Below are 72,089 nucleotides of genomic sequence, written 5' to 3' on the forward strand. Positions count from 1 at the left end.
AACGCTGCTGAGGGAGGCATAGTGTCAAGTTGTACTGGCGAGCAGAGGGCAAACAAAGGGAAGAGTTGCTTGTTTTCCAGGTCATTCACAATGGAGGCCAAACCTTGTCAGATTTCAATGGAGAGACACCAGATCAATAGCCTGAAAGCAGATCTTCTCAGCTTCGCATGTAAGCAAACCACCCAGAGAGGGATTCAATGCAGTGGTCTCACTGAGGAGGACCCCAGGCTGTTCATTTCTCTCAGCACTCATGCTTGGAGTCCACACGCCAGATTCAGAAGTTTTACACTCTGATGCACCTGAGAGCAAAGCCACTATTTTGTTTCCTGTTTGATCCCCAGACTTGGCCTGATGTCTGGCACAGAAATAATTTCTCAATAAATATTTGCTGAAGTGAATTAACAGCGACGTTGGCTGTAAGGACAAATCTCATAGATTTTCTCAGTGATAGCTTCTAGCCAAACCCCACACATATACAAACCAGACCTTGATTAAGCACGTATTTATTACTTTGAACTCTCAAAGTGCTTTAATCAATAATAACTTACTTAGTCCTCATGTTTTCTATAGTGCTCTCAGGAGGGATGGTCATTATTAATTTGTTGTGGGTATAAAAATAAAGTCAGACAGGTTGAGTGATGGCCCTGAAGAAGGCTAGCAGTACAGATCCTGGAAAATAGACCTACTGGCTGCCAGGATTTTCTGCTATACTCTGCAGATAAAGACTTGAGTAACTTTTTGTCAGCTTGAGACAATGACCCCACTTCTCTATTGTTGTACACTCAACAAGACACACTATTAAGAAATGTAAGTGTGGTATGATATGAAAAGGTTTCTCAATAACTTCTATTTGGGAGACTTGGGCAAACCAGGGGCCACTAATGATGATTTCTCTCTGTCCTAACAGCTACATCTCCATTCACTTCCTTCCAAGCCATGAGATTTCTTGCATTCCCCAGAACAGCATCCTACAGACACCATGTTCTCTAGGCGTGCAGGGTTGACTCCTGCCAGCGGTCAGCCAGGTTCAGCCTGCCTGGTTCACTACAGCTCTCACAGTCATTTTCACATTTGTTCTAAAAGAAAGAACAGCAAGGGGCTGGGGCTCTCTACACCTGAATTCAAGTCTCATGCTCTCCTCGGTTTGAGCTTCTGGCTGTAGAAATGTCCTGAATCAAAGTGGTTCATTTGAGTCTTTGTATGTACTGTAGGTGTAAACCATCAAGGGGCACATTGACTTAGAGGGTAAAGAGGGTTTAACCTTTTTTCTTTTAAGTTTGTATGTGTGTGCGAGTGAGTGTGTGTGTGTGTGTGCATGTGTGTGTGTACATGTCTGTGTGTGCGTGCATGTGTGTGTGCATGTGCATGCGTGTGTGTGTGTGTTTGTGTGTGTGTGTGTGTGTGTGTGTGTATGTGTGTGTAATGTATACTCACATGAGTGAGTGTGCAGGTATATGTGCTTGTGTGCAAACACGCAGAACCCAGGACAGGACGCCAGAAGTCTTCTTCCGTGTCACTGCTTTGAGACAGGATTTCTTGCTGAATCTGGAGCTGGCCAGTGATTCTTGGGGTCTGCCTGTCTCCATCCACTGATGCTGGGTTACAAGCAAGCATATGGTTTTTCATGTGGGTCCTGGGTATTCAAACTCGCATCCTTACACTGTGGAACTAGGCTCTTACCCGCTCAGCCATCTCTCTGGCTGTGTTTTTTTTTTCCCTGAATTTAATCTTAGTTTCTTTTATTTTTGCTATACTTCCTAAACTGTGGTGAATTTTCATCTACGGTTATCCCCAAGAGCATAAGACAATCTGAGGTATTTAGACACAAAAATAGATTTGACCTTTCTCTGACTTCTTTCCTTACCATGTCTGTTGGGTCTCTGGGAAGCTTTCCAGGGATACACACGGACGACATAGCACTCACTAGTGTGTCTGTAAGCAGCAGCATTCTGGAGGCTGTGTTCAGAGGGGCAGGGGGAATGTATTATGAATGGAGGGTCCACATGTTGATGGGCGTACATGTTTCTTTTTCCGTGGACATGCCCTGTAGCATCTGACCTGAGCACGACCCGGCCCACACTCTGCAAGCCTGTCTTGCTGAGACTTCCCACCAGAAATCAGGAAGAAAGAAGGCAGCTTCCTTCCCCAGGGAGGCAGGGGTCAGGAGAAAGCGCTCAGAATGCTGTCACAACTGTTTGTATATCAAAGTAGGGAATTTTCCAATGGTGAATACAGAGAAAACAAAACAGTATTTGTAGGGGTGAATTTACTTTGCAGGGATCTGATTGAGAAATATTAACATGTTATCACTTAGCAAGGCATGAGAATCTGTGCATGTTTACAATGCACCAGAACCCCAGGGCAGTGGGGTAGAACTTTAAGTGGATGGGTGTACCAGTTAGAAGTCTTGGCTTAGAGCCTTGAAGTTGAAGGTTTAGCCTTCTTCATCTTCATCCACCTTCTCCTCTTCCCATCCTCCTCTCCCTCTTCTCTTCCTAATTTTGGATTTTGAGATAGGGTATTACTCTGTAGCCTAGGCTGGCCTGGAACTTGTGATTCTCCTCCCTCAACCTCCTCAGTATCGGAATTATGGGTGTGAGCCCCCTATCTGATACCCTTCCTAACATCTGCAGGCACCAAGCATGCATGTGGTGCACATACATGCAGGCAACTACATATAAAATAAAATGAGTAAAGTTAGTAATTTTAAAAAGGAAGGAAAGAAGATCAAGCAAGGAAGCGAACAAAAGCTACCTGACTTTAAATGCTGACTAAGAGCTACAGCCATGCAAGGTCAGGGCTAGCAGGGTCCTGATTCACGGCACTGGAGTTCACCAAATGCTAGCATTAGAAATGGAATCCATGCTGGAACTTTCTTTCCAGGGCTTAATGTTGCACTCGGTTCTGCTTTTGTGCCCCGTCTCTGAATTAGAGCACTGCCCCATAATGCTTCCAGGAGAGCCGGAGGCAGTGCTTGGACGGAGTATGCACCTCGTGTCTCGGGTGGCCCTTCTGTGTGGCTCTGGACCCAGTGGGCTAAGGCTTTCTGCTTGCCATTTTCTAAGCCTTTCCCCCGTTTTCTCCAGAACCCTCTATTTCTTCCATCCACACCCAACTAACTCTGGTCCCATCTTCACACCTATTCAGTCCGAACCTGGCCTCCTATGCTTGCAGATCAGTAGAACTTGTGCCCATGTACTTTGATTTTCAGGTTTAATTTCCCCATCACTGGAGTTGAAATTCTCAACTAAGACAAAAACCCATATTTCTGATGGGCACGCAGGATCCCATGATGCACTTCTGCTCGAGTGAGGAAGCAAAGAGATGCACCATTGAGCTATAAGTAGGGAAGTTATTTATATTTGTCTTTTGGTCTACTTTGGCCATGTAATATCTCTGTTCAACTGCCCCAGTCTAGTCTGTCATACCAAAGACGTCAACAGCACCCTTCCCACCTTCCTCTCTCTCTCTGCTCCCCTCCCTGCTCTCTCTCTGTCTCTCTGTCTCTCTGTTTCTGTCTGTCTCTCTGTGTCTGTCTGTCTGTCTGACTGACTTGGAGGATATATATTGTCAAACCACCCCTGCCCTGTCTTTGGAATGACGCCTATCTAAGCTTCTTTTCAAATATAGACAAGATGATGGATTGCCAGGCAAATGCTTTTCTCTACAGCACGATAACAAGAACTGTGAGAATTAAAAAAAATCCAGCCCAAGACTCAAGTTTCAGAAACGATACTTCAAGGAGTATTTTTCACCCCCCTCCCCCCGTAGTGCAAACTAGAATGTTTTAAAATCATATATCACGTAGTGTTTTGGAAACCTTGAAGGAAGTATGCTACACAATTTACATTTTATGCGGTCAAGGCTTGTTCAGTGGAATAAACATGAGCAAGCTAAAAATACCCTAGGGAAACACATCCATCCGCACATAGCATACATCACATGCCTCTGCCGCTTTTGAAACCTTTTCTTTTTCTCACCTTGCTCTGGGTTACTGGGTGGAATGCATCTCCTACGGTGAGGTGTGAACGAGAAAGCTAATAACACATTGAGGGAGCTGGCAGAGACTGCTCATCCCCAAATCGTGCAGCCATATTTAGATACTATTGGAACGCGGCCAAGGAACTGGGAGGGAACGTCTTAGTTTTGTAACATCCCCGATCTCTACCAGAGCAGAACGACTTAAGCTAAGTAGCACAAGCCATCAAGGTGCACTGCTGGTGGAGTTGTGCCTTAAACAGGAAGAGGCAGTGCACAGATGTAGTTGGCAAAGTCTGCCCAGCATGTGGCGCCATCTGCAGGTGCAGTACTGCACCTGCAGGTCCAAGTACTGTGGTGCTCAAGACGAGCATCTACTTGGCTCATAGCTTTTCCTTCTTCTAGAGACATTATTCCTGGGACGCATTAAGTGTTGGCCGACTTTCTCTTCTGCATTGTCTAACAGAGGGCACAGGCTGAAGGAGAGAAAGTAGAGAGGCTACCATCTGACTCCAGGACAGAAAGAGAAAGGACAGCCCAGTCCTAGAATGGGGAAATCCCACCAAGCAACCTGTGACAGGCAGCTGAGGGGTTTTAAATGGCAGTTGCCTTGCAATAATCAAGTCAGATTTTATAGAAAGTAATGAGGAAAAAGTGAGACGGTAAGGCGTGGTGATGTATGCCTTAATCATAGGGCTCTGGCAGTGGAGACAGGTGACTATCTGAATTCCAGGACAGCCTAGTCTACACAGTGAGTCGCAGGTCAGGCAAGCTACGTAATGAGATGCTGTCGACTTTAAAAAATAGTTTAAAAATAGCTTATTCATTAAAGCATCATCATGTGGCTTGCTGTCTACATGCGGGTGAGGGCAGGCACAAGACAAGGCAAGCGCCTATGATTGGGCAGTGGATAGAGAAGGTGGGCTGAGAGCTTTATATATATATTATCTTTATTAACTTGAGTATTTATGCCCCTTCCCAGTTTCTGGGCCAGCATCCCCCTAACCCTTCCCCCTCCCCTTCTATATGCGCTCCCCCTCCCCATCCTCCCCCCATTACCGCCCTCCCCCAACAATCCCGTTCACTGGGGGTTCAGCCTTGGCAGGACCAAGGTGTAGGATGATGTCACAGGTGAGGCAGGTACAGGATAGAGGCCTGTCATTGGAGGAGAAGGAAGGGGAGGAGACTAGGGGAGAGAGGAGGAGACAGGGCGGAGGAGATGGGAGAAGCCATGGCAGGTGATGTTAAGATTCTGTTATGTGTATTTACAGGTTGTTATTAATGTTCTCAAGGGATGGATAGTACCGGGTTTTGTATGTTTAAGTGGGCAATTATATCTTACCAATTGGGTCAAAGATTATTGTGTTGTGTGTTCTTTTATGTGAGGGTTTGAGTGTAAGAAAGTGTGCGGCTGGGCTGTGTTTCCGCCAAGATACCTAGCAGATATCTTGGGACACCACGGCGCGGACCTAGCGGGGTAAAAGACAATAATACTTTTTTATGTTTATATTTTTACAACAACACCAAGGGCTTCCCCTTCCACTGGTGCTCTTACTAGGCTATTCATTGCTACCTATGAGGTTGGAGCCCAGGGTCAGTCCATGTCTAGTCTTTGGGTAGTGGCTTAGTTCCTGGAAGCTCTGGTTGGTTGGCATTGTTGTTCAAAAGGGGTCTCGAGCCCCTTCAAGCTCTTCCAGTCCTCTCGGGCTGAGAGCTTTAAAGAGATAGGAACACACAGGGAGAAGGAAAGCAAACGGAGGAAGAGAAGGATGACCCAGATCTGCGTGGCTCTAAATAGCCACAGGTAGCTCTGTATATCATAGAAAGGATGGCATAATACAGGGCAATTTGTCCCATCCAGGTGGGCAGCTTGTATCAGTATCAATCGGCTCTGAGTTCATTGTGTGGGCGTTTTGTGGGTTGAGAATTTACTGATGTAAATCTGACTGATAAGTTACAAGCCTCTAGAGTTTTGATTTTACCAGTTTTGGGGATTTGTGACAGCTAACTACAGGGGGGCAGATGACTGGGGATGTGAACAGGATCCACAACAAGAGAACGGAGAGTTGGGTGGCCACCACATGGAGACCATGGGGACCTTGGGAGCTGGGAAACCGCATTACTAGAGCATAGCTGGGGCTAGCATGGGTGCATTTTTAATATTTCACGCAACATCACCGGACCTTAAGATTAAGGAAATCTCTCAGCCGTATCACATTCTGAATTACACCTGGCTGCTCTGAGAGGCAGTGATTTATACACAGTTGCTTGTCTTTGACATTCTACCCACTCATACATTTGCATCTCTTAAGACCTACAGAGCACAAAGGCATCAGAATGAAACCCACTCTCCATTACTGTAGAATGATATGCAATTTATTCATATCCTGACAGTTAGGCAGTACTCAAAATTTATTTAAATAAGCAAGTGATTACACAAACATCTAATAATACTAAAATCGATCGTCCCAAAGTATAAAATACCACAGGTATGAAACACCATGGTAAACACTATTCAACAGACTACAGTCATAATTCCAAACTAAATCACATTTGAAAGAAGATGATTCTCAGTTGTTTGAGGATGATTTTGTTTTTCTCCTTCCCAGCAACTTCTTCCGCTGATATAAGGACGCTAATTTCAAGAAATAGTGCATGATATCATCCCTTAGGTTCCTGCGTTGTAGCACATTTTTCTTGCAAACAATTTTAAAATATTGCCTCCCCACCCCCAAGATAGAAACAAAGCAGTCAGCACTCAATCCCTAAGCAAGGATACTGAGATCTGGGGAGTGCTAAGAACTAAGTATGGGTTCAGCAAGAGTCAGGTAGTGAGAAACCTTTCGCAGCCTCGGAAAGATAATGGCTTCTTTTCTGGGGCTCCAAGCATCGTATACATATTTTGACATCCAAGCCATGTAGTGATGGGGACACGATAGTTTCCTATCCTGATGGCTATGACCCAGTTGCGACTGTGGTTAGGTTAGGCTACCAGTTCTGCAGGATGTCACTGGAGGATGCTTCCGGTTTGAAGCTGACGTCGTCTGGCCTTGTTACCTCCTGGCGAAGCGCAGCTGTTCTATGTGGAGGAAGAGTTTGGCTTCTCACGCGTCTGTATGACTTTCAAGTCTTACATGTTACCCAGGTGAGGTCCAAGCACAAGCCCGTCTTGAGAGGCTAGCAGCAGTCTTCGTGAAACATTTTTTTTTTTAATAAATATGAACACGGAACAAGATTCAGCTAACTCTCTTACGTACAAATTACAGCTAGGGAATTATCACATGTTTTTAATATTTGAATGATGAGGGGGGGAGAGAAAAAAAATCTAAAAAAATAGAAAACTTTCTTCAAACCTGGGTGCCAAGGACAGATGTCAACACTGCAGGATGCCACAATGTGAGCAGTCGCTGGAGGGCGGACACTCCAGAATGGTGATATTTGGGGGGATCTTGGAATAATGACCAAGAGATGAAAATACTGTACCAAAAGGCATGCATATATATATATATATATATATATATATATATATATATATATATATAATCACTTATGTGCATTAGGTGCGTGAGCCGTCACCTAAGCAGAGACCTAAGATGACAATGAGGCAGTGTTCAGGGGTATCCATTGAAACCAGTGTGGGCACTACATGTTGATTAAACCTTCAGAGGCAGCGAAATGTGGGCACAGCGCCATGTCTGGGTTCTGCAGCTGTTTTATGATCCTCTTGCGGAATTTCTCCCGCACGCGGTTAAATTCCATTATGTCCATGGGGTCCTCTTCAATCCAAAACTTGTGAAACTCGTGCATCAAATAGCCTGTTAGGGAAAAAGACAGTGGTAAGTCTGCAAGGTAACCGCCCTTAGCCCCGTTCCAAGCCACAGCGGGTGAGTTAGGCCAGCACAGCAGTCTTCACGGAGGCCACAGAAAACTCCAAATTATAGTGAGACCAGTGGAGTGGAAGCTACCACGCTGCCGGTAATTTTCTCCCTTTGCAGCTAGTATCAGAGAACATTTTTACCCCACAAAGCAGGAGAACAAAACAATTTGGTCACCTCCTAAATATGAATCATATTTCCTTAAAGAAAAAAATTTAAATGTTGATAAGTATCTGCCTTTTATGTATGTTTGTGCACCACAACACGGTGTGGTGTCTCCTGGAGGCCAGAAGAGGGCATTGCATCCCCTGGACCTGAAGTTACAGCTGTGAGCTGCTGTGTGGTTGCTGGGAATCGAAATTGGATCCTCTGGAAGGGCAGTCAGAGCTCTTAACCACCTAGCATCTCTCTAGCTCATTGTTCATTCTCTCTCTCTCTCTCTCTCTCTCTCTCTCTCTCTCTCTCTCTCTCTCTCTCTCTCTCAGCAAGGTCTCTGGCTGGCATGGAACTTGCTCTGTAGATCAGGCTGGCCTCAACTCACAGAGATCCACCCCCCCACCCCCATGTGCTTGGCTGGGTTATTTTCAAATATTTCAAAAGAATATTTCCAAATGTTTAGAATTACAGTTATCTGTGTATGTGTGTTTTCAGGTACGTGGGTGTGAGCATGTGTGTGTGCGTGTTTGTGGAGGTCAGGGGATAATGGGTGTCTTCTCTCCATCTTATACATCAAGGCCTAGCCTCTCACTGGAACCCAGACTTGCCACTTCAGTCAGTCTAGCTAGCTACCTTATTCTGGGGATTCCACACTCTATGTCTTCTGAGCACTGGGACTGCAGATGGACTACGATGCCCACTTGGGATTTATAAGGGCTCGGGGTCTCTGAACACTGGCCCTTGTGTTTGCAGAGCAAGTGATCTATCCAGTAAGCCATCTCCCTAAATCCCAAAAACCAACTCTAAAAGGGTGACAGTGACTCCTTCGTCCTTCTCATTCCAACTAAGCTAATGCAATAGTCCAGCCTTTCAGAATTACTCCACTCTGCCTTTTTTCCTCTCGGCATTCAATTTAACTAAAGTATTAAATTACTCAGACACATCAGACAGGTGCATTGAACCACCTATTACGAGACGGTAAGAATTGTAAATCAGGTCTGAGCTGCAGACTCCTTATGTGGTCCCAAATTCTTGTCTTCCAAAGCTCTTATCTATGAACACTCTGGGACGGACACTTCTGGGGAGTAAAGGTCACGTATTTGAATCTGTTTATTGTTTCTCTCTCCCCTTTCTTTCTGCCCCATTGCATGCTTTCACACACATCTAAAACACTAACATGTGAATACTTCCTTTAAGAGGCAATATCACGTATTTGTATTTAGGGAACCCAGATGCAACTGCAGACCTCCTTCTAAAATAATAAATATATAGTAAATAGAAAATAATAACATAAATAAGAAAGCAATCCCAGTTTTAAAAAAAAAAGAAAGAAGAAGTGAATGCTATGAAGTTGTTCTTTGTTTTAAATTTGGAAGGTGCAAAGAAATAGAACCAGAACCCTGGGGAGGATGCTGGTTGGATCTCCATTCTTTTACTTTCACATATAAAATGAAACCAGGAGGAAGGAGCAGGGGAAGGAACAGGGCGGGGGGCGTAGGAAGAGAACACAGAACAAACACCCTCAACTGAATACCAAAGGAAAACCAACAGCTTTCCCCGTGCAACTGACAATGTATGCAAACACTTTTAACATAATCCTATAAACAGGTTTAAGACATCATTGACTCCTATCTCACTGCACAATATTTGAGGTGTCCTTCCCCAGTGCACATCTCGATGGTGACCCGTTCTCACCCGCTCACCCCTCTCATCCCTCCCCATTGCTTGTTTAAGAATATTTGCATATTTTTAAGAACTCAGTCACTAAGGTGCAGGACAGATGGTTGAGGGAGCAATTATTTTATATTTATTTTGGATTGTCTATTCTGTCCTATTTCTTCTCTTTTTTCTTTTGACAAGGTCTCTTGCAGATCAGTCTGACCTTGAACTCCCTAAGGTGCAGAAGACCTTGAACGCTTGCCTGATCCTCCTGTCTGCACCTCCCCAGCACATTATCCCGCCTGGTTTATGGAGTACTGGGGCTTGGACCTAGAGCCTTGTGTGTGCTAAAACACTCGACCAGGCCAACTACATCTCCAGCCCCATTCCCCTCCTCTCAGGTCAATGGAAAATACTGCTTATTAACATTTCTTTTTTAATATTTATTTATTTATTATATATATTATATAAGTACACTATAGCTGCAGACACACCAGGAGAGGGCATCAGATCCCCATTACAGATGGTTGTGAGCCACCATGTGGTTGCTGGGAATTGAACTCAGGACCTTTGGAAGAGCAGTCAGTGCTCTTAACCACTGAGCCATCTATCCAGCCCTTATTAACGTTTCTGATGGAGGTATTTTCTCCCTTACCCAGCTGGCCTTGAGGCTACACGGAGGCTGACTACCAGGAAAACGGCGAAATCAAACCCACCGTCTTGCATCTTACCCATCCGTTTCCACTCGTATGATGTGGCCCAAGGCTGCTTCCAGGCTTGGGCATCTCCAGGAACAACATTGACAGTTACACAGATGAGGGAATTTTTTGCGTTTTGTATTTTTTAAAAAGGCCTTGGTATGCAGTCCCAGCTAGACTTTAATTTGTAATTCCCCTGCTTCATCCCGAGATTCTTAGAAGGTTCTTGAGCAGAAAGCTGTTGGCCTATACTTCACGGAACAAAGCTAGCCCTTCTCTGACACTTGTAGCGTGCCCAGTGCGCTTGCTCATCTCCTTTTCAGGGTCTGACATCATAGCGCATGCGCAGTGAGTGAGCGATGGAGATGGACCCTCTTTGTCCTATTTGTTTCAGCACTACGTTTTCCGATCCCTGCATCTTACCCACCCCAAAGAATGCAATCCTCCATCCATTTCACCGCGTGGCAAAGGTCCCAAAATATCTCAGGAATAACCTGGAGTAATTTGTTAAACGTGCAAGAATTTATCACATATCACTGAAGTTTAAAAACTTTAGGTCCGAAAGTCTCCATCTTTATAAACCACTCCAATCCCAGACGTTTTTCTAGGAATGTTTCAACTGACAAGGTTATAAAAGAAGTGAGTGAGAACTCACAATTTCTTCTCTTCTTAATATATAAAATGCAGAGGTAACTTTCCCCAGTGGGTCTTTGAGCTCGCATAAACGTACTTGAGCTATTCCTGCTAGGAGTGCCAGATTGCTTTTTTTCTTATTTATTTATTCTTTTCTCATATATTACAACTGATCACAGTTTCCCCTCCCTCTTCTTCTCCTAGTCCCTCCCCCCAGCCCCCCTTTCTCTCATACCCACTTCTCCTCTGTTTCCCTTTAGAGAAAGTAGGCCTCACTGGGATACCATGCAAACACAGCAAAGCAGGCACATGTCCTCAATATCAAGGCTGGTCATGAGGCAACCCTGCAGGAGGTAAATGGTCCCAAATGCTGTCAAAAGAGCCTGAGATAGCCCCCACTCCCACTGTTAGGAGTCCCACAGATAACACCAAACTACAACCATAACACATATGCAGAGGACCTAGTGCTGCCCTCTACAGGCTCCCTGGTGTAGTCTCTGAGAGCCCCTGGGAGCCTGCTGTTGATTCTGCAGGCATAGCTCTCGGTGTTCTTGTTCTCTCTGGAACTGATAATCCTTCCTCCCCCTCTTCCACCAGGTTCCTCACGTTCTGTCTGCCTAGTGTTTGGCTGTGGGTGAGAGTCAGAGCTCTAATGTTAAAAGTTGAAACCATCCGTCTCATGAGCATACTCCTGTTGACAGTGACAAAAACAAATAGTGTGAAAACCAGCTTACGAATCTGATTTCTGACTCCATCCCCATGGTACAATGTGATGATTTGATGCACGAGTGGGATGTGGACCGTCAAATCAGAACACGCAGCACCTCTACCTCCTTTTACCGAATGATTTGTTTTTCTGTGGTACACATAAGGATGCCCACTTTTCTACACTGTGCAGACACCCATCTTGCTCTTCAGGGGATGAAATACATCACGTAGTTCTAGAAGAACTCAAACACGGTGCTTTCCCCCATTTTTCTCTTGTGCACAACTACAGAAGACCATCTCCGGGAGTGATGGTGCTTCACAGTCTGACACTATGTACTTTCTCTATAAGTACAAATGAGAACTATAAATCCTGGAGACAGATTCGCCGAGACTCTCCCCATATTACTAGGAAATGAAGAGAGACTATATAACACCATTGCAGTAATAAGATACAGGAACGGTGACCTGGTTCCCAAAGTGCATATTACTCTGTCATGTATGGATTATTACACAGCATTCAAAGATTCACTTGGCCAGTTGTCTGATCGACCCATCTACCAATTATGCACGTAACTGATACACTATTAGGCACTGAGGATGAAGAGAAAGGTAGAGTTCTCATGTTTCCTAATTCTCTGTCTTTTGGAGAGAAAGAGATGGGTATTCGATTTCTGACAATGATTGGTTATCTGAGAAAGCTAACAAAGTAGTGTGGAGAGGGGAGGGAGAGAACGGAGCCAATCTACTGCTTCTGGTTATCGATTTCATTCATGCCAGTGCTGTGAGGTGTCCAGGAAGATTTTCTATCTCTGTCTTACAGATGCGGGCACGGGGTTCACTCGGGAGGCTTGAACAGTGCACAGTCGCACCGTGAGCAGCTGGTGCCAGGGCTGAAACAGGCTGTCGTGGCATCGTCGGCACGGGCTGCCTCTCCCGGTGCCTTCTGTTCCTCCGGTGCTCATTTCTGCGTAATAGTTCCTTCTCCTGAAGGTCAGAGAAAAGACAACCCCCTCCCTCTTCTGGGCTCCCCCTGGCCTTGCCCCACTGCAGGTGGGCTCTGTGCTCACCGGAGCTTTAGACTGGACGTCGTCTTTACAGCACAGCGCCTTGGCAGCGAGCGTTCGCTAAGACGTAAAGTCGGGACGACAGAGCCATTACAATCTTATTTCCTTTCCTCTAGATGAAACACTTGTTTTGAATACTAATTTGCCTCGCCATCTGAAGCCTGCTGCCTATTTATTGCTGCTTAGATGTGTCTTGGCTTTGCCTCGCCGCATCCTTCCCGCGAGTAGAAAGCAAAGGCACGTGCGAGGACGCAGGTAACTGAGCGTATTACAGCGGCGATGTGCAGACGTGACCGTGCCCAACGGAGGGACAATGAATCCAGGGCACGGTGTGCCTCTTCTAACCATGCCCACTCTCTCTGTCCATGTAACCCCATCTGTTAGGGACTGCTGCTCCTTCTGCAACCTGAAGAGTATCCTGAGAAATAAGATTCTGCTGTGTGATTTCTTATCTGGGCTAGGACCCTTTCGAAATAACCTATCAATTGGGTAAAACATTTCCATATCGGCTACACCCTCTTCTCCCCTGAAAAAAGGATCATTTATTGTAGAATCTTATATGTCCATCTGTCCATCCATCCATCCATCCATCTACCCACTGTATAGTTACTAAACATTCTCTTCTAGATACCAATTCTCAACATCATATATCATCAAATGAACAAAACATCTACTTCTACCCTTAAATGCTAGTTTTCCCCCTGGGAGATGTTGGTTGCTGTGTGCTTCTGATTTTTAACTCCAAGCAGATGAATTAAAAGTCTGTAGGCAGATTGGGTCTAACCCACCAGGGCTCTATGGCATCTCATAGAAATGTCCATTCCTTTTGTATCTCTGAATAGATTTCCCCAGAGGAACTTGCCTTCGGTTTGCCTTAAATTAAACCCATTGTATTTTCCCTTACAAGAGCTCGCACGATTTCTCTAAGAAAGATGGGAAGTCTAGTATAGGGGAACTTAAACAAGGCTAAGGAGACAGAGTGTGCGAGCTCTTGTCTGTTAGCGGTTCTGTTTATGTTCTCTAATGTGCCTCAAAGTCCTGTAGGGTCCATTTTGAATTCTTCTCTCCCATTTCATGTATCATATCTAATCAATACTCCCCTCTCGACTGCTTGGATCCGCTGTTCTCTCCTGCCTTACAGCCTGTGTCCTTGACATATCTCTGGCTGGACCACTCAGCTTCCACCACTTTACTTTCTGCCCCTCACCCTTTGGTGTTCACGGAAAGCGGCACTGCTGTAGGGAGCTCTCTCTCCTCTCAGACTGGGCGGGCGATGGTAGCAATATACCTTCGCAGTGTTCTAACATGGTATCTTTACTTCCCACTGTGTTGTACTTCTTACTGGTTTAGAGGCCACAGCTCTTCAGTGCACACCTTGATCTGCAGGGAAATCCCAGTAATATCTTTTGGAGTTAGAATAGTTCCAGGAGTGAATATATTCACCCGGTGGTCAAAACAGGGGCTACGAAATGTCACGTGAGGGACTTAACTTTTCTACTGACAAGCTATGGAGTAAATCTTTCTTTAAATACCCTTTTCATTCTTATCAGTTATATTTGCACTGTTCAGTGTTCGATAGTGTACTATGTCTTGATGGGAAAACAAAGCCCTGTAAAAGACAGTAACTTCTCCTCTCCTGACCCTTGTTATATTGTGGTGTCAGCTGACTCTTTTGCCAGCTCCAGGTAAGCTGCATCCCATTTGGGGGCTGCCTTTGAAACTCCTATTTACAGAACATAAGGTTTTTAACTCCTGTGCACGGATCCAGCCATACTCATTTCCCACTGTTTTCTTAACCAAGTACTAACTGCCTGCTTCGTTCATTTACTTAGTTTCCCAATTCATTTCATCACAAACCCCTTTCTCCAAGGATGCCAAACGCATCGGAGATGTGTCAGAACACGGTGAATGCTCTCTCAATTCCAGAGCTTTGTCAAAACCCATACCTGTTCTCAGTCTGTCATGTTGGACCTTCCTTGGGGCCCTTTCCTTCATCTGAAGGGTCCCTTCACTTTCCTTCTGGAAAGATCTTCTGTTGTCTAGGTTCATTTATTCTTCCCAGAATAACTCTTTTTATTTTGGGGGGAAATGTTATATTTTTCAGGAGTTTCCTGGTCAAGTTATGGGGAAGTAAAAATACTGAAGACCTGCATTTATTTAAAAAAAAAAGTCTGTCCTATTTTGACACTCAATACTCAATTGATAAGTGAGACTGGGGATAAAATTTTAAATTGTAAATCGTCTTAAGTTTTTGTAGTCACCACTCATGGTATTGTAGAATAAAATGCCGATCATGAGAGGTCTGGTATAATCTCAGCTCTAAAGCTTTTGAGTGACAGTTTTAGAAAATTTCAGGATGATCTCTTTACAATGTCATAATGTCGCACAGTGACATAGACCTGGGTTTGGTAGATTTTAATCTGTTATGTTGGTGTTTAGACCTTAAAATAAGAAAACCCATCCTTCAGGCCTGAAGCTTTATCATATTAATTAATCAATTAATTAATTTAATGTGTGTATGCACGGGCATGCTTGTGCCTGTATGCACGACAGTGCATATGTGGAAGACAACTGGTAAGAGTTGGTTCTCACCTTCTATCTTGTGGGTCTTGGGGATCAAACCCAGATGATCTTTAGGCTTAGCAAGTGTCTTCACCCACAAAGCCATCTTGCTGGCCTGATTTTTTTCCACCTTCCCTTTTTTTTAAAAAAAACTTTTCATAAAAATTCTTTTTTATCTACATTCTAGGCAAGTCTTTCAACATTGCTTTCTAATCTTGTGAATTTCCTTTCTGTCAAAACATCTGACCTGGTAGTCAACTCAGGCTGTCTTTAGAGTTGCATTCCTCAGTGTTAAGCCATGTTAGATCAGAGGGAGACAGACAAAAGGCAGACCCGAAGTTGACACCTTGTATCTCATGTAAAAGCTGGAAAAAGAAACATCCACGATGCCGAGAAGTATAAGCATAGGTGTTTCAATGAGAAAATAAAGAAACAAAAAAGTTAAAAGCAAAGATACTTCCTCAAAGGGCCTAAGGTAGCTCCTTCACAGTTGACCTCTCACCTTTGACCCTTGTCTGGAAGGCTCTATAGAAACCCATACTGATAATTAAACAATAGACACTCACAGAACGTTTGCTGGAAGTGAGACAGTGTTGGAGCTTCAGGAGCGATGTTGTAGAAATGTGTTTTCAGAGCGCCGCTCACGAGCAGATTATATGCCAGTTCGGTGATATTGATGCCCACGATTGCAAAGGAGTACCTGCAGGTAGGGTCCACAAAATCCAAAAGCGTTGCAACATGGGGTTGAAGCACTTCGAAAACGGATAACCTGAGTTCTAAATTCCTATGAAGTCATCAGAGCAGCAAGCTGCCCAGTCATCTCTAGCATTTCAAGCCTTGTCTTTTAACTCTATCGCAAAGTTTCAGTAGCATGTGCTAAAGAATCGAGAGTTTCCATGCTTGAAACTTGACTTGGCAATTCCATTCCCAAACACGTGGTAGGTCAGTGTCCAAAGTTGACAAAGCCTTAGATATAAAACTATCTATTACAGCATTATTTATCATGGTGAGACACAGAAATTGCTCAGATATGCTAAAAAGATTCCTAAAGAAATTATGGAAAATTTTAGTGCTAACTAAATTATGGTAATTTTATAGCTAGCTAAACTTGTATCCTTAGAGACTTTAAAGCAAGATACATGCATAGAACACACCGAGATTTAGTGTGGGTGCACACGTGTGAGTGGAGAAATGGCTAGAATGAAGAGCTCTGCTGGTTACTATAGATATGCAAGGCCGAGCTCTGGTCAATATGCCTCTTTTTTTCTAAATTTAAATTTTTAATGAGAAAGATTCTTCTACAGGAAGGGAAGAGAAAACTTAAATTCTCTCTGTTTAGCATAAAAATGTCCAGCATAAAAATGATTCTAATGAAATAGGTCATTAATAACATTGGTTAATTTGTTTGTTTATTCGTTTGTGTGAGCATGTGATCTTATGTGCTACATGTGTGTATATGTATATGTGTGTGTGTGTGTGTGTGTGTGTGTGTGTGTAGGTCAGGAGACGATTTGAACATCCTTTCCTTCTACATATAGGTTCCAGGGATCAAACTGAGATTATCAGGCTCAGTGGCAAGTACCTTTCCTGCTAAGCCATGTTGTTAGGTACCTAAAGTAAAAATTTAAGATAATTTTCACAATTTGCTTTATTATTTTTATGAGTATTAGTGTTGTTTATATATAAATCTGCATGCCACATGAGTGCCTTTTCCCATGGAGGCAAGAAAAAGGCATAAGATCTCCTGGAACTGGAGTTACAGACAGTATGAATTACCATTTAGGTGCTGGGAAGCAAACCCAGTTTTGCTGTCTCTGGGCCAGGGCTAAAGGTTTGCATGTACAACCCCACACTTACCCAATTGCTTTATCCATCTTTTTCTTTTCCCATTCTGTTTTGCTGAATTTGCTGAAAGAAAGAACGAACAAACAAATTAACACTTAATATGCTTAATTTATTCTTGCTCCCCTTGACCGCTTATACTAAACTGTTAACTGCACATAGGGATATATATGTAACCCTATTGTCACACGAAGTCTGAATATATCACTGCTAAGAGCAACAGTATAAGCTTTGCATCACACACCTGTAATCCCATCCACCTCCATTCACATTGTTGCTTTTAGAGTTGATACATTCAAACTGACCAGTTTTAGCTAGTGTACATACACATAGAGTTGACAGTTTTAATGTCAATGTAACATAACATAAGAAGATTTTGAATTTTGAAGGTTGGTCTGGGCTACATAGTAAGACCTTGCCTCAAAAACAAACAGACTTTAGCATCGGAGTTACATGCAATTTTTTAATCCATCCAAGCAGGAAAAAAGAATTTTCTAGAGCAAACGGCAAATGGCACACTGCAAACACTCATGTAATAACACAACACAGAAGGGGGGAGACAGAGAGAGAGAGAGAGAGAGAGAGAGAGAGAGAGAGAGAGAGAGAGAGAGAGAGAAAGAGAGACAGAGAGAGACAGAGAGAGACAGAGACAGAGAGACAGAGAGACACACACAGAGAGAATAGGATATTTAAATGCATGTGTTTTCTTTTTCTTTTTTTTAGTGTGGTTGCATTTTTTATTAGATTTTTTATTTACATTTCAAATGTTATTCCCTTCTTCCAGTTTCCCATCCATAAACCCCCTATCCTATCCCCCACCCCTTCTTCTATGAGGGTGTTCCCCTACCCATCCACCCACACCTTCCTGCCTCCTGGCCCTGACATTCCCCTACACTGGGTTGGGGGAGGGTCAAGCCTCGGCAGGACAAAGGGTTTCTCCTCCCATTGGTACCCAACAAGGCCGTCCTCTGCTACATAACATATGAGTTTCTACTCTGAATGACTGGGTACAATGCCGAATCACTGCTGGAATTCGTGTTAAAATATTCCTATTCTAAAAGTATGGTTCCTAACCAACAAACTAAAGAGGCACCAGGAACGTTTTATTTCTCAAAAAAAGAGTCATGAATTAAATTACGTGTGAAATTTAAAAACTGGTAAGTATCCATTTCCTCTTCAACAAAGTTTTGAAAGTCCATAGTGCATCTATAAATCTTGTCTCTACATTCCTTAAATGAAATCTTGTCTGCATTTGAAATGTAAGACAAGGCCAAGTAGCTTCCACTTATTTGACTACCGATAAGGTATTTCCCAGATAAACAAACAAAAATCAACAGGCATAATTCTCTTCTTTAAATTGTATCTACCTTTATCCACCAAGTTCCTTTAGGACTCTATGAATAGTCCCAAAGGCAACAATGTATCATGCTTGCTGAAGAGCGTCTTGGAACTATTCTTAGTACATATATTTTTGTCTCATTCTTGAAAATCTGAAATGTGTAGGGTTCCATAGACCTCAAAACATATCTCTTTCCGGCAGTTATAGAAGAAATATGTTAGCATTTCCAAACCCTTCTGATTCACATTTGGTGACCATCACCAGTTTGAAGGAACTAATACAAAAGCCTTTTTCTCTTTGACTGGATTGTAGCTTGAGGGATAAACTAGGTTCCTACCCAGCACCCATACAGTTTTAAGAGTTGTCCACAGTTTCTTCAGCCACGAGGAGCCACAATTGTGAAGCCTCTGCCTAACCTCCCCTTGCTGGAGGATGGCTCACTGATGAAATTAATCTCCCTTCAATGGTTTTCAAAAAAAATTTTTTAAGCAGATCACAGACCATCCATGGCTTCTGGTTCTGATCCAGAAACACCACTTGGAAAGACACACAGACTCCCAGTCAACTTTAATTACAGGGAGTTCAGAGGCTCATGATGTAGAGCTATGCAATCTGGAAGATATGGTTTAAAAGCCATAATAGCTTGAGTTTGATCATGTAATCTATCAAGAAGCAGCTAGCTGATGTTAACGTTTTTCATAAAATAAATAAAAGTACAGAAAATAAATTTTAATCTTATAAAAGGCTATAAACACAAGTTTGGGAAAGTAATGTAATTTTTAGTGAGCCTTAGCCAAATGGAGCCAGGAGGAAAATCATAGTAACATCAGTGAAATAAACCCAAGTCAACCGACTCCTGAATCTTCAGACCGCTATAATAAAACTTTACGTTTGTTTAGCTAGAAATAATTAAGCGTTATCAGGCGGAGGACAAAATAAAACCTCATGGAACTTGGCAAAATCGAAGGAACTCCTATGAGAAGAGCTACTCCTCAGAATGATCAAGTTAGAAATACATCAGTCAAGCCAGGAGTGGTGAACACTCTGAATCGAGCACTCAGGAGACAGAGCCAGGTGGATCTGTGAGTTTGAGGCCAGCCTGGTCTACATAGTGAACACCAAGCCATTCATAGCTACATAATTTTTTTTGAGACTGTGTCTCAAACAATTACTAATCAAAGATCAATTTTTCACTGTGCAAAAAAAAAATGTCCAAGTAAAATGTCTCTTGAGGGGATTAGGTCATGTGTGAGGGATGTTCATCTTTTTAAAAGAAAGGATTAAATGTCCTTCAAACCAGTTATAGTTCTGGCTTCTTGACCCCTTCATTAGATTAGATCAGTTTGGCTTTTAGCTCATAAAAATGCAGCCCACAAATTATAGACTATATCACATTAAAAGTTGGTAATGTTTGCCTTTAAGTGTTTTCCATAAATCTGCTTATTTTTAGAAATTCTTAACCTACTCATTCTAAAATAGAATAAAAACAAAACACAAAAACAAAGAAAAATACCTTATTTCCTCCTTAGTGATATCCCTTCAAAGGAAAAAAAAATCAAGTAAATGAAATGCAAATACAGTTCTGAACTTTGAAAGAAAAGAGCCTTTGTAAATCACTCTCTCTGTTGGTCTTAGACCTCCTGACTTCCATTTCCCTCTATGCCCACAGCTCTCTCTTGTCTCTGACTTCTTTCCTGCGTGTTTGTGCCTCCATGCTCACCTTTGAATTGTCCTAGACGCTCTTGACAGACACTTACTTGAAGGACACCACTCCACATTCTAAATCCTGAAATGCACATCTGAAGAACTAACCTTTTTGTTTAGCACCTGTCAGAAGGGCTAGAGAGAGCACTTTAAGTTTGGCTTCCCGTGAGCTGGCTCTGCTGATATTCTCTTCAGATCCACGTGAGAAATGATATTTCCTAATCCAAAAACCCAACCCATCTTTTATTTTGAACAATTACCTGCATTTTGGATGGACAGAGTCACTCAGAACTTGCTGAGCTACCGTGGCATCCCGTTCTGCGAAATATCTGCGGGCAGAGGGAAGGAACACCGTGACTGTCAGACAGCCACCCTCACGTGGTGGGTGAGGGGCACTTGGCACTCACAGGTAGACACTGGCACGAGACTCTCACTCTTCTGGAGCCAACAGACTTGAAAACTTAATTATGAACTTCATTACTACCCAGGGAGCCACGTATATAACTGAGCGTTATAGATAAGGGGTCAGGTGATTGAATGGAATGAAGACCCCCAGGGGCAAAAGGAGAGAAGCAACATGGCAAAGGGTCTATGGTCCCTTCCCTTCCCTTCTCTCTCCTTCCCTTCCCTTCCCTCCCCTCTCCTCTCGTTCCCCTCCCCTCCTCTTTCTTCCTCTCTCTTCCCCTCCACTTCCTCTTCTCCTCTCCCCTCCCTTTCCCCTTTTCTTATCCTTCCTGTACCCACACTTTCTTTCTCTCTCTTCCTTCCTTTTTTCCTTCTGTCTTCTCCTCTTGTCTTCTTTCCTTTCCACAGTGCCTCTGCAGCTCAGGTTGGCATTGACCCCATTAGACAGCCAAGGGTGAGCCCTGATCCCCTTGATCTCCCGTCTCCCAAGAGTTAGGATTACAGGTATGAGCCATGGTGCCCAGATCAAATGCATCTTTCTTAGAAAGCAGTCACACTGTATTCTTGATGATTAGAAAACGTCTCATAGGACTTAGGGATGTTAATAAGCAACTAAATTTCCACCTTGGGGAGGGGGAGGAATTAGCAATGAGCTTTCATAAAACACGCAAAAACTCACACAACCTCCAAAGCGCTTCATTAAGTATTTAACACGGGCAATAATGAAGCTATAGCAAAATTACTAATGCTTGCCTATATGACTTATTATAGAAATCTGAAGGGGCACAGGGAAAATTCAAGGCAGCCATTTTAGATTTATTTATTTGTTTTGTGCGTCTGTGCACATGTGGAGGTCAGAGGATAACTTAACGATCAGTTCTCTCTTCCCACAATGTAGGTCTCTAGCCTCAAACCCAGGTCATTGAATAAGGCGGCCTGCAATTGTCCCTGCCGAAGCATTTCAGGGCCCAGGATTGATCGTTTATTTTGAAGGTAAAGATTGAAATGAGAGATGGGAAATGACGAACAGTCTAGGATTTTCATTAACTTTTTTTTTTTTGGTCTAAAACTAATGTCTCAGTTTTTGAATTCAGGTCATCAATGTAAGGGGCTGTGTTTTTGCATGTGGCTTAAAGTTTTTCATAATAAAAAGAATCTAAAAGTACATATCTAAGAGTGGCTTTAAATATTTCTATGAAGTCTGTTGAAACATAGGCAAGGCGAGGCAAGGTGCTGGCAAGTTTTAAAATCGTAGGAACCCAATTCTCTCTTCAGAGGACACACATCTTCTTCTGGCATCTCCTGGGACTGGACTTTTGGAAGCGATAGCCCCTCTTTGCAATTTCAACCCCAGCAGACCAGCCCATTGCTTTAATGCTCGACTATTCCTTATTTTACTCACTGCAAATTGTAAAGTCCCAGAAGACCCATTCCTCGAAAATCTGTTTTCGGATCATCACCTTGGAAGCCAATCTCACACCACTGCTTAGAAATCCGAGACTCCAGTGGAGTGTTGGGCTTCAGGAACTTCCATAGCTGGAGACGGAAGAGAAGAGAGCCGTTCATGGGTGTGCACACACAGCGCCCTGTCTTATTGGCTCAGATGCTGTGAGCTGTATTCTGACAAGGAGATTTTCAAAAGTGAATATGTGCACAAGTATTACGATAGCAGTTCTCAAAGGTGACCCAACACCTGTCTGGGTTGGATGATTAAAAGAAAACAAAGCAAAAGAAGTTATTTCACACTAAGAGCGAGAGGCTATAGGCCTTTACTCTCATCTCAAGAGTGAGCTGTACAATGCTGTTGTGGGGTTGTTGTTTTGAAGACAACGGAATGAGTACATGTATAGTCCAGTGTTTTAAACCTTTATATTTGTGTTCCTAATTAAATGAGGTAAAGAGATAAATAATAGCTCGCAGAAATGCTCTTTGGGGCGGGGCCTCTAAAATATGAAATCTACAGGGAAAAGGGAGATTGGAACATTCGGTCACTTGCTGTCCAGCTCCACAGAAACCCTTCTCTAACATTACACCAGTATTCTCAGCATGAACGCTATCAGCACAAACAGTAACGGGCTGGCTTGAGGTTTACTTCTTAGGTCTTTCTGTGACAGGCATAAGGGCAAAAATATCATACAGCTGGATGAAGAAACATCAGCATCGTTCATGAGTGAACCCCGAAAAACATTAGCATCTCGAAGAGTTGCCTGAAATAATTCCATTCAAAATCAACTATATTTACCAGTGGAAAAATACAAATTCGGAACATTATACTCTTCACTGCATTATAAATTCAGTTTATTTTCCAGGTTTTCTGTAGAAACTAGGTTTATCACACAACGTACTGATAGAGATAGGTCAATGGAGGACGGCCATATTGATGTTCATGGTTCTCTACATGTGTGTAATGCTCAGACATAAATGCACCTCTGAGCCTCCTGTTGTAGGTGCTGGGAATCGAGTTTGGATCCTATGGAAGAGTAGGAAGTGTTCTTAATTGCTAAGTCATCTCTCCAACCCCACAAATATTATATACATTTAAATTATTGTATTTTATTTCTTTGTGTGTGTATGTGGTGGTTACGTGTGTCAGTGTGTGATTGTGTGTGCATGTGTGCAAACATGTTGCACACGTCTGTTCAGAGTGAGGCCAGAGGTTGGCATTGTCTTCCTCAGTTGGTCTTTATCTTGCTTTATTGTTTTGATACGGGAGCTCTTAGTGACCCTGGAGCTCACTGGTTCAGCTAGACTAGATGGTCAGAGAGCTTCAAGGAGCTTTTGCAAGAAGCTGCAGATTTAAATGGCAGGTCCTTGTGTTTGTGCAGTAACCACTTTGCACTTGGTCTTTTCTCCAGGCTGAGATCAAGTCCCTAAATTCTGTTCAAAAGCTTGGGGCAATGGCTCATGCCTTTAATTCTAGTTCTGGGGATATAACAAGGGAGGTGACAGTCTGGAATTTGCTAGTTCCAGGTCAATGAGAAACATTGTCTCAACAAGCAAGGTGAGTGGTTTCTGAGGAGTGGCATCCAAGGTTGACCTCTCACCTCCACGGCTACAAATTGGTGACCACAAATAATGTGCACATGTACCCACAGTTGTGTATGAGCAACACACACACACACACACACACACACACACACACACACACACTGCAGTTCACTTCCATGTGTTGTGATTTTTATAGAAACGATGCTAATATTACTTTGTCATAAGATACAACATGCATGCTGGTGTCACAGCACAGCAGTTCAACTTATGTAAAGGTATAGAGATGTCAGGCATGGTGGTACACGCCTGAAATCATAGCACATGGCAGGTGGAGGCAGGGAGGTGGATCAGGAGTTCAAGGTCAGCCTTGGTTTCACAGAGAATTAAAGGCCAGCCTGGGGTTAGCTGAGCTCTAAACTGGGTGAACAAACTCTGTACATGATCCTGATAGTTAATTCAGGCAAGGGAGCTGCGTCACCTCTGCTGTAACTGCTTTCTTTTGTCTTCGTCATAGAATAGCAGCCAGGGACAACAGAAAGACTCCCACACGGCCTAACAATTTAGTGAAGTAGGAAGCAGGCTTGTCAGCGCCCATCTCAAAGACCAAGCTTGAACTAGGGCAATTATACACCAACAGTGGCCAAGCTCTGCAGGCGCAAGGGTGGACCAGGCATGGCTTCCTCTGAAGAGCAGTGTGTAGTTGGGGGCCTTTCTAACGGTGTGAGCTTGCACAGTCACTAACTGCTCAGCCTTCCTTTCCTCACCCCCATCTCCAATGGAGGATAAAAACAGTAGGTCAGCCCAAAGTTACCATGAGCGTGAACATGGAAAACTTGGTGCAGAATTTACTGCAGTGATCGGAACACAGCAAACATCCAGAAACTGTTTCAATATTCTGACTTTATAGCTTTTGTACTTGGACTTCAAATGCCCAGAAGGGCGGGATAAAGATCCCACTGCCGTGTGCGTTTGGGAAGGATAGAGGCCTTCAGAATAATGAATATAACTGCAGGAACGATGAACAAATTCCCGGGCACTTGGTGTGCTGAGGTGAAAGGCTCTGTATGTTATGGACGGGGATGCAGGAGATGGAGCTCAGAGAGATACATTAGGAAGGGCAGCTCTGAGAATATGGACTCTCTCCTACAGTACACAGAAATCTGAAGATGTTTTGTTTTGTTTGAGAAAGGATTTTTCATGCAGCCCAAACTGAGTTTCAGGCCCCAGTCATCTTGCTCTGGCCTCCCCACTGCTGCAGCGGTGTCTGGGATTAAGATGGCCAGGTTTGTCTCACAAAAGCCTCTCTGTCAGTATTTAGAAGATGGAAGGAAAGAATCTAGTGGCCAGGGTGTCTCACTAACCTTAGCATTTCGGAAGCTTAGGCAGGAGGACGACTACAAAAGGCAGGCTTGGCTCTATAGTGAGTTCAGGACCAACTCACAATAACAGGTGGGGCTTTGTCTCGAAACAGTCAAACGCCAAGCAAAAAATGCCGAACTTAATGGTAAACGTCCTGGCTTTTATTATCTACTAGATATGGGATAGATAGTCAGAACCTGAACTAACATAAATGTCAGCTTCTCATATCTCAAGGAAATAATCACCAACCTGATTCGTTAGCCATGACATCAGAATAATAGCGTGCACGTACTCAAGTCCCGACCACTGATGAAAGTTAACAGACTGTTCGAATGTGTCTGAAGTCCATTACACTAGTTGAGATGAACTCAAAATTAGTGACTAGGATGTGGGTGCCTGTTCCGTGCCATCTTTAGCTGACCTTAACATACAGCTAAGTGTGAGGCTAATCTTGGTTGTCAACTTGACTACATCTGGAACTAAGAAAAACCCAAGCAGCTGGGCACAGCTGTGAGAGATTTTTATTGGATGGATCATTTGAAGCGGGAGGACCCACCCTAAATCTGAGTCACATTTTCTGGTGACCCCCCCCCCCACACACACAATAAAGTCATGGAAGAAGGACGATTTTGGTTTTTGGCTTTCTTGTTTCCAGTCTCACTGGCAAGTTCATCTATCTTGTTCTTGAGCCTTTTTGGTGCTAGAACCATCAAATGAATCAAATTCCTTCAGGATGACAACATAGCCTGAAAACTGGCAGCTCTCTAGGAATTCCCTGGGACTCCAGCTCCAGATTGGAACCGATGAGACATCAGTTCAGTAGAATAAGCAGCTACCGATCTACCAGGAGACAGCCATTGTTGGACTGCTTGAGCCATAGCTGGTAAGCCACTCAAATGAATCCCCTTTTAATATCTATATATTCATTGTTAGTTCTGTTACTTGATAGAGCCCTGGCTAATACACTAAGGAACTATAGTAGATCATGCATTCACCCATCAGTCTGTCTGTCTGTCTCTTTCTGGACATCTACTATAAGCCAGCCCACGAATGAGACCAGCCACACCGCAGGCACACAAATGCCATCAGTTAACGTTGAGTTTATCTCAGCCATTGCGAAGCATTTTAGACACATGTAACCAGCTGTTAATGACGCTGATTCATTCCACTTTCATGCACCTTGATCCTGGCTATTACACCATTTTGTTGGGATTGACAACCTCCATCAGAAAATGGTCAGGAGGACGGGCAATAGGAGAAGGCAGAAGTCAGCTAGTAGGCTAGCTAAAATTAACAGAGGAGAGAATGAGGAAGGAATGCTACTGCCAAGAATGAAGTTTCTTCAGTTTTTAATGATCACTTCAGACCCAGCACTAATTAGTAGAGACAAAGGAATCGTTAGTTTGAGGCCTTGCACGCCCAGAAACACAAACTCTTTCACACAAAACACAAAGTACATTTAAAAATTACATTTGTTGATTTTTTTAAAATAAGATATAAAAAAAATGCTTCCTTTTCTTTTAAAAGATTTGTTTTAAATTACGTATTTGTACGTGTCTGTGTATGACTACACACACATGAGTGTAGGGGCCTGGAGAGGTCAGAAGAGGGCATCAGTTCTCTTGGGCTGGAGCCACCTGCTGTGGGTACAGGGATCCCAACGTTAAGTCCCAAGCTCTCTTGATGGCTAAGCCACCTCTCAGGCCTCTCCCTGTGTTTTGTCATTGCCCATTTGAATATGAAGAAGAGACAGAGAAGCACTGGATGACAGGAGAGCATCTATTTTTAGAAGTTAATGTCTAAAACATTTAAATTTAATTAGTAGTTCCAAATGCTGGTCTTGTTTGGACTTTAATTACCTCGTAATTTGGTGTTTTGTGGAAAGTTTTATTGCTGTCTGAGGAAGCTGCAGTATCAGCTTTCGTAAGATTTGAAGCAAGGAGTACTTACAACTCCACATCACTTCGCCGGCAGTTTTAATGTACCATGCATAAAACTTTACCTCCTTGAATATTTGCCAAGTCACATGAGTACATAACCCGCACACGGATCTTGGGTAATTTCCCCAGAGGGCCATTGCCGAAGTAGAAATCAACCTCCTCATCTTTGACGTGTATTAAAGTTGTAAGTAAAAACCCCATGACACTCTGACAAATGCCTCCTCGTTTCTCCCACAGCTTTCAACGAATTTGAAACAATCCACACTCGAGCCAAGTGTGAGATGCCCCTCCCCCACACAGATCACCTCGGATGTTTGCCCAGGTTATAGACGTCGACCGACAGACTTTAAGGTTGATTTCTCATATGAATTTTCTGGTGAAAACTATACACCCAACCAGGAAGAGTACTCGGACCCGCCCATCTGTGGTGGCACCCACAGCCTATCCATCTTTGTGCCCCCAGCGCACAGATGAGTGGCTGGCTTGAGTGCTTGGCAGCCATTAGCAGACAGTAGCGAAGGACTCACCTTCAGAAGCATCTCTTCATGCTGGGGGTTGTCGGAATCGTAGGGTTCTCTGCGCAGTTTTTCCACATCTGCAATGAGGTTTCTGTAACCCACAATTTGCAGAAGGCAAGCCTGGAGAGAGATTCCCAACCTAAAGTACAGAAGAACCAAGCGTGAGGAAAACACTGAACCCGTGGGCTGTTGGCATCCGCTTACTCGATGCTCGTAACTATCTATCGTATGATAGAACTTTCAATGTAAATATCCTATGTATGTATGCAGGAATATATATTCATGTATATATTCACCGTCCCTTCTTCGAAATTTTTCTCCTTATTTTGTTTAGTTTCTCCAGATAGGATCTCATGCTGCAGTCCAGGCTAGCCTAGAACTCACTCCATGCCCTAGGCTGGCCTCACATTCATGGCAATCCTCCTGTCTCAGCTTCCCATTGTGGCTGCCTAGAAGCACAATTCTTGCTGAACTGTGAAAATCTTTTTCCTTCATTTTAGCTTTTTCTTAAGTGCAAGTGCAACTGTTTTGGAAAACAAACAAACAAACAAACAAACAAACGCACCCCAAAATCAAAACCAAACCAAAACAAAGACCCAGGGAGGCCTTCGGGAAGGTGGTTTGACGTGAGATTTGAAAGCAGAGGAGACAGTAGATCCTTAGGGAGCCTTTAGCTGGGTCTATCAGATGTACTTCACAAGTCTCTGTATTAGAGGAAGAGAAAGGGAGAGAAGGGAAGAGGGAGGGGCCCTCGGGGGATTCAGGACAAGGAATTTTCTGTACAAAACAAAAGAAACAAAGGCAGCAGTGGCGGTGGTAGAGGAGGTGGCAGTGGCCTAATCATCTGTGTGTGGTGTCCCAAGAGAGCGAGACCAGACTTGTCTCCACCATTCCCCTGCCAGGATGACTTAGTTTATGATATTTAGTCTTCGAGTCTCATTTCCAGGGCTAGAAAAAAGGCCTATTCCTTCAATTTTTTCTCATGGGGTATGGCTTTTGATGCCGTATGATGGTACACATTCTGCTGTGACTGCACAGCAGAATGAATTTATGTATTTATGCATATATGTAAATATATATATGGAACAGTAATAATTAAAGAAGAAGAAGCCATGAATTTAAGGGAGCGGAGGGAACAGGGCATGGGAGGGTTGGGAGGGATGAGGGGAAGGGGACATGATGTAATCATATTTTAACTAAAGTGTTTTTAAAAAGTTAGTAGAGATTTAGTGTCTGTGCGTGTGTTGATGAGTTTATGTGCACCATGTGCATGCAGATGCCTGAAGAAGCTAGAAGAGGGTATCATATACCTTGGAACTGGAGTTAGAAGTGGCTGTGAGACCACGTGCGAGTCCTGGGAACCAAACTCAGGTTCTCTGAAAGTTAAGTCTTCCTAACTGCAAGGTCATCTCTCCAGCCCATCAGAAGGTTTTAAAACTAGTTACTACGTAGTTAAGTCAACCTGAATGTCCGAATGAAGAAAAGTACAGCTTTCTAAATCACAAGACTACAAACAGATGTTGTAGAGACTAGGAGGAAATGGAGCTTTTCTGACTGAACTCCCAGGCAGAACAAGACATAGGGCAGTGCCTAGCATATTCTAAATCCCCCTTAACTCTGTCTTCCTCTTGGTTAATTAACAGTCTTTCTCAGCAGTGACAGCTGAAGTCCTCATGCACACAGATCTAAAAGACAGTTTGATTGTTTCCTACCTCAAAGTGTCTCTAAATATACCTGCCTTTAGAATTTATTCTATCTAATGCCTTTAAGGTCGAAACTTTACTGAAAAAATTGCTGCACCCAATGGAAAATATAAAGCTAAATTTAAATGTCAGGAACATTGCCAAATGCATTTTAATACTCCCAAGATGAGAGGAATAAATTATAAAGTTCTAAAATATTCATATAAAAACCATCTCTGCCTCCCACACATGCCTGTCTTCTTGACAAGCAGGTAGGAACTGTCTCTAAGATTACCAGCCCAGCATGATGGAATATTCATGAAGGAACTGAAGGAATGTTCTGGATGGAGCAGAACCAGCCTAAGCACATTATGATTTGAACACGTGCAATTAATGTAAAGCACAGACATCAAGCAATGTCCTGCTGACCAATAGGCTTCCTTGATCACATATTTTGATATCAGCTTGCACATCCCCTTTTCCATTCATGGCAACAGGGCCATAAGCTCACAAACCGGGAGCTTAAAGCCGCTGCCATTTAAGAACATGAGGAGCTCCCATTTTTACTTATTGTTCATCTGAAAGTCAAAACACTACAGATAATTATTTTAAAGAGAAATGGGAGAGAGGGAGGGGGGAGGAAGAGGGGGGGGGGACAGGGTGAAGGAGAGGTAGGAGTAGCTATGTTCTGTATTTCTTGAATACAAGTCCAGTTCTTACTGTGGATTGATGTCAGGGTTAATTTTTTTCAATTCCATGATGTCATCAATAGTCTTTTCGATAGCATCAGGATGAACACTCACTGATGTCTGCAACAGCTGAAAAACATCTTTCAGTCAGTTTCTTTCATTAGCACCAATGGCTTCAAGAATACCTCTTGGGATGGGGGCTTCAAGTACCACACTTCTATGAAAGCGGGCGCTGAAAGCGGGCTGGTGTGGTGTGCTTGCATTCCAATGCCTCCCGGGCTTCCACAGCTGGGAGAGCACCATTTTCCTGGTCATGGTATTTGGCAAGCATCAGGCACAGAGAAGGTTTGTACTTTGCTTCATTCCTCACCAATGTTGACTGTTTAAAGCTATTTATATTACACCAGCATGCTTCCCTCTCCATCTGATAGACGGAGGGCTCTGGGGACACGGTCTAAAGCAGTGGTTGTCAACCTTCCTCGGGCTGCACCCCTTTAACACAGTTCCTCAAGTCGTGGTGAACCCAACCATAAAATTATTTTTATTGCTGCTTCATAACTGCAATGTTGCTACTGTTCTGAATCATAATGTAAATATCTGTGTTTTCTGATGGTCTTAGGTCACCCCTGTGAAAGGGTTATTTAACCCCAAAGGGAGGGCAACCTACAGGATGAGAACCAACAGTTTAAAGATTGCCAAAGTCCAAGAAGATGAGATGAAACTACCAAAATTCTTGCAAAAAAACAAAGTGTTTTTCCTTGTGTAGATGGTCAACTGTGTAATCATTTTTGAAAATATTTATTTTATTTTATATGTATGGGTGTTTAGCTTGAGTGTGTGTCTGTGCGCCATGTGTGTAAAGTGCACTTGAAAGTCAGAAGAGAGTTACTGAGGGCTTTGAGCCCTGTGAATGCTGGGAATCCACCGTGGGTCCTCCGAAGAGCTTCTAATCACTGAGCCCTCTCTCCAGCCCTGTGTATTATTTTTATAATTAATACAGTGGCTTCCCTGATCTCAAGTGTAAAGTTTAAGTGGTTTGATTACTGTGGAAATATTGGATAGCTAATGCTGTTATTACATTCTTATTTTATGATTTGAGAGGGAGTATGAAATGAGTTAATTCAATTCTAAATTAAACTTTACAAGTCTGCCTAGAAACTGTCATATATGTAAAAACATATGTTAGCAATGAGCTAACCACTTTGTTTCATTAGCTTTTAGTCAGAGATAACTTTTTTGCTCTTGAAATTTTTATTTTAGTTTTTATTGTTTTTAAAGTTTTTTAAAAATACATTACGAATATGTCTGTGTGGGGTCCACACTCTACACAGTATGAATAGAAGTCAGAGGACAAACCTGAAGGAGTTCGTTCTTTCACGTGGGACCTGGACATCAAACTACCTTCACAGACTGAGCCACCTCACTATTCCACATTTTTTTTTTGTTTTGTTTTATGATAGATATAAGCCCCTCAGTGAAAAGTTACTGAAAAGCAAGAAAATGATTTATTTACCTTGCTTTTTGAATCTCTCAGTGACGTTTCTGTTAAGGCAATAACATACACAAAAAATGTCATTAGAAACGACGCTTCATGAATGTTTAAACACTGAAGTATGCATTGCAACCCCAGTCCCGCCAACTCGGAATCCTGCCCTCCCTTCTGCTCAGTGCTCACCAATTTTCATGGTTCTGGAGGCTCCGGGTTTGGTGCCGTAGCAAATCCTTTGCAGCTCACACCTTCCCGTGAGCTTACGCATCACAAACTTCATGCAGCGCCACAAAAATTTACAGTAGAAATAGAGGCACACCTGGATCAGCATCCTGTGGGGAACAAAAGACAGCACCCTTCCGATAGAAAGCTGGGAGAGGAGAACAGAAGCAGCCGCCACCAGCAAGAAAAGAAGCCGGGAAGAAAGCCAGCCGTTAGATTTCAGTGTCCACAGGTGCTCATAACTCCGCTCCGGAGAGTGACAGTTACTATGGTTACACGACGCCAACGAGCTGAGGGTAAAACCCCGAAATTCTTCTACCGTCTTTGTCTAAGGTATTTTGGAGTTCAGTGTTAATGCTGCCGTGCCTGAGACATGGGGTCGGTGTGCCTCCCATTGCCTAGATGAATGGCTCTTCCGCTTCCCCAACATCCCCCACACCAGCCCCATCCCTGCCTCCAGCAATTCCTTAAGGCCCTCTGCCCACCTTCTACTGCTGGCACTTTCTCCTTCCTTCTCTCTCCCACCCTTTCCTGTCTCGCTAAGTGTCCCCTCTGCTGTTCTCCTTCGGCTGTGTGGCTACTGACCGGTCCCAGCACCCTTTGCTTCTGCCCTACACCTTCCCTATCCCCATCAGTTCTCGGGGTAGACCCTTTACTCTTCCTCCACGAGAACAGTGTTCTCTGGTTTAAACTTTCCAGAGACACCTCAGAGAACCAGGGATCGTGTTGTCTCCAAGCATACATGTATTTGCTAGGTTTTTTTTTTTTTAACGTAGATTTTCTTTTTAAAAATGGAAATGCCTGCTTCTTTGTGCTATTGTCCCAGATCTCACAGAGACTCTTGCTTTAGAGACAGTGACAACCTGTCACCCAGCGTGTTATGTTCAACCCATTCCTTCACATTATGTTCCTAGGAGACGGAATTATTTCTATTACTTCCCGCTGGTGTCGTTTCTGAAATTTGAGTGTTCTTTGATTCTCATTAGTTCCAAAATAATGTGCTTAGGGTTATTCAGATCAACTACAGTGGTTAACATTCTTAACAACGTGACCCATCAAGTTGACTGATTAGACAACCAACTATTTGGTGATATTCATGCGGTTTGAGTTGTTCAAGTCCAAATATGGTCAACAACCTTGTGTTAAAAGTTAGGAGTCTGATGTGTACAAAGGCATAGGCTTTAGACCTTATAAATACACACACACACACACACACACACACACACACACACACACACACACACACACGGATAACAAGAAAGAGAGAGTACCTAAGCTGCTCCACAAAAAGAAACAATGGAAGGAATACTTTTGCTGGCAAGAAAATCACACCCTGGGAGAGCTAGCAACATGGAAATGCTCACAATGTTTACTAAACAGAAAAACTTGAGCACAAGTACACACGTAATGGACCTAAGTTTTCTCCATGAAATAAAACTATTTCAATAGTGATTTATTGCTAATTATTGGAATCATCAGCAGTATTTTTCTTGATCAACTAAGTAAATTTTCTTTTTTATATATATTATTTAAAAACCTCAAGAATGATAAAACCCTAAAGTGTATGAACTGATCACCAAAAGTCATAACAGGATTCGCCTTTTCTGTGTGCAGCCAGCTACTGTGCGATCAATTGGATGCTACACTCACCATGTGCCTAAGTCTGACATTTTTTTTTTTTTTTTTTTTTTCGGAGCTGGGGACCCGAACCCAGGGCCTTCCGCTTGCTAGCAAGCGCTCTACCACTGAGCTAAATCCCCAACCCCTAAGTCTGACATTTAAGTGTTCAAGTCAAATACATTCTAAGCTCTGGTAGGATTCGGATAAACAGGTTTCAAAAAAAAAAAAAAAAAGTTATCCTAAAAATAAATTTGGTAGAACATTTTGATTAGGCAAGTGAAAAGATTATAAAACCTCGATGTACTCGCTTGGAAAAAGAATGCTGTTTTCTAACTATTGGATGACTATTCCAGAAAAAATACTGAGTTATGTCTTTGTTCTCTGGTCTCCAGCCAACAATGATAGAAATCCATGGACGTATTACTTCTCTTGTGATGCAAAGGAGGAGAGCTGCCGTAGCTGTCCAATCACAAATGGCCTCAGCAAACAGACCAGTGTCCAAACAAAGCCCCTTTCAAGTCTGAACATCAGGACTCTTGACCCCATAGCTCTGGGTTCTTGTAGTACCAAATCTCGAGAGAGTTCAAAGGCTCTGAAAATTGCTTATGGAGTGCTCTCTTTTAGAACTTGAATGTCCTCCAGAGGCCCATGTGTTAGAGTCTTGATCTCTAGGAAGAGACTACTGGGAAGTGCTGAGACCTAGCAGGAAGACTTTGGGTCACTGCGGGCCTGCGAATGAAGGGGACTGTGGGATCCTGTCCCTTTCCTCTCCCTTTCCTGTGTGGTCACAGGCGAACAGCTTTGCTCCCTGAGTACTTCCGACCTGAACTGCTGCCTCACCACTGATTCAGAGTGACAGGGCAGCAATGACTTCAAAATTATGAGTTAAGTAGATCTTTCCATTTGCAGTTATTGATTGCAGCAAGAGGAGCTTTTTCACACGCGGAGCTCCTTCATAGTCACTCTACCCAGAGTAAAGGGTCCAGCTATTTTATAGCTTAAATTAGGCTCCGGCACGTCACCCCTGTGACTGCCGTATCAGGCCTACACACACAGGTGTGTCTTGAGACTTAGAAGTGTCATCGAGGTGTCAGAAAGTGACTTAGAGAGTCCGGGTATCATTTCTCCCCCATATCTCCTTGTATTCCAGAAGCAAAAGCCCACGTGGCTTTTGAAAACTGAGAATTTTGAATAAAAAGAGGGGGGAAAAAGACATTGTATTCTGTTTGCTTCTCTCTTTTTTCATACCCCCAAAGAGTTTACATTGTCAAAAGTAGTGAAATGCAGTAGAATTGTGTGGTGGGGCTTAGGATGACAGCGTCACTCCGAAGATGTGTCAGAAGATTATAGCAGCCCTGTCTCTCAGTCGCATAAATCACCCAGCAAAAATGAGTGACAGACTCCCGACGACTTGGCACTCACGTGCTACCTACTCCATTGTAAGCTTCAAGCTTGCTGTCTTTGTAACACTATTTGTTATCCAAGGTAAATTTTTCAATTTTTCCTCTTATCTTTCTCTTTTTCTTCTTTTGAAAGAAGGGAAGTTTGTCTTAAAGACATGTTTTTTTATGTGTATACGTGTGCCGGCATAGATGTATGTGTACGGCTTGTGTGCCTGGTACCTGAAAGTTCAGAAGAGAGAGTTGGATCCTCTGAAACCCGAGTTAGGAATGTTCGTTGGTTGCTGTGTGGGTGCTGGGAGTCAGAGTCCAGTCCTCTGCAAGAGCTACAAATGTTTCTAATTCTGCTGAGACAACTTTCTGGTCCGTCCCTTGTCTTTCTAGTTAGCCAACGTACACAGACACTTCATTTAAAGAACAGCTAGTCATTCCAAATACTATCTTAAAAAATATTCAGATCTTCATTCAGATCTATCAATATTTCGGCAGATATAATCTATTTTGTGTCTACGGCATAGGTTAGTCTAGGCAAGGCATGTTTGAAAGTAGAATGTCCAAGTCCTCCCTACATCGGCACTGGAGGACAGTAACTATATCCGACTTTCTACGCTATGGAAGGACCAGATCAGCAAAATTCCATATGCATGGATTTAATCATCAAAACTATGAAGTTCGTGGGGGAAATACTTGATTAAAAGAAGAACAAAAATTTTAAATGGTGGAATGTTTTGTGAGGTTGTTAACTGTGTTGACATATGACTCAGAGAAGGAGGAAATTAAGAAACAGACACATAAATATGTTTTTCCTTTTTGATTGAGGAGGAGGAAGAGGAGGAGGAAGAGAAGAGGAGGAGGAGGAGGAAGAGAGAGGGGGGAGAGGGAGGCAAGGTCTGTCTAGTTCTTTTCAAGGTTGAGGAACTCTTAGGGATCATTCTTGCCCCTTTCCCATTGTGCTCTGTGCCCTTGGGTTTGAAGGGGCCCTGCAAATACAGTCTTGGGACAGACCGCCCTCTGTCTGGGACAGACGTCCCTCTCTCTCTCACCCGTTCCACCAATGACACAGGCCTGAGGGGCTTCTCCCCACCTGAGTCAGCAACTGACAGAAACTTAGTTTTAAGGACATTCGCTTTTCTCCGTTCACTGCTGTTAAGTTTTCAGGCATTCTCAGGACTAGAAGGTGAAGACTCTGACTGTCACCCATGCCCAGGCAGTAGAGGTTTGCACTTGCTTCTGATTGTTAATCACGCCTTCCTTATAGTGTTCCAGAATGAGGTGCTACAGCTCCTGAGGAGGGACGCCTCGCAGAAGCACGAGGAGACTCAGACTCAGTGATAAGAGCTACTCTATGTCCCCCATCTCCAATGGCTTCTGCTACTGTTGTTTATTAACACACTGCATAGTGGGATTTTTGGCCGAGTTCACGGCAATGTTCTTCCATAAAACAATTATGACCGTATTTAGTACTGAAATTCACTCTCCAGCCTCAATCAGAGTAAGTTATTGGAAATGAATCATATCCTTGTCACCGAGTAAAAGTGAACTCCTGTCTAGGTTGCTTCATGAGAGGAGAGCTGACGGCCGAATGGTGCCTTGCCTGAGGATGAGGGGCGAGTACCTGTGTTGCAAACTACTCCATCATTTACAATATGAGGGTCTGACGTCTTCGTTCAAAATGACAAGAGAAAACAGGCTTAAAAATAGTTTCATTGGATGAGCTAATGAAAGTCAATTCTTGCTTGAAGAAATCCTGTAATGAACAAGAAGCAGACTCTGGGTGAGAAATTAGAATGCCCGAAAGAACGAGCGGTTGGCTCAAATCACAGTTGTCCGAACGGAAAGGAGCACTAATCCCAGAGAGCCGTGCAGCACCCCAGCATCACCAGTACAGTCGAAAGACCTGAGACTCTGCGGGCGTTCTCTGGAGGAGGCTCTTGATCAAGGGGACCCGCAATTGGAATAGCATTAACAAGACAAAGGTGTTTGACTGGATGAGGCAGGCCTTTTCCTTCACACGCTTTCAAAGGATAGGAGTCAGAAGATTTGATACATGGACTGGATGGGACATCACACACTGGAGAAACAAAACACCCCGTGAGCCTCTGGAAAAATGTCTCTCTCCTACAGAGCTGGGAGAGACCCCAGGCCCTGTCACCAGGCACAGTGGGGCTCACAGTCTCTCTGAGCACTTTCTCTGAAGAAGCCACAGTGCTTTCTGAAAAGTAGAAATTAAAGGTGGGGCTGGTGGGTAACTATCTGCCATGGTTTGATGCTGTCTCTGATTCCGTTGCCATGGCGATGGGCATTGTGTTTACTTACATTCAGGGAGATTTTATCTGTGGGTTTAGAGAATATGCAGCGATCATGAGATTAATGAAATAATTAATTAATTAATGGCTCATCCTCTTCCATTCAAGGAAAAGAAGGTGGAAGGTTAATTCAATTTATTAATGCTATTATAACTCAAACTAAAAATCTGATATTTAACAGCATTCCTTTTACAAGATTCATTTTTAAAGTCATTTTTTGTGTGTGTTTACTATGTATGAGGGGACCAGCAAACACTGTATATTGACATTTAGAACATACTTAAGTGTCATATTAACTGTAAACTTTTATTGGCAAATAATAGCACTTTTTAGACTAGGGTCTGGGGAGGTGACTCTGTAAGTGCTTTCGTCACAAACAAGAGGACCTCAGTTCAATCCTTAGCACTCACATAAAGAGCCAAGGGTGGCAATGTGCACCCCTAACACTAGTGATGGAGAGGCCAAGACAGGAGGACCTTCTCGGGGTCCCTCTCCTGCTACTACTTAGCTCAGTCGGTGAGATCCAGGGTTGATGAGAGACCCTGTCTCAAAAAATAAGGTGGAAAGTGACTGAGGAAAACACCTGACATTGGAACCTTTGCCCCCACACGTGCATATACACATGCTTTTGCACTTGACCACACACGTGCACACAAATACATAAACAAAATAAATAAAAATTTAAAATCAAAATATAGAAAAATAGTATAATAATTCTAGAGGAAAATATATGGTTCTGCCCTCCGAATTGGTACAGAAAAGCTTAGTCATTTAAAGATATGGTTGATTCTGTTTTTAATTATATGTGTGTGTGTGTGTGTGTGTGTATGTGTGTCTCTCTCTGTGTGTATGTGTGTGTGCATGTGTGTATGTGGATGGTATGTGTGTGTATGTGTGTGCCTGTGTGCATGTTTGTATGTTTGTGTGTGTGTATGTGTGTGCATGTATGTCTCTCTCTGTGTGTGTATACATATAGGTGTGTGTATGTATGTGTGTACATGTGTGTGTGTGTGTGTGGTATGTGTATGTGTGTATGCCTGTGTGTATGTTTGTATATGATTTTGTGTATGTGTATATGTGTGTGTATGCATGTCTGTGTGTGTCTGTGTGTGTGCATGTGTGTGTATGTGGGTGGTATATGTGTGTATGTGTGGGTGCCTGCCTGCAAAGGCTAGAACTTCCTCTGAAATGAAGTTACTGGTGGTTGTGGGTTGACAGAGGTTGGCTTTGGAACCTCAACTATTTTGCAAGAGCAGATGTGCTGTTTAACACAGGGCCGTCTCCTGTGTCCTAGGCAATAGGAAAGCCAATCTTGATTGCCCCACAGGGAGGTGACAAAAGGCCTGGGAGGTCATTCTCATTTTTTTTTTTCCAGAGGAAGAGGGAAAATTTTAATTGACAAAAACCTAGAACCCAGAGCAGCTTCTAGGGGTTGCCCCTTGCTGTCGTTGATCTTGCCTCTGTAGGAAAGGGGTTTAATAAACAATCACATAGGCAAAGAGTGAGGCAGCCCCTGCAAGCTGAGGGAAATCGGAGCACAGCAGAGCCAGCAGCACCCTAGAGACAGCACCCGGAGGGAATAACTGGGGCAAAGATTCGAGTCAACAGATTTTACAAGAGTGAAGAGAAAACGGTTGTTGTTTGTTTCAATGCGTGGAAAAAATGAAATGTGTGCACATAGATATATGTAGATTAATCAGTTATATGTGTGCTCATGTACACCTATGGTTTTGTGGATGTGTGCATTTATGCTTTATATACACATCTAAACATATTTGTATATATATGTACGTATGTATGTGTCCTGAAAAAGGGAAAACTATGAGAATGGATTAAACTACCCAACTTCTGTGAGAGGAATTGGGTGTGTGGGCCATTCACGTACTTCGCTGGGTTTTGTTTTATTTATTTATTTCTTTTAAAGACAGCTTCTCTATCTGATAAACTCTATCAACACTTCAAGTGATACTAAGCAAATTCAGGCGTAATCACACAACCTTGTGCTGTTTCCCCTCAAAAGCACAGGAAGTCAGTTGGTATTGGGAGGAACATTTGCTAGGATGGTCTAGAAACCAGACTGGAAACGCATTTGTAATTCGCTGGTATGAGCTGTGTGGTTTCAGACAAGCTACTTTGCCTCTCTGGGCCTCTGCTTTTGCATGTGTGTTAAGGGAAGGGCTTAGACTGGGTTTTTACTTAATGGGAATAAGGTGGCAGACCAAAGGATCCTCTTTGGAGCCTGCTTTGAATTGGGGTAAAGACACTACCATGCTTCTGGGCTGCTTGATGCTACAGTTGCACATGCAGGATCATCTCTAGATTCCTCTATTTACCCTCTGCTCACTCTAACAGTGTCCATACCTCTCCAAGTGGGCCGCTGGTGCTGCGGGGCTTACTCTGCTCACAGTAGCTTTTCCAGCTCTTACGTCTGCAGTCCTTATCCTAAACTACTCACGTCCAGGTTCTGGAGATGTTGTTCAGTGACCAACGACATGCTTAGAATGTGAAGGTCCAAAGTTTGACCCCCAGCACCAAACAACTGCGTTCTAACCACCCCGTTCCCTCAGCGTCACCGCACTGAGGACATCTGTGAACACCACAGAAAGCCTGCAACCTGCCCCAGACCACACTCTCTCCTGCCTCCAAGCTTGGCACCACCTCGTCAGCTGCTCTGTTACTTGGGAACAGAGAGCATCTCTCAGTCACGCATCTCACGCACAAAGACTCACAGCGGCACACAGTAAGGGGGTTACAAAACGCAGAAGCTACCGGAAATAGGTCTGTGTTCAAATGCTAAGCAAGCTCCCTGGTCTTCCCCTATAAGACACCCACACAGTCCTCTACTACAGTTGCTCTAAGAAGAAAAAACACTGTAATATGGGGGTTATCTCAGCGAGTGCTGACTGGAAGAATCAGGGTAGCTAACTGTTAGCTAAGTGTGAATGCCGTACAAAGCCCCATACGGTTGTGTTTGTGAGCGATGAGGCTTTCGTTAGCCAATCAGAACAGTAATATCCTCCCCTTCCCTATTACTTCAAAGCCTGGAGGGATGGCAGGTCTGCTGTGCTGCTCAGTTTCTCTCATGGAGGTTTGAGCTTAGCGGATTTTTTTGCCCTTCTTTTCTTGCTTCAGGAATGAACATACACAGGCAGGTTCACAATGGAGAAGTGAGATACTGGGGCTGGAACAGTCAGTGGTAACTATTTATGAAGGGTCACTTCAAAATTCCCTTTATCAGAATCTTCCAAAAATAATGTTCCGGCGACTTTAAAGAAAAATCCAATTTCAAAATAATGAAATTCTAATGAGGGCAAAGATCTTGAGTACAAGTCTTGAGCCCCAACACTGCATCTATCAATTGAATTAAAATAAATACAGTATATTATAAAACCTATACCCTAAGCCTTAGTTCCACGTTGGGTATAAAACACGCTGACCTCCTTTTGAGGTCGGATGGACGTGTCTTTCCCATTCACTGTATCCTTAGCTTTCTTTTTTGCAGCTGTGGCCGATGTTAGATTGGGAGCCTGTGGACAGTTAGCCAACACGCCACAGCTGTGTTCACTTACAAACATAGCCGGGTGAGTCTTCCTGTAACAATTATTTGCTCTGTCTGATGTATTTAAAGAGACACACGTAAAACATTTTCTTTTTTCCTTTAAGCTCTGAAGGGCTCCACTACTACTATATGTGAGGGCGGGGGCAGCTGAAGAGGTGGCTACTGCTGTGATTTGATTGGCCCATTCAGAACTCAGGTTCCAACTGATCTCCACTGTGAAGTGTTAAGGGGTTGGGACACTGACACCTTTTGGAAATGACTAGGCCATGGGGGAACCACCTTCAGGAATGAGTCCATTTATGGGTTAGTGGATCAATCCACTTATGGTCTTGAGAGTAGGGCTCTCATGCAGTCTGGTTTGGCTTCTGTCATAAGCCCCTCTCACCACATAGAGCCCTGTGAAGCCTTGGGATTCTGCAGGGTCTTTGGCAGCAAGAAGGTCCTCCTTAGATGTAGTCCTTCTACCTTGGACCTCCTAACTTCCAGAATCATGAGCTGAATAAACATTTTTTTTTTAAATAAATGGTTTGGATTGAGGTGTTTAGGGGAAAAAAAAGACCAGTGCCAACATCATGTAGTTTAAAATGTGAGTTAAAACACATTCTTTCTTACAAGCTGGATTTCTCAAAGTCAATCTAGTTTCTTATGGCGTCCATTAGGACATTTCGGTTGACAGATTAATCTCCTTGTGGCCTTTTAAGTGTTGCTGAAATTCTCCTCAGTAGGAGTCAGCTCCTCATTTTACCTAATGCAGTGAATCAAGAACTAACACCTGATTCACCCAGACCATGTTTATATAGCGTCCTTCCTTCCTTCTCTCCTTCTCTCCTTCCTTCCCTCCTTCCTTCCCTCCCTCCCTCCCTCCCTCCCTCCCTCCTTCCTTCCTTCCTTTCCTTCCTCCTCCATCCTTCCTTCCCTCCTTCCTTCCTTCCTTTCCTTCCTTCCTCCCTTCCTCCTTCCTTCCTTCTTACTTTCTGTCTGTCTGTCTTTCTTTTTGTTTAAAATGAAAGGATTTCCAAAGTTGCCCAACAGCTATGAGAATGGACTGTTTGTGAGAATAAATTAACATAATAGAGTTTGTAAATTTCTTGATGTCTACCCTTTCACATTATATATATATATATATATATATACAAAAAACAAACTGAAACAATGTGATAGTAAAAAATATTAAAAACAAAATCTCAAGCAAAAAAAAAACAAAAAAAAAAAAACAACCCAGTAATCAACTAAGAATGGGCAATGAAGCTCCCTTTGTTATTTCAAAATAAATAATCCGTGGAGACCCCTCTTTCTTTTAACACTTATTCATTGGTGTCTGTGTTTGTATGTGAGCACGTGCATGTGTGCACACCTGCTTGTTGGGCATGCGTGTGTTTGTGTGTACCTGTTTGCCACAGCACACGTGTGGAAGACAACATGCAGGAGTTGGTTCTCTCCTTCCGCCATAGGGTTTCTGGGATTAAAATCAGGTCATCGGACTCACTGTCTTTACCCTATTCACCATCCTGCCACCCCCTCATCTTCTTCTTAATGTTCAGTCTGCTGGTCTATCTTTAGTTTCACACAAGGAACCAATGACAAATAATCTTTATAAATATATGTGTCAAGGGAAAAGAGAGGTTTGTGTTGGGACACACAACTGACACTGTGCTTCACTATGTCCTAGTGGGTCCTAGTGGGTACAAATTTTTACCGATAGATTTTCATTTTACCGGTTCCCAATCATCACATGGAAACTGATTCTAAAATAAAGTATTAGGCTCTCTACAAACACACCATTGCACCCATTGGATGTATTAAGCAAACCTAGAGAAGCCAATGCTACAATCTCTCGTAGAATGGCTGGCTTTGGCTCAAGTTTTCTGAAATGCATTGAGACAGAAGAAAGAGTTCACCAGCACAGACTTGACACAAATCTCACAATCGCCCTAACCTCTGTGATGGAGGAAGCTGCTGGCTGCCAAGCTTGACGTCACATCGAGCTTCTTGCTAGCATGAACAGCTAAAGGATACACATTTCCACTCAGGAGAGAGTCATAAATACCAGTTTTCCTTGACTGTATAAACAGGAGGGTTAATTACCATATCAACCAAAACCAGATCCGGTCAGATAAACGTCTTAGCGATACTCTAGATGCTATCTTTTCCCATAGCTGAGATGTTAGTGAATATTCTGTTCAAGATGACAAACTCTGGAATTGTGATCTCCACATAGTTTTGCATAATTACCCTGTAATCACCACAATGGCATCAAAGCACAGTGAATCCCTCACACCCTATAAACGATGGAAAACCAGTGGGGAGAGGAAAGTCTTACATTGCCTCTGAGAGAGTCAAATAATTTCTTGAAAGAAGCAAGCCCATTGCTTAGAGGGTATCCGGAGCAGAATAAAGGGTGTATGACAGACAGAGGTCACTATCTTGGTGGAAAAAAAACCTACTTTTTTTTTTTTAAAGAAAATGTATTCAATTTTCTAACACTCAGGCTGACATTATTTTGTCATATTTTATTATGGTTATATATATTTTATCAGAAAAGTTGATGGCAGTCAGTCATCTTGAAGTTAGTTATAAGATGTCCGGCTGGTATTTTCTAATCAGCAGGACCATCCAAAGAGCACTAGCACAGGTCCGTGCAGGTCTGCCGGGGAGCAGTTAGTAGATCATACAGAGACATCACCAGGCAGCGGGAAGAAGCTGAAAACAGGTTGTGGTCAGGGGGAAAAACTAGTGTGGTTTGGTGTGCCAGCCGAGTCTTAACTTTTTGGAGATTTAAAATTCTTTATTTCAGAGCAGTGGATTTCACGCAAATTACATTAATTCATCCCCTAATCGATGACTCACAGACTTGGAATTTCAGGTGGTTACACACCACTCTTCAGGGGCACACGTCTCCAAGGTTGTGAAGAACATTCATGTCCTTGGGCCCAGGCTCTCCTGCCATCTCCAAGTGCTCTCTCGACATCCAAGTGTGGACAAGAGTTAGGAGAGGAGCCTCACACACAGGCTACCCTCAGTCAAAACGCAGTGCCAACAGACCTGTCTTGGGACCAGAGCTGAGGAACAGGGTAACAGCTCTCTAACTGGCAAGGGAGTTTCGGCTCAGAGGGGTCACCCAGGGAGCTTGAGGTCACTTACCTCAGGAAGTGCTTCATTGTGCCGACGTTGACTCTCCGGACGCTACGCCAACTGTCTTCAAGCAGCTGCTTCCAAATTTGCTTTTGCAAAGGAAGTGTGGGCTACAGGGAAAAAATTAGATGAGTTATTGGGATTTCCAAACAAAGTCCTCCTGTCTTGCTGAGGGAAGACAAAACACTCCATGCCAGAACACTATCACTAGAACTGCCCACGAGAGGAACCCGAAGGCTGGAGATGAGAGCCGCGGTCATTCTCTCTATGACCGTACAGTTAACTTTCCATTTCCACTTGCTTGCTGGGGAAGGTTTTGTGAGCTTCAATAATAAGCCTTTTCTCTTTGGGAGGTAATTTTCCTAATATTTTAAGGAACAACACGTGTAAAAGAAATAAAATAAAGAATCATAAAAACTACTGTCACGGTTTCCAGATGTACCCCAGGATCCCAGGACCCTTAACTTTCCAAAAGCACAATTCAAAAAGAACCGGAAGGAACTGATACTATTGTTAAGCTCAGAATCAGCACAATTAGTATATGTTAATAGAAGATTTTAAATAGTTGTTCAAGTGCCAGGTGCTCCTAACAAATAAATGTGCCGAGTTCGAGACTTAATTGCCATTAATTAATTAATTAATATTAATTTTGCACAGTGAAGAGAGGAGTAAGGTCTTACATTTGCACAGTTCCTTGCAGTTCAAAATATCCCTAAGAGAGATCATAGAAAAATCACGGAAGAGCGAGTTAAAAGACTGTAAGAGCAGAGGACAGGGAGAGGGGCTGTGAAGCGCCATCTTCTGGATGTGTCCTGGTATTACAGTCATAGCTCCCAGCAGTTGTGTTCTACATCCTCCACTTGCACAAGTCTGGTCCTGCTAACACAGCCCCACCCCACCTCCGTGTTCAACTATTGGCTACTGATGGATTCTGGGAGGGGAGAAGTCACTGCCTTTAGTTGTCTATTCATTGGTGCGGCCACCAAGTAGACAGTCCTGGTTAAAGTCAGTGGGTCACAAAATAAAGCAGGCAGGCATGACTGTGAGAAGAGATCTGTAAAGAGGGAAGGAGTTGGGGTTGCGGATTTAGCTCAGTGGTAGAGCGCTTGCCTAGCAAGCACAAGGCCCTGGGTTCGGTCCCCAGCTCTGAACAAAAGAAAAGAAAAAAAAAAAGGAGGGAAGGAGTTGAAAGGGGAGGAAGAGAGTGAGGGTGGAAACAATTAGAAGACATTATAGACATGTATGAAGTTGTCAAACAACTAATTTAAATAAAAAAACAGTAATGTTTGCTTTCACAAAGCCTGTGGCTTCTGGCACATCTGCTCTCTTCTGGTAGTCTGCAGAGAGAAGATACTCTTGAAGGAAGGGCCAAGGGAAAGGAGACGTGAGTGGAATGGAGAGTGTGCACACCCCGTGGAGGGCAGCATCACAGCCACCACCCAGAGCAGCTCACAAGTCAGGGGACACAGCTCAATTAAAGGTCAGTCTCTTCCTTAACACATGTGTGTCTACAAGCACTCTCTACAGCGTAGAGTCTGCATGTTTGAAAAAAAATCTATGCATGGAGACCGTGGTTGACTGCTTCTGGCAAGACGGAGAGGAGAGAAACGACTTTTGACATTGTAAGTTCTCTTAAAATATGTCAGAAGCAAAATTAAAAATAATACTTGTTCATTTTGGGAGGTAGGAACATTACATCACTCTTTGTATATCTGTGGCTTCCAAATGAATCCAATTATGAATCCAATTTTTAATTTAATTATGTAATGCTTCCAGAGGTCTGATGGTTTTTCATTTATCTACCTTTTGCAAGGAGACAGGGAGTCTTGGAAAAATGGCCAATTTATAATTGGGTCATGCTGAGAAACATCATGCCAGAAAGGGATGTGCTTAAGACAAAAAAAGGGGGGTATTTAAAATAAACACAAATAAATGTGGAAAGAGCCCTCAATGGCCAGAGATGAACAGTCTGGGCAATGACATAAAGCAATATCTGTGTCATGCAGATCCACGGTTCTGTGTCCGTGCAAATGGATGACTGGATCAGTAAACACAGGGAGAAGGCTACGTAGGTCTCCCCCACACGAGAGTGTTGATTAAATAGGTTGACACTTTGTCCTAAGGAAGTTGTGCACAACTTCTTGCCCCTTAAAGGAAGCCTAGACCAGTGTCTTCCTGGATACTGTTAAGGTAAGAGAGGAGTAAGTGACGTGGGGAAGTGTGACAAGCACTGCCCTAGTCAGGTGCTAACGGCAAATGTCACCAGAAGGAGGGCTCACTGACAGCAAATAGCAATCTGGAAACCACACTTGCTCCTGTGGTTTCCTCTCAGCCCTATCATCCCAGTCTAATCTGGAGAGCAACGCCAGACAAACCCCAGAGGGAGCACATGAACTGAGTACAGGACTAGACGTCTCGAAATGCTCAAGGTAATCAAAACTGAGGACAGTCAAGCAAAGTACAGAAGCCAAGGGGTGTGTTCCTAAGGAGACAGGTCCTCTAAGTGAGGTATCCTAGGCAGGGTCCCGAAAGCAGAGAAGGGGAATAAAGCAACAGCTATGGAAATATTAGAAAGGGTCAATTCAGAGTGCCATAAGCCAGTGGGTAGAAGTGCTCAGTGTGTAAACCTGAATCCAATTATCACGATGGAAGGAGACCACAGACTCCTGAAAGGTGACCTCTGACCTACACACACACACACACACACACACACACACACACACACACACACACACGCAGGTGGCATGTTTGTACTTGCACTTACACTCACACATCATGTGCACACACACATAATAATAATAAAACAAAACTGAAAAGACTTATAATATGATCTTGGATTAATAACGAGGTCCTAATACCTGCCTGCTAGCTGTGGTGAGTGTATGAGTACTGGAAACTGGGAGGTGTATAAATGTATAAATGAGCTATCTGTGTTGCTTTGGTAACCTCTCTGTAAATGAATACCATTCTAAATGTAAGTGTTGTAAAGAAGTTATGCCTTACACCCAGAGTTATGCAGTAAAGATACAGGGTGAATTAGAGGGGTGTGGCTGCTGCATTCTTCAGACCTAACCATCTCGAGTGACAGGCTGAAGCAGGATGACATTCAGGCTCTGTTTCCCTGCCCACTGTTGTGATTGGTGGATCCTGAGAGGGGAAGTGGGAGCAATGATGCTGTGTGTGTGTGTGTGTGTGTGTGTGTGTGTGTGTGTGTGTGTGTGTGTGTGTGTAGAGACAGAGATATCTCAGGTAGCTGTAAGTCTTATGAAAAACAGACTTCTCCGGAGACAGCTTCAGTGAGATAGTTTGTTTAATTTGGGGGAACAAAGGCAACTTAAACCTTTGGGGTGGGTGGGTAGGGGCTGTTGGGGTGAGAGTACATCACTGGCCCTGGCCAGGTGCCTCATCTGTATAAGGAGGAATTCCAGACCCTGCTGGGCCTAACATTATAAGAGGAGAGGAGATTAAACTGTCTACCAGGTTATGAGACCTCCCGTGGGGGGCAAAGTTGAGGTTACAGGGCTACCTCAGCTGGGTCATGCAGGCCTGAGGGAGGGGTGTTCTGGGGTTTGGACACACCCTGACACCCCACTCCCTCACTTCCCCATTCGCCGGTCCCACAGCTCCCAGACCCACAACAGGAAAGCAGACAGGTACTTAAGCACAGAATTACAAGTAGAGCTGTGTCCCCAGACACCAAGTAAGAGAGACTACCATCCTCCATGCAGGGGATAGGGGCCTCCCTAAAGAGAACACACAAAACCCTAGAAGCGAAAGAAAGCACAATGCAAATAGAGAGGATGTCCCTACGCCTGAAGGTGGCTCTCAGTGAGAAGGCAGTACGGTGTGGAAGGCCTATCAGAAGGCTTTGTAAATGCTTGCTGCTAAAGAGTTTGACGCATCTCCCATGAGTCGTGAGAACTACTGCAAGCTTTCAAGTTGGTCTGTAACACAATTTGATTATTGGGGCTGGAGAGATGGCTCATGGTTAAGAGCATTGGCTGCTCTTCCAGAGATCCTCGGTTTGATTCCCAGCAGCCACATGGTGGCTTAGAACCACCTGTAGCTCCAGTTCTATGGGATCCGATGCCCTCCTCTGGCTTCGGTGTATGTAAGACATGCAGATGGTGCACAGACATTTGTGAAAACGCCCACACACATAAAATAACAGTAAAATTTAAAAACACACTGACTGTAGTACAAAGAACGCGCTGTGCTGTGGTGAAATTACAGGTAGTGATGCCCTTTAGAGGATCTCGGTGATGCTCCTGGCAGGGGTGACGGTATAGAAAGGCAGTGACGACAGAGACATCATGAAGAATTTGAGAGATGCTTAGTGGGTAGAGTTGGCAGGGCTTTTGATGGTGGGGTTGGCGAAGGGAAATGGGGAGCCAACACCGGCCTCTGTCTGGGGATGGCAACTGGCTGGGGCATCCACTGAGCTACGGAATTCTGCAGAGTTGGACTTGGGAATCTAGGACACTCTGGGTTTCTAGGGCCAAGAGAAGGGATGGGGCTCTAGAGACTGGGCTTTCTCAGCATGCAGTTAGAGTCATAGTCCAGACGGAATTGCTAAACCAAGCGCATATACAGACCGTGCTCATCATGACAATTCTTCCTCATGAGGACGAGACTAAGTTAGAGTTCACATATAGCAGAGGTGGTGAAGAACAAGTTACAGCCAGAAATACGTTGTCAGACTTGGCAGGCCATTTTCTTCTCAAGTAGTTCAATGTCACATGGCTACAAAAATTGGTTTAATCTCAAACATCTTTTGTGTCAATTACCAGAAAAATAGAACTAAGTTCTCCCCTAGGAAGTTTGACCCATCTCGTCACAGGTTCTTGGCCAGACGTCAAGATGTAAATTCACCCATGGAGGAAAAACATGGCTGCCGCTGCACCAAACAGTGTAACATAGTTTGGAACTAGGAGGAAGACTTGCTTTCTCTGGGGACGTCGTCATGTGGTAGAGATGGGTAGTGGTGAGTATGAGAAGAGAGAAAGTTCACAGCCTGAACCTACAACTGACTGTCCAGCAGTTCAGTCAGGCTGCTTAGTGTGCTAGGGTCCAGTGGGAAGGGTGGTTATAGCTCCCTCCAAGGGCTGGACCGACCAAAGCATCCAGGTGCTTAGCGTCCTTAAAGGACACGGCGGGCACCCAGGGCCCAAGCATCTGTGGCACGGTTGCTTTGTGGTTATCATTATATCTTCATCTAAAGTAAGAGTTCATTTCAGCAACGGTCACTTAAGAAACTGGAAAAATAAGTTCTGGCCAGCTTTTGTGACCTGGATCGGCTCAGTGGTGGAGTTACGGGCAAGAAGCAAATGGGCGATGAATGTTTATCGGATAGCATCAACCGGATTCGCTGATTGGGTAGAAAAGAGTGATGGGAGAAATAATAATCAGTTGTAATAACCTGCCCTTCAGCAGGAGGCATCAGTAACAATGGTAACAACTGAAGTCTACTTTATTTGTCCTCTCCCAAGAAGCAGCCAAAATGGCTTGTTGTTAAACAGTAAGCAAAATGCCACCGAACGACGCATTGCCCATTAGCAAGTAATTATGTAAGTTAGCCTAAATTTATACAGAAAAAGCTTAGTTCACAATATGGCCTGTTTACATGTCAAAGGGGGCGCTGTTTCTGCAGTCTTGGCAGTAAGAAGGGATGGGGTGCAATCTATGGTGCTTTGAGTGGCTATAGTTAGGAGATACTCTTTGAGGTGCTTTCCAGTGAGGGTGCCAAGAGCCTCAGCCCTCCTTTGTGGCCAGTTTAGCCCTCCACCATTGTCACCGTGTGGCTGCAGTTGACATCTGGAGTGACTGTACACACTGGCCCGTTAACTCCAACGATTACATGGAAATTACCTGCTTGGTTATAGCTAGTTCACTCCTGGGCAACTGCAGATGTCAACCTTTTCTGTTCAATTCAGAAGAAGCTCACCAACTTTTCTGGCTAGACAATGTTGCTGCCTCTTTCATGGGAATTAAGGGAAACACAGAAACCCACTCTGTGGACTTAGCTCTTCTCCGTGACTTTCTGTCTAGAAGGAGGTTATTCTAGGGTGGACGGCATAATTTTCTGTTGTATACTGAATTCTTAATATCATTTCAAAAACTTAAAAAAGCATGTGTGTGTGTGTGTGTGTGTGTGTGTGTGTGTGAGAGAGAGAGAGAGAGAGAGAGAGAGAGAGAGAGAGAGAGAGAGAGAGAGAGAGAGACTCATGTGCTTGCCTAGAGGCCAAAGTAGAATGTCAAATGTTCTGTTCTATGACTCTCTTGCTTATTCCCCGGAAGTGAGGTCTCTCTCTGAATCTGGAGCTTGTTCTTTTGGGCAGCTGGGACATTAAGCCCCAGAAATCCTCCTATCTTTGCCCTTACCAGTGTTGGAGTTCCAGGTTCCTGCATATATGTTCAGTTTTTACATGGGTATAATTAGGTGTAGACTGAGGTCTTCAGACCGTGTGCCGCAAGCCCTCTTATCTACTAAGCCGTCTTCTTACCCCGCCCCCCACACAAATGATCTTTTTCGTATTTCTTTCCTATCCAGGCTCCCAAACTCTATGATGCTTCGTGTGCTGTGCTCTCTCTGTAGTATTTGTCAGAATGAATGCTGTACCTTTCTTAGGAAAATGGATGTTAAACGCCTCAATCGACAATAACACTAGTAAAACAAACTCTGAATTTCCCACCTGGAAGAAAAAAAAAAAAAGCCCTAGCTCTTATTTTTCCTATAAAAATGAGTCCGATTATAAACCATGCGTGCGAAGCTCGGCGGGGCCCTGCAGTGACTTGTCTCCCCGCGTACAGAGATGAGCAGATCCAAAGAGAAAGATCAAATGGCCGAGCTTGCTGATCAAACACCCAGAGGCGAGTTGGCACTTCAGTATGGGGCTGTGCTGTTATCTACCTCTTCTCTCTTTTCCCAGCTGGGAGGGAAGGGACAGTGATCACTGGTCCACAGCTTCTGAAAGGCTCCTGGCCCCCCAACATCAGGGGACTTGCGCCTCCTTCTTTGAGCATGAAGTTCCCTGGGGTTCTTTGTGAAGTACCACAGAGTAAACCCATCTCTTCCATGCAGCCATTGAACGCCCCAGGGAAGGAGTTGGAGACTCCGCTAGAGGCAGCAGAGTTCCTGTCTTCAGAATCTTAATCCCTATGTGGGGGGTGGGGCAGAAAAGCAAAAGAAAAAACTACTTTCCCTTCAGTCTTCAAATTTTAACTGACTGTATCCTCTGACAACCAAAATGCTTGCCGGTTCATGCTGCTTACACGTACGTAAAAAACAAGCCACTATTTTAAAAACTTATATAGAGTACATTTAATAATAAAATGCGATCCTCTGTCTCCCAAGGGCATGTGGCTACCACCGCCTGGTATAGAATCCGATCTTAAGAATTCAATCTTAGTTTAAGGTTTTGTGGAATTAATAACAATTAATATTTGCCCACAACTTGCTAAAAGCTGGGCAACAACCTGGGGGTTTTGCTTGTATAAACTTTGTCCTAGCCACCCCGTGAAGTGAACCATAATGATTGTCTCCACTTGCGGCTGGGGAAATGGAGCGAGAGCGGTTAAGGGATCTCCCGAGGAAGGGCTTTGGTAGGCAGAGGCAGAGCTGAGATTCAGAGGCAGTGGTACTCAGCTCTCTTCGGAGACGCCTCTAGAAGCCACCGGGACAATATTCCAGGTAGATGTGGGAAAGAGAATAAAAACAGCATTTAATTTACACGAAAGTGCAAAGCCAGGAAGCCATCAAAGGTGAGGGTCTCGCATGGATCCCAAGCCTCGCAGCATCCAGGGGGAGCCACTCGGAGACCCGCTTCCAGGACCGTCTGACTTCGTGTGTTTATGGCCTTTTGAGAATGTGATGCAATAAAGATAGAGAGGGCATTCCTCGGGCAGGCAGAGATTTAAACACAGACGCAAAGTAGGCCTGGAGAGACGGCTCAGTGGTTAAGAGTGTACTGGCTGCTCTTCCAGAGGACCGGGGTGTGACTCCCAGGACTCACACTGTGGTTTAGAACCTTCCTTAGTGCCAGCCTCAGGGGATCCTTCGCCCTCTTCTGGCCTCCTCAGGTACTGCATGCAGGTGGCGCATAGATTAAACAATGCGGGTTAAACACCCTCACATAAAGTAAACATCGAATAAACATTGCTTTAAGAATAAGAAATAGATGTGTTTCTTCCTGACCCACCCCTTCCTCGGTATGTTTAGGTGGAGGAGACAAAAATGGAGGGAACACGTGAGCAGCTCTAGCAAAGGCTTGCACTACCAAACGCCTGAAGCTGATGTGCTTTAAAGATCAGGTGAACTCGGTTCACACCAGTTCTTTACTGTGCTCTGCATGTATACTTGTCTATAGACCATTTCCAAAGAAAACAAACCCCCCCCCTCCAAAACGAGCGTGCCAGCAGGGAACACATCTGCATGGACACCAAGCAAGGACACATTGCGGGTGAGGAGTCTGGGCAAAAATAACTCTCCTGAACTGCTGTGGCAGGCAGAGCCACAAACCGAACAAGAGCGCCATCAGTCTTTTCAGGACGAATGGGCCTAGCGTCAGATTTAGGTTGGGTGAGTAAATAGATCTAAATTAGGAAATTCAGATAACGTCTGTCTTTTCAGCCCGCTTCACGTTCTGAGAAGTAAGCAACCTCTACAAGGGAATATGAGAGACTCGTGGTTTTTACAAGGATATAATGCACACAAGACAACACATTTGACAGAAAGGACAGGGAATGGGAGGGATTAGTAAGGTAACGGAGGGACGAAATGGACTGGAATGGAAAAGAAGAGAAGAAAAACCCCAAGGCTGCACACATTTGGAGTGTGGATAAAATGCAATTTGGGGTTTAAGGTATTCACATAAGGACGGAAAACTAGCGCTATGAAAGATTAGCACCCCGGGGAATGGAGAATGTCTTTGTGATTGCACGGTGACTGCTCACACATGGCACTGGCGTATCCCTCTAGAGGTGTAAGGCTCACATGTAACCATCTCCCTAAGGCCACGTTCCAGAGCCTTTCTTTCCTCTGTCCTCAGCAATCAGCTTCAAAACCGCCCTGCTGACACGCACGAACGTGACAACTAGGGAGGCCTTTTCCTTCTGCAGACGCGATCACTCATCTGCGGTTTATTTTGTGATTTATAGCAATGGCAGTCCATGTTCACCATACAAGTCAGGGCCGCCCATAAATTTACTTATGGCCAGCTTCCACGGCATGTGCTTGTCAGCCTTTCAGGCAGTGAAGGATTGGCTAGTGCAGTTGATGAAACCTGTCTCTGACTTTTACAAGACCCCGGAAGTCTAGAAATATAATAGCACACTTGACACAAAACATTCTTAATATTTTCACTTCGAAAATTAAGGTTCTAAATAAGGATCACAATAAAAGGCAGTAAATACATGGACACAGTTTTTCACATTCAAGGTAAAATGCTCTTTCTTGAATAGAAGCTTGGAGTGGAGAAGGACTGGAGGCTGTATTACCAAGTCTGACTATTATGATGTTTTAAGTAATGTGGAAGCTTTACCCTGGTATAAATAAAACCCTTTCCTATGTTTATTTCCTTAGTTTTAGCTTTGTGTACATGTGCGTGTCTGTGGCTAGATATGTACACACGAGAGCAGGTGGCCATGAGAGCCAGAGGTCCTCACATTTGTGTGGCGAACACCTTACAGACTGAGCCGTCTCCCCAGGTCCTTACCGAGCCCTTTACTGAGACTATGACAGTGGATTTCAGTGACATCCTGGGCTCAGTGAAACATGGATGGGGAAACCTGGGGGAACAGAGTGGTGGTGATCAAGGCATGGCACACTCAAGCAAGTTCCAAACTTGTAAACCTTAAAGAGGAAAGAAAATCGTTGCCTCTGGGAAGGGATGAAGCACAGTGTGAAACACAGTGTGTGTTGTTCTGACAAATATCCTTTCTTATGCCAACCTCCTGCTTCCAAACTGGAGCACTCTTTACAGTCGCTGTGCTCAGATTCATGTCTCCACCCTCAGTTTGCCGTCCGGGTTCCTACCTTTTATTTACCTGTCCCCAGAGCACTAGTCTATGCCCAGCAAGTTGACTGCTCTCACGAACACTTAGAGAATTGATAAACATCTCCACCGGACCTCTCAGAATGCCTTGAGTCCTAGTGGCTGGTGCATACCCCTCCATCAGCACTGGATTAACCCCGCACAGGGTTTTACTAGTGCAGAAACAGGAACTAGTGGGCCAGACCTTACTTACAACCTTACCATTCAAGAAGCTAGGGCAGGTGTATTGACAAGAGTCAGAGCCAGTCTGGGCCACTGTCTCAAAAAACCAAATCCAAACAAAACAAACTCCTCTCTCTCTCTCTCTCTCTCTCTCTCTCTCTCTCTCTCTCTCTCTCTTTTAAGCAGAAAACTCATTTGTCATGAAATAATCCCCAGATTTCCAGGTAGGCAAAAAAGACGCTTAACATATGACATAGAAGCAGCACATATGACATAGGAGCAGCACATATGACATAGGAGCAGCACATATGACATAGGAGCAGCACACGTGACATAGGAGCAGCACACGTGACATAGGAGCAGCACATATGACATAGGAGCAGCACATATGACATAGGAGCAGCACATATGACATAGGAGCAGCACATATGACATAGAAGCAGCACATATGACATAGGAGCAGCACATATGACATAGGAGCAGCACATATGACATAGGAGCAGCCTACTAAGAAACCTCTACTGCTGACACCAGGCTGGCACTGCTTCCACACTGTCTAGCATTGGTAGAGGGGCTTTAATGGCTGCAACTCCAGGAATGGATGTCAGAAACAGGTCTAAGGTTCAAATGCGTGTGGAAAAGGAAACACTTGGCACTTCCAAGCCGTTGTGAAAAGTGGGATCTGTTTTGTAACACAGGAGAGTCCCATTGTGGTTAATTTCATGTGTCAACTTGATTGGGGCAAGGCATTCCAATTATTTTATTTCTGGGTATGGCTGTGAATGTAGTTTCTGTGTAACATCAGTGTTTGAATCCCTGTATTCAATAAAGCATATTTCGCTTCCCAGTGTGGGTTGATATTATCCAATATGCTGTGGGTCTGAGTGGAAGAACAAAACGGAGTTGGGAGAGATTCGCCTCTCACGTGGTGGGCTGAGCAGTGATGTCTTCTTGCCCTTGGGTAGAATTCAACAGCTTCTTCGGGTCTCTGGTTTGCAGACAACAGATTTGTGAAATTTTCAGCTGCTACATTCAAAACAGCCCATTCTTTATAATAAGTCTACACACACTACACACATGCATGCACACACACACACACACACACACACACACACACACACACACACGGGGGTGGGGAGGGAGACAGAGACAGAGATAGAAACAGAGACACGGAGAGAGAATGTGTGTGCACGAATGGTTCTGTTTGTATAGCAGTGAATACAGTCCTCAGTATAAGATAGGATTTTGAAGCTCCTGTTTAAAAAGAGTAACGAATGTCCACTCTGTAGGATAAAGGAATGTCTCTGAAAGCCAAATAACGATGTGGAGGGATGCCCGGACTACACACCCACTGTCACGCTCAATTAGATGTACAACTTAAGACAGGTGCCTAATTGCTATTTTGTCTTTTTGTTTTTACTTTTTTTTTTCTGGAGCTGAGGACTGAACCCAGGGCCTTGCACCTACCACTGAGCTAAATTCCCAACCCCAACACATGCCTAAATGTATGGCTGGTGAAAAATAACCATCCTTTAGAATGAACAATTTCAAATATGAGTTACATAACTAAAGAGTATTCTGGAAATAACCCAGTGGTAGTCACAGAGTAGATGCACATATTTAATTGTTGATTGGCTTATGATTGTCAGCTGTCTAGGCAATAATTAAGTATAAAATAATAAAGTTATATATTAATTTTAAAATGAAGGACAGAGGTACAATAGTTATCTGTTTCATATAGTCTGTTAAGTTGAATTAGAAATTGGCAGACTCATGTGCAAACACCTAGGAACTCAATTTGATTTTTAGGTCATCTGAGTCCAAGTCCTACTCAGGGGGATCGTTCTTTCTTCTTACATCTCCAGAGCTGTCCCAAGTGAGTCACTTTACAGCATGCTGAACATTTTCTTTCTGACACGCTTTGATTTGAGCATGGATCATTTATAAACCCAACCAAAGGTTCTTCTGTTCATATTCAGTGAACTAAAACGGTTTCCATAGTCCAACAGGAGCTGAACTGGTACTTCCACACTCTGGCCTTGGAACTGATGTTAAATCCTAAATGAACTTCCTATCCATCCTTTTAATTACATAATCATAGTCTTGATTTTTTTTTTCTGGGCCAAGGAATATCAAGTTGGATCCTGACTATTATCCAAATTCTCTATTCTTTGAGAAGTTCATGATGACCTATGTAGATCTGCATCATTGATAAAGTACAAATATTGTGGCCAATATGGAGTTCTAAAGGAAATCATTTCCACATTTTGTCAACATGGTTGGTCAGCATGAAGCCACATCTCAGACTTAAATTCTGCATCTCACTCTTGTTCAGGAGACTCATTGACAAGCTCTGTCCCCTAAGGATTTGATGTATATGTATTTTTATGAATCTATCGTATACATTTCTAGATGAGGTATTACTTAAAAGAATAGTGGAAGAAAATATCTGGTACAGTATAGAATGACAACAAGCTGTAACCTCCTGTCTTGTTAAATCTTGATTGGTATTTATTGGGCTCACACATTGGGCTGTGTGCACATTATACACGGAACAGATATGAAGGTGTTCTATGTGAGGCATTTTAATAAAGGGCTTTTAAATTATGACATGCAATATACATCTCAATTAACACAGTTCTAATGAGTGCTTACCATTTTAGGGGACCCTATGATTAAGTTTCACAACCCGAAGTTAATTGCTCCCATTTTTTTAAAGCTTTAAAATTTCAATGGATCTTCAGGCTAAGTGTCCCACTTTGGTCGCAGGATTTAGAGAAATCCATCTGGAACTGATCAGGAAACTTCTTTCCTGCTGGTCAGCTTTTGCAGTGCTGGAATGTGTTATGTAAGCCACTGGAAGAGAAAAGGCACTAGTCTTACCTAGCACTAGATCCTGCGTGATACAAAACTGACCTGCCAGGCAAGCTACGTTGCTGGCACAAGAGTGGAGTGACTGTGCTGGAGGCAGCCGGCTGTTTCTAACCGGATGTTGGGCGTGCTCCACAAGGGAGCACAGTGCATGCCAGATCCTGTGAGTCTGTCTCTGAGAGGGCTGCAGGCCACAGAGGAACCCATCATGGAGTGGTCCTGCTGTCAAATTGCATTCTAAATATCTGTGTGACAGCCACAGACCAGTGATGTTCCCAACCTTGGTCAGAGAAGCTTCTTTCTGTAATGGGCAGCAGTTAATACAGAGACTCAAAATTGGTCCAAGTGCTGAGAATAAACGGCTGTGGGCGCCTAGGCCTAATCAGAGATCTATAAAAACTGCTCCCTTCCCAGGACTCAGGAAACACCGTGGAAGAGGGAGCAGAAAGAATGCAGTCACTGGAGCATGGGAAGAATGGCATAGAATGCTGTCTGGACATGACATCATCGCTGCACTCCTGAGCTCACAGCAGCTCATGACTACAGCAGATCAGGATAGTCAAAGTTCCATACGGATATGGGCGGGGCTCGGGTGTGGGCGGGGCTCGGGTGTGGGCGGGGCTCAAAAGGCATCATCTTTAGCTAAGGCTCTACTGGCAGTTAATGACCACCAGAGGAGAGAGAATCATTTTTCTTTTGGAGTATGGCTGCTGATAGACTGCCCATAGCCCCAGACCCATAGGCAGATGGATAGCACTAACTTGACTCAGTGAAGTATTAAAAAAGAAAAAAAGAAAAAAAGGAAGGAAGAAAGAAAGAGACAAAGAAAGGAACATAGAAAGCAAGACATAAAATCATGTGAATTTGGGAGAGGATGTGTTGGTAGGGTTTGGTAGGAGTTGGAGGAGGGAGGAAAGGTGGATCATTAAAATTCCTTGTATAATTATATAAAAGTCTCAAAGAATAAATACAAATATTACATTTAAAAGTTAGGTGTCAAAGTACAGCATGGTAGTGCATGCCTTTAATTCCAACACTTGGGAAGCAGAGGCAGGAGGATCTTTGTGAGTTCAAGGCCAGCCAGAGCTCCATAACAGAGAAATCCTGTCTCAGAAAACAAGAAAATAAAGGGCCTATGACACTATACAAGTCTTAGAAAATTTGTCTTTCAGATTCTGAGTAGAATACCTCTCTGCTTTGAAAGAAAAGGGGAAGGGTATACGTGTGCAATAAGTGTGTTCACTGCAATGAGTGATTTACATTTTAAATATTTACAGTGCCAACTGATGGGTGTAAAGAAAGAAAGACATAGGGAACAGAGCTTCTGTCTTTAATGATTGATATCTGTTAGACTAATGCCCCAAATCAAAACATCTGTGAGGTAAATAAACAATTGGTTTCATTGTGAACAAAACCTTCAAAACACAAGGCAGGATCTGGAGAGATGGTACAGTGGTCGGGGGCACGCCCTGCTGTTTCAGAGGGCTGTAGTTTCTAGACCCATGCCAATTGTCTGTAAGTCTGGTTCTAGAGGGTTCAATGTCCTCTTTTGGCTTCTGAGGACACGGGCACCCTCACACATACACAGATATTTGTAGAGAGTTAGTTTTTTTTTTCACCAACTCATTGCACAAGGAAAACTAGGGAGGAGAGTGGCTTAACTAAGTTCTTATGTCAGGCATTTTAATTAATAAGTTCAGCCTAATAATTAAAACAGAAACATCATCGCCAGAGCATGTGAAGAAGCCTGAGCCTGTGTCATTAGATTACTTGTGACTGATCTGAAAAAGAACTCATTTCTTTAGTTTGGAGTGTGTGTGTGTGTGTGTGTGTGTGTGTGTGTGTGTGTGTGTGTGTGTATGTATGGGCCTGTGTGTGTGTGTATGGGTGTGTGTGTGTGTGTGTGTGCGTGTGTGTATGGGCGTGTACACATATTTGAGTGTGCACAGTCATGCTTCAGAGTGTCTGTGGAGATCAGAGGACAACCTGCTGGCCTTGGTTCTCACCCTCCAATCCGTGGATCCCAGTGCTCAAAGTCAGATCGCTGGGCTTGGCATTGCCCTTTCTGTCTGATCCATCTTCATTACAAAAGACTAATTTTTGGTTTTGGTTTTGGATTTGTCTGAGACTTTTTTCTTTTTGAGATAGGGTTCCTGCCTGGCTAAAAAGTTGTTATGTGTACCAGGCTGGTCTTGAAAGAATACAGATCTACCTGCCTCTGCCTCCCAAATGCTGGGACTAAAGGTGGGACTGACTTTTAACAGGAACTTAATACATTCTAGTTCGGTAACAAGCAAACTGCTCCACCTCTAACGTGTAAAAATTAAGAAAATCCAACCTGTGTTATTATTCCATGCCATGAAAAACATCCTATAGAATATAGTCACTTAGCAAAAGCTTTCTAATTTATTTGAGAACAAAACTATTCAGCTACTGAAGCCTCAGGAAGGCTCAAGTTCATTTTATAGATACAGACATCAGGGGTGGCATCGGATCACTATTTATAACCTTCATACCTTCTGACTTACAGTAAAGACACTAGTGTTAAGATCTGATGCTATTTGCCCGAAGTCAACACAAGGGGGCTGGAAGGTTACATGCTCACGGGGCAGAAGAACATTCTGTATACGGAATGTTTACGAAGGACTTAGAATGAATCTGGTATCACCTGAGGCTCTCTGGGTGATAGCCCACACCAGCTGTCTCCCGGGACCACTGCAGTAAATCTTCTTCTAATAAGCTATGTGCGCCCACAGGAAATGTTGAAAATATGACCTAGGCTCTAATTGCCTTAAACTTGAATAGTTTCAGTATGTTCCTTGGTCACAGTTTTCTCTCTCTCTCTCACATAATCTGAAAATTATGACAGGAAATTAAGGCAGGAAAATGTTTGACTTTCTGCAAAGAGGACTGGTGTAAGTTCCTAAATTAGACCATTTTCTGTTTCATCTTATAGGATGGTAATTTACTTGATAAGACTATTACATGATATATCTCAGTATGGTGTAATTCTTGTGATTTTGAGAATTTGTGTTACAATCCGAGCTGGTGCTTTTAATCCCAGTTATTCAAGACTGAGGCAGGGGGATCACAAGTTCAGGACCTTCCTTGACTACAGAGAAAGTTCAAGGCCACCCTGAGTAGTTAGTAAAACTTGTCTCAAAATAAAGAGGTTTTTTTTTCTTTTCAATTTAGGGATATAATACAGCTTAGTACTAAAGGGTTTGCTTGTCATAAAACCCTAGGTGTCCTCCCAGAACCATTTAAAAAAAAGTGAAAATTAGCCACACATTTGAACCTCTTCTATATGGAGATTGCTAAATAACTAGGTTTCTTGATGGAAGGGTAATCTAAATTGGCATTCTATTCCTGGGCACTGGAGTTTTGCCAGTTAGAATCATGAAGAAATGCCTGGCTTTTCTCTGCACGGACTGCCTGGGTTTAACCTTCAACTTCCACACGGTATCCTATCCGGTGCTCAGCAGTAGTACTCTGGGTCTCTACAGATACAGTTGTGTTTGCTGTGGTATTGTTTAGGCATTAATTTCATTCGTCACACTAAGTAGGTACTCTCTGGTACTACGAGCATATGGTCATTTTCACATGGTGCTATTTTTATAGAGTATACTTTCTCCCCATCACCGGCATCTGCTTCCTCAAAGATAATTCAACAGAAACAGAAAATGATAGCAATTTAATGTCTTTTCTCACTCAGAGCAACAGATTTTCTAAAACCCAAGCATATGCTTATCTTATTTCAAGAAATTGTACCAAAAGAAACTGAATACTGATTGGCACCTCACGGGATACATTTAAATATCTACATTTATATAAAAGTAAAAATGTAAAGGAACAACGCATTTCAATACTGTACGGTGGCCTTTTTGTTTGTTTGTTTGTTTGTTTTAATCTGAAGAGACCAGGATGGTAGTGAAATAACGAAAGAGGACTGAATGATGTCAGACAAAGGGAGGGCCACCTGCTTTGTAATATACAGTGAGAGGAACCGGAGATGGCTCACTGGGTAAGAGCGCTGGCTACTCTTCATGAGGACCCAGGTTCAGATCCCAGCACCCACATGGCAGCTCACGACCAACTGTAATTTCAGTTCCAGAAGAGCCGTTGTCCTCTGTTGGCCCCCGAGGGTACCAGGCACACATTTGGTATACAGACACACATGTACAGACATCCATGCAGGCAAAACACTTAACGCATATTAAAAAAAATTAGAAAGTTTTTTTTTTTAATAAAAATGCAGTGAGACACCTTTGCTCAGATGCCATTTGCCGGTCCCTACATGAGTCTCATCTCAGTTCCTTCTTCTTTCCCATTAAGAACTATTTAAAACGCTGTCTTAGAGGGGAGGGGAGAAAGCAATATAGGAGCTGTAAAGATGGGGAGGGGTGTGCTGTGAAACACTGTATTCAGGACATCAGGGGGCCATTTTGGTTTTTCTAACCGAGGCCAATGGGTAAAACCCTGTAGCTTGTACCTCCATCGGGCTCCCACGACACTCTCTTCACACCTTTCTCCCATGATAAGAACTCACTCTCATAGCTGAGGCCATCCCTGTCAACACTGCTGGACAGCTGAAGATGTCATTCCTTGAGCAGAGATGTCTAGCAGAATTCCATGTCTTCCCCCAGGCTCTGACATCACACACACACACACACACACAGAGCCCTCACACTTCTGGCGGAGCAACTCCTACATAAGCTGGTGTAAATCCATCTCTGGCTCCTGTTTCTTCTCCTCTTTGGATTCTGGGCAGCTCCGACAGAAACTAACGAGAAGCATCTGGCAGATCTGTGCAGAACAGAGAATTCCCACTTTCAGGTCTGAGTTAGTTACTGTGAACAGCCCAGGAGCTGAGAGCTTGCCCCAGATCGTCTGCAGAGCGGCATATGACTTCTGTTCCACTTGGGCTTTTTGACTCATGAGTGACCCAAAAAGAGGAGGAAATAAATGTCTTCATTATAGGCTTTCCAGAAAAAAAAGTCTTCCTAATCCAAACCAAATTTCAGAGAAACAACTAATAATTCTACAAGTATAATTCCAAGTACCATAGTGACATATCTAAATTAAAGCCATATCTGCTGCTGATTTGAAATTCAGATTTAGTGAAGCAACCTAAATTTGCTGTATCAAACAACCCTAAAAATGATTTTAAAAAACAATCCTTGGAAGGTGCAGGGTCTGCTTCCTTGACACCCCTGGAAGTTTGTGTCTGAGGTCTGCAAACTTCCCAATCAGCCAGATTTTTACATCTGTGAACCCATCTGGGTTTATTTCTGAGCAATTTGGTGACGTGCTTGAGGAAATGTTACCTGTTATGTAATAGTTTCCTTATTTTGTTAATTCTATAGAACTCCCTCACGACACCACCTATCAACAATTTTTAGCGCAGTAGCACAGACACTGTGATGTTGGCTTCAAAATCTCTCGAAAAGCCAACATCGATATATTTTTCAGTTGAATCAGCAAGACGCACTAGAGAAAATGAGCAAATTTTCATTTCAGGGTTTTTTTCTTCATTAATTGGACACAGCAACACCACTGTCCTCGACTGGGGGAAGCAGCCTGGCAGGCGGAGGTGGAGGCCGTGATGTAACTGCCGTAGGTCTTTGTGGGAAAAGCCTTCCCTAAATGTGAAACATAACGCACGTAAACTGAAGCCCCTCAGCCTCCTCCTCGTATGTGTGGATTTACAAGAGAGAATTATTATTATCTCTCTCATTCTTCACAAGAAGGCTTGAGCTTTTGGTCAACAAAACCCTTATAGAAGGGTCAAGATTACCTATCTGTCTCCCACACACCTGGGGCTCAGGGGGAGGGGAGCTGACTGTCGCTGAGTACCATCATAGGGTACTGACAACTAGCAATGTGTCACTTTACTGTTTAATTGTGATGGCACAGCAGAGTTATATAGCTCAAAGTTTAGGTCTGCCACAATCCAGAAAGTTCCCTGAAATAAAACATTATTTTACTGTTCTTGAGAGCAATGTCTTACAGAGAAAGACATTCGGGTCCCCCCCCTCCGCCCCCCATAAGAGAGGTTAAGAAGAAATATCTCCTGAGGGTGAGGAATGTTGTGCCTTTGGCAAAATTTCAACCAGACTGATCTCAAAAGGAAACTTCCAGGGAGAAAATGACTAAGACAGTTGTTACTCCGTGTTGTCATAAGACAACAAGGAATTATGACGTTTATCCCAGTGTAGGCATGCTACCTGCTTTCCACCATATTGGCAATAGCAGCTAAGGACGGTTGTCAAGCGACTGACACAGGATGCACAGGCTGCTGAGATGCAGAACAAAGCCTGGATGGTTGCCTAAAATCGGTCTCTCCAAATGACAGCCCCAATTTATGACACCAGTCTCAGGCTGGAGGGGATTTGCGACGTCTTTTTCTCGGTCGGTGGTGGGAAAGAGATGATATTGGGAAAGCTCCGAGCAGTGACCGGGGCTTCCATCTGTCTGTGCGGGGCAGAAAGGCTTACACACATATTCATTAAACTTGATCTGAAGCAAGCGAGTCTGTGAGGTCGTTTCTGAAATATTCATGAGGTCTGTTACCGGACTCACCACTTAGAGGTTGAGCAGAAACACTGAGAGGGGGAGCAGTCGGTGCCCACACTTGGAAATAAAGGCACTAGGAAAAACAGCACACCTCCGCTCCACTGTTCTGTTCTAACAGCTCTCAGGGCTGGTCTCCGCCTGCCTGTTCAACTGCACCTGCCCAGGAGATGCTCCAAGAGTGGAGTTTCCCGGAGTGGGAGGAGGTGCGCTCCCCAGCCCCGCAGACCCGGCTCAGGGTGGAGGCTCAGAGACCTCCAGTCTACAGCTCTGCCACTCTGCCGCCTGGCACCGCCCTGGGGCCTGGCCAGCCGGACAGAAGGCTCCCCAGGGGCCGGGACCCTCCACTGGCCCCAACCAGGCCACCCTTTGTCCCCCGCTTGGGATCTCTCCCTAGGCGCCTGCAGTGGCGTTCAGTCGCTAGGCGACCCGCGCCCCTGGGGACGCAAACAGCTTCCAGCGCTGACCCGCAGCGCCGCGGGTGTTCATTTCCCCGCTCAGGATGAGAAAGAGGATTTAGTCTCGGGTGACTCCGGCGCTCCTGCACCCAGGTTGTGCGCACTTCCATCCACGTCCCCTCACTGTCCCCATTCCTTTTGTACCCTACACAGGTCACCCGTCACCTCTCTTTTCTCCAAGGGCATTCACCCTTGGCTCCTCGGGGGTCGCGACTCACCGGGTCAGGGACAGCAGTGGGCTCAGCAGTTCTGGGATCGCGACAGCGTGGTCTCCATCTCCGCCTTTGCTTCTGCTCTACGCACTAGCGACCGTGATCGCCGGCTGGTCCCAGCGCGGGAGCTGGGCAGAGGCGGCCGCGGCTGCCGCACTGGCTGCGGGCGCGGGAGGGGCGGGGGCGGGGCGGGAATCTGGGTCGCGTGGAGCCCTGCAAGCCGGGATGCACCCTGGGCAGCGGGCGAGAGGAGGCGACGGAGAGCAGCTGGGAGGGCGTGCAGAGGTTTCCCTGGGAGCAAGACGCGGGCGGCTACAGAGCATGCTCAGTCGCGGAACCCCGGGGCGCGGGCGCGGCGGGGGAGGAGTGAGCGAAAGCCCCCCGCGCCAGAATGTGGGAAGAAAGGGTTAAAACTGCGCACTTGCCCACAGTGGCCTAGTTGAACTGTGCAAGAGTCAGAGTCGAACACCCCTAAAGAAGTCCGGGCTGTGAAGACCTGTCAGTGGGATTCCTGAAGAATCTAGGGCAAGGTGTGCCCTCCCTGGAGGATTGTCCAGAAGTCAAAGTTTGTTTTTATTTCGACCTCCTCCTAACCCGGATACCCAACCCTCACTTGCTTTCCTGTGTGTTCTGACTCCCAGGCATCCCCTTCCTCCCCTGATTCTTGGACAGGTCAGGTCAAGTTGTCAAAGAGCCAGCTCTTTAATTGGGTGTAACAGAGCTCGGGTCAGTCTTCCCAGGTTCATACCTGTGTTTCATCCAGAGCTTCATAAACAACAGCTCATTAGAAGTTTCAGTGTAATGGGATGAGTTATAGATATCCCGGTCTGCAGTTATTGGGGGGACACTGCCTCACAGTGGAATGGCCTAACTCCTGAACACCTACCCCCTTTCTCTCAGTCCTATTTTCGGTTTTATGTAGAACATCTTCACAGATAAGAGTTTCTGGACAGCACAGGGAAATTGACTGTTCTTCAAAAGGCTTTGATTTTGCTCGTGGCGTTCCGTTCTTTCTGGTTTATCTTACCTGCTCCATGCCTCTTTATGACGACCTCTCACTCTCCGATCAATGCTACCTTCTCTGGAAACGTGGCTCCAGTAGAAATTAATGCCTGGCTGTCAGAGATCATCCGGGCACACTGCTGTTTCATAGTTGAGTTGGTTACTGCTGTGTAAGAAGGGGAGACGACCGAGACAACTGTTTTGTGCAGGCACTGAACAATGTGCCCAGAAAAAAAACAAAACAAAACAGGGAAAGACAGGGTTTTCCTCCTCAGAGAATTTACAATCCGTTGAAAAGGACAGGTTAGCCAGTATGGTGGCAGCACTTGGGAGGCAGAAACAGGTGGGATTTCCTGAATTTGAGGGCAGCCAGGTCTACATAGCAGTCCAACAACCACCACAAAACCAGAGACAGGCAATAAATACCTAAAATAGAGATTACCATCAAGGACAAAGGTCACATTGTTTTTCACTTTGTGTTACTCATCAAACGAATCTACAGAGGCTTGACTTATCTCTCTGAAACAATGGATACAAGTATTAATAATAACCCCAGGCTAACCAGAATGTGTGGGTCCTTGCTAGTCTGTTGTTAAACCATTGATTATTTTTCTCTCCTTTCATTTGGTTCCATCAGCTAAAACTGTTCTAATGTCAAATTATTTGTAGAAAGAACTTGCCATCCCAAGTAATGAATAGGAGATGTGTGTTGGGGGAGACAGAGCATCCAGTCTCCACATTATTGTATCCATTATCTAATTTAAGGAACAGTATTTGTTAAATGGCCATAGTCAGCCTAGATTCCCAGATCCCATGAGCCCCACACAACTTCTTACCACCTATCCCTGTATTTATGGGAATAGTTATTCTCCAAAATATATCATTTGGTCTTCATACCTCCTACAGTCTGGAAGATGATGTAAACATTTCACTCGGATCCTGTTGTTGTCTGAGCCTGAGAACCAATTTTTCTGAAGCTTGTTTGTACATCCATGATGACTAATGACCAACCACTTTGACAGTGTGTGATGTGGTCACCTCCAGGCTAAGGTCTCATCCATCGTTTTATTAAAGAACTTAGCAGATGACTAATAGATAGGGGATCCTCAGTGAGTTTGTCAACTACAGGAATGCTGCTCCTTTGGACCACAGTTCTTTTTAATGGGTCTTCCTACTAAATATAGAGTAAATTCCACATCGTGCAACTTAAGTTGGCTCTTGCCTGGTCTATAAATTTCCCACTAGCCACAAATCTACTTTTTTTTCTTCTGGGTTATGAGTTGTTTTTGGATGAAGAGGAAGAAGAAGAAGAAGAAGAAGAAGAAGAAGAAGAAGAAGAAGAAGAAGAAGAAGAAGAAGAAGAAGAAGAAGAAGAAGAAGAGGAGGAGGAGGAAGGGGAAGGGGAAGGGGAAGGGGAAGGGGAAGGGGAAGGGGCCACCAAGTGTGGTGATGTACACCTTCACACCTAGCACCTGGGAGGCCAAAGCAGACAGAGCTCTATGAATTTGTGGCCAGCCTGTTCTACATAGGCCAGACAGAGCTACATAGTTAGGCCTCATCTCAGGAAAAAGAAACAAACAAAAAAGCAAAACGTAAAAACTCAAACTTGATCAAAAGATTAACACACGACCAACAGCAAAGAGATTGAGACCATGTGAATTATCTTTTAGAAATAATGCATAAAGAATCCACAGAGGAGGACCTTGTATCCATAGTCACAACAGGAGAGCTGAAGAGGAAGGAGCAGAATTAGAGGCTGCAGGCTCGGAGCTGACTCACCCTTAGTAACACAGAACTCAGGTCTTTCTGGGATAGTGACATACTCCTTGATGGCATCATTTATTGAACACTCTCTTTAGGAATTTATTTGGCTAAGAATTTCCCCCACCCAAAGGTTTCTTTCTTTAGCAAGATTAGATTGAGCAAGAAGCGACAGGAATGTCTCATCTGGATCACGTGTGGGCGGGGTGGATGCTGGGGCCCATCTGTTTATTCTCAGTCTAGCCTGAGTTTCAAGTGTTGTGATTCTGAGAACCAGGAATTGGGAGAGGACTCTTGGGTGGATTTTCTTAGTAAAAAGAAAATCCTTGGACTTAAAATGTTTTAGGTCTTGTGTTAGTTTGCTTAGTTGTGTGAAGTTGAGACGTGAATAGAAATTCACCATGATTTGTAGAAAAAAATGGATTTTATAGACCAGTGAGGTTCTTGGGCAAAGCTGAAGTGGCAGGGGCACTCAGCATGACTACTAACATCTACAAGTATCATCGGCGATAGTCCTGGATCTTCAGTTACTCAGGCTTGAAGGACTCATTGTCTTGACTCTCCGTTTACTTCCGACACTGACTAGGAGAAGACTCAAGCAGGATATGGTCAATGTGGCAAAAAAATGCCCCTCTTTTTTTTTTTTAATGCCCCCTTTCTAATCCATTGGAGAGGAACTCTCCACCCTAGAGAAAAGACAGATATTATATGTGGGAAGAAAGTAGTTACCTATTTGGGAGAAGAGAAAACAAGGAATTATGGAAGAGTCTTTAATCAGTAATCAATAATGCAAAAATATCATAACTGGTCTTTTTTTCAGGAATGGGTACCCAAATAACCTCAGCGATTCTGTTACTGCATGCTATCTTCATGAGTATTGTGGTCTTTTCCTTCCTTTTTGTGTTTTCTGTCACAATAAACTTTGTTGGCTTTGGAGAGAGATGGATATGGTCCCACAATGTAGTGAAAAATTGAGTTAGTTTAATTGGAAGAATTCTGGTGGACACTCAGTTCAGAACAAAGAAAAAGTATAAGCAAAAAACTCGTGTAAAATTACATTTTAAACAGATGGCTTGGCCACATAAAATTACTGGCAGAGCATCTCCGAAGGAGGCCAACATTTACACATTCCCTTACTGAGAGTTTATTCTGAACCACATTATGATTTTTTGGGGTGGGAGTTCTTTCTAAATATTTTCAAATGTAAGACTAATACTTCTACATTCATAACATTTTGTACAGATATTGAACAAAGACAGGACGCCAAAGTAATGATGATGCAATATCCTATCATGTGACCTAATGTTGAGGGTCTTCGTTACTCCACAATAAAGGGAAGAAAGCCTATGGGTTTATGGGTGTTGCTGTTTGTTTCATACAAAGCTTCACTCTGGGGTCCATCTTGGCCTGGAACTCACTGTGCAGCACAGACTGAGCTCAAAGCATTTCTCCTGGCTCAGCAGCATCCGTGTGAGCCGCCGAGCCAAGCTTGTTTACTTTTGAGATGAAGTCTTCCTCCGCAGTCCAAGCTGGGCTCAAACTCTCCATCCCCTTCCCCCACCTTCCCAGAGCGGGGACCACAGGTGCCAGCCTCAGGACTTAGCCAGAATCAGGAGCTTTTTAGTTTTAGAAACTGAAGATTTCTGATTCTTTTGAATGTCTAGACAATTAATTTCCTTTCAGGTGAGGCACATTGAAGGTCAAATTTGTTATAGATATTGGGGCTTTGAATTTATTTTTTCTTACCAGCTTGCAGCAGAAAGACACGACATAGGATACGGAGCATACATTCTCTCCCACGGTAGTTGTTTAGCTGGAAAGAAACGTTTGGTTTTGGTTTTTGTTCAAAAATTTGTAAAGGTTTTTAAATATATCCATGAATTTAATTAAAATGCCACATCATATGGACTACAAAATATTTTATATACTAAGAAGAGAGATACATTTTTGTCCCTATAATTATTTTTACATTTTAAATCTCACTTTTTTTGTGATGATAATGATGATGGTAATGATAATTGTGTGTGTGGGAGTACATGGGTCATGGCTCCTATGTAGAAGTCAGAAAACACCTTGCTTCAGGGATCAAACTTTAAAGCAGATGCCCTTACCTGCTAAGCCATCATGCTGGCCTTGAATATGTGTGTGTGTGTGTGTGTGTGTGTGTGTGTGTGTGTGTGTGTGTGCATAGCTATTGATACATATATGATTTAATTTAGTTTATGTGTAAGGGCATTTTGCCTGCATGTATGCATATATGCTGTACACATGCTAGGCACCTGAGGAGGCCAGAAAAGGGTCCCTTATCTACTGGAACTGGAATTAGCAATGGTTGTGAGTCACCACTCTGTGCTGGGAAGCAAACCAGGGTCCTCTGAGAGAGAAGCAAGTGCTTTTAATCACTGAATGATCTCCAGCCCAGCCTGATTTAAATAGGTCAAAGCAACATATTTATGTATATTTTTGGAATTATGGGTTGTAAGTGTACACTGAATAAGTATTAAATGGATGAGAGAGGGAGAGAGAGAGAGAGAGAACATGGATGAGTGAATAGGTGAGTGAATAACAGCAGATAAGTGGACAGACTCTCATCTCTCCAGAGCTCTGTGAGACTATTTAAATTTCAGACATTTTGTTTCATTGTCTGTATTCCAGATGACATATCTTCATTAATTAATTAATTAATTAATTAATTCATTGCCAGGATCTTGCTGTATAACACTGGCTGGTCTATAACTCTCTATAGACCTACAGGTCTCTGCCTGCCTTTACCTCATAAATACTAGGCTGGATCCCTAAACACACACACACACACACACACACACACACACACACACACCCCCTATGTATATAATTTATACATCTGATGCACACACACACATGCACACACACACACACTACTATATATGTGAGGACATTTCTTCTACTAACTTAATTCTGGAAACAAACAAAATTACTTCAGCATTGTGTTGCTATTCCACATTTTGGGGTGCTACATGTTTGGTTCTGCTGGGCACTGAGAACACACAGATGAACACGTGGAGTATTATTTCAAAAGGTTCGCAATCTAGTAGAAAAGGGTAAGCAGAAACAGCTCAACTTCAAGCAGAAGAGAAAACCGTGGACTACAGATTAGACAATTTTCTGATGGGAATCTCTTGGAGGGAATGTCTACGACCTTTCGTATGACAGGCATTTCCTACACACAATGGCAACACCTCACTGAGAAGCAGGTGAACTCTAGCTTCATGTCGGCTATGGCAGTGTCAGTGTCCTGTGCTTCATACAGCACAGTTCTGTGGCTCCTTTAGAAGGCAATGGCTTCGCATCGTATTTAAGTGCATTAATTACAACATTGAACAGCCTGGAGTGATGCATTTTTGAATGTCTGACCTCTGAGCTCTAACAATCCCACATAAAAGCTGAGCTGAGAGTACCTTTTCCTTTCTTTTTTTCCTGTAGAAAGAGCATTTCTTCTATGAAGCATCTCTAAAGTATAGCATTGGGAACTAAGCACTGTTAACTTCTCTTACTTCAAATCAACAAGCAGTTCTCAAGTGCCTGTTATAAATGAGACTCGTTTCCAGGGAAGATTTCTATTCAGTTCCAGAACAGTTGGAGTTTAGGGATATATATATTCCCATTTTTAATTTGATAAATCATTTCAGCCATGACTTCCTTAGAGCACATATAGAAAGGACAGCAGATTGCAGAATCAGCAACACATTATTTTTATCTGTGATCATGATTATTATTTGTAGTTCTGGGATTGATTCCAGGGTCTTGTACATACTAGGTAACTGCTCTGCCAGTGAGTTAAATTTCCAGACCAATTGACAGTGTTTAGAGGCAGGAAAATATCCAGTGAAGGTTCAGAGAGCTTTGGAGACTTAGAAGCCATCAGCTGGGACCTCTATTCTTTTATGGACCTGAAAAGGCTTGATTTATGTCTGAAGAGATGGCTCAGTGGTTAAGAACACATACTGTTCCTCTAGAAGATCTAAGCTCAGTTTCCATTCACATCAGGCAACTGACTGTAGCTTCAGTTCCCAAGGATTTGACACCTTTGTCTGCCCTCTGTGGGTACCTACACACATGTATACACATAAACAAATCTTTAAAAAGTAAAGAAGACAGCTCCCTGCTCCCAAACCCTGTGGGAGAGAGAGCTCATTGCCCAGACAGGTGGGCAGTCCTGAGACTGCAGGGCAGGAGAGACTGCCACCTCTGCCCACCTTGGCCCACATCCCTGGCTCAAGAGGAAACTGAATAGGGCCTGTGGGAACAGGAAGATAGGGGCACTCAAGTGGCAGGTCCCCTGCGGTCCAGACAGCTCCCAGATCTGAAGGGACCTGGACAACAGCTCCCTGCACCCAAATCCCGTGGGAGGGAGAGCTAGACCTTCAGAGGGGCAGACACACCTGGGAAACCAGAGGAGACTACTCTCTGCACATATTTCTGACTCTAGAGGAAAATGCCTTGCACCATCTGGGCCCCCCAGGAGAAGTAGGGGCAGGCCCTTCTGGTTCCTGCCCACAGGGACAGCTGAAAGCCAGTGGACAGGAATAACTACACACTTGAGAGCAGAATACTCTGCTCTCATAACTGGCTGAAAGAAAACAGGAAAACAGGTCTATAGCACTCCTGACAAACAGGCCTATAGGACGGTCTAGCACTGTCAGAAATAGCAGAACAAGGTAACACCAGAGACAACCTGATGGCGAGAGGCAAGTGCAGGAACCCAAGCAACAGAAACCAAGACTACATGGCATCATTGGAGCCCAATTCTCCCACCAAAGCAAACACTGAATATCTAAACACACCAGAAAAGCAAGATCTAGACTCAAAATTACATTTTATCATGATGATGGAGGACTTTAAGAAAGTCATAAATAACTCCCTTAAGGAAATACAGGAGAACACAAGTAAACAACCAGAAGCCCTTAAAGAGAAAACACAAAAATCCCTTAAAGAACTACTGGAAAAAACAACAAAACAGGAAAAGGAAAAGAACAAAATCATCCAGGAGTTAAAAATGGAAACAGAACCAATAAAGAAAGCAGAAAATGAGACAACCCTGGAGATAGAAAACCTAGGGAAGAGATCAGGAGTCACAGATGCAAGCATCACCAACAGAATACAAGACAGACTCTCAGGAGCAGAAGAAACCGGGAAAGGGAATAACACTCGAAATGTATATAAGAAATACTCAAGTTAAAAAAAAATCATCAACACAACTCTCAAAGATAATGTAAAACAGAAAAAGCTACTAACCCAAAAACATACAGGAAATCCAGGACACAATGAGAAGATCAAACCTAAGGATAATAGGTATAGAAGAGAGTGAAGACTCCCAACTCAAAGGACCAGTAAATATCTTCAACAAAATCGTAGAAGAAAACTTCCCTAACCTAAAGAAAGAGATGCCCATAAACATACAAGAAGCCTACAGAACTCCAAATAGATTGGAC

General features: G+C 43.7%; 1 protein-coding gene across 1 annotated transcript; it reads right to left on the reverse strand.

The window, feature by feature from the left end:
* Positions 1-6,332: 6,332 nt before the first annotated feature.
* Positions 6,333-43,632, reverse strand: Elmod1 (ELMO domain containing 1). The gene is made up of 11 exons (XM_032909375.1): positions 43,537-43,632; positions 31,475-31,620; positions 31,313-31,341; positions 29,831-29,928; positions 27,438-27,567; positions 22,026-22,159; positions 20,479-20,547; positions 20,028-20,051; positions 17,191-17,241; positions 15,900-16,033; positions 6,333-7,793 (listed from the first exon to the last, which is right to left on the reverse strand). The coding sequence occupies exons 1-11, from the start codon at positions 43,551-43,553 to the stop codon at positions 7,621-7,623; spliced, it is 1,005 nt and encodes a 334-aa protein (XP_032765266.1). The 5' UTR covers positions 43,554-43,632; the 3' UTR covers positions 6,333-7,620.
* Between the last annotated feature and the right edge of the window lie 28,457 nt (positions 43,633-72,089).

Source organism: Rattus rattus, chromosome 8 (genome assembly GCF_011064425.1).
Source record: "Rattus rattus isolate New Zealand chromosome 8, Rrattus_CSIRO_v1, whole genome shotgun sequence".
Classification (NCBI taxonomy): Eukaryota; Metazoa; Chordata; class Mammalia; order Rodentia; family Muridae; genus Rattus; species Rattus rattus.

Excerpts from the sequence above, each read along its gene's own strand:
- Elmod1 (XM_032909375.1), bottom strand. Across the intron at positions 31,342-31,474 it reads CTCCAGAACCATGAAAATTG|AAACGTCACTGAGAGATTCA; the intron begins GTGAGCACTGAG and ends TTGCCTTAACAG. Across the intron at positions 27,568-29,830 it reads AACCCTGACATCAATCCACA|GTTGGGAATCTCTCTCCAGG; the intron begins GTAAGAACTGGA and ends TCTGTACTTTAG.